Source organism: Phyllostomus hastatus, unplaced genomic scaffold (assembly GCF_019186645.2).
Source record: "Phyllostomus hastatus isolate PE091 unplaced genomic scaffold, TTU_PhHast_1.1 phas_contig_254, whole genome shotgun sequence".
Lineage (NCBI taxonomy): Eukaryota > Metazoa > Chordata > Mammalia > Chiroptera > Phyllostomidae > Phyllostomus > Phyllostomus hastatus.
In genome coordinates, this window is record NW_025333810.1 from 17,664,824 (window position 1) to 17,736,912 (window position 72,089).

Genomic DNA, 72,089 nt, shown 5'->3' on the forward strand with positions numbered 1-72,089 from the left:
CTGTTGACTTGGTGTTTTCCTTCAACATCCCACCTGAAGAATGAATGACTAGGTCCTGTCCATCTCATCTCTGTGTTTATCTCCATGACCACTTCTTCCCAATTCCCACCACAGCCTCAGGTTAGAATCCATGGGCTCTTAGCCAGACTTTCAGACTAGCCTCCTTGTTTTCCTTAGCTTTTCCTCTCCAATGAGAGAGCTTTATCCAGTGACCTGGGTGCTCTTTCCAAAACTCAGTACCGACTGTGTCTCTCCATTGCTCAAGCCCTTCAGTGGTGTAGCACTGCCTACAGGACTGAGGTGAAACTTCTGAGCATAACATAGATTTGTTCTGGCTTAACTTTCCAGGCTTACCGTCCTTCTTTCCCACCTGACTCTAGCTGTATCAACCTGATTGCCATTTCTTGAAGACACCAATACCTTTCTTCTATTTTCACTTTATATGTGATATTTTCTCTACCAAAAATGGCCTTTTCTTCTTGTCTACCTGGCAAACCTGAATGTTCAGTTTAAACATCACTTCTCTTTGCCAAATTAAGCACTTGCCTTTCTGTTCCAGTCATACTTTGCCTGTACTGAATTAGAGCATTTATCACATTATTCAAATAATTTATTTCCAAGTCTCAGAGTTCCTAAATGACAGAAACTCTGTGCTCTCTCTCTTTCTCTCTCTCTCTCTCTCTCTTTTTTTTTGGATTATCACAGTCTATCACAGGTAAGGCATGGAACAAATGCTTGAGCTTTCCTAATAAGTAGAGGGGATACATATTAGTTGCACAAGTATATCATTTTGGTGGCAGAAAAGCTTCAAATAGGCAGTCTGCAATAAACAAACATGAACATTTCAATAATATATAAGGAAAACAATGAATGTCTCTTCCCTTGACTTTTGAGCATTTTCTCACAGTTTAACAGATTTAAGGGTTACTTTAGGAGTCTTGTCCCTTATATTGCTCAGTCAATATAATGAATGATGATAATAATAAACAACCTTTCTAAGTGTTTACTATGTGTGCAGTACTGTGATAAGCAACTCACTGCACTAGCTAATTTAACCATCACACAGCCCTGAGAAGTAAGTGCTAATATCCCATCCACCTTGCACGTGACAGACTCAACGAGGTTCTGAAGGGAACAGAGTGGCTCTAAGTATGTGAAAACTCCAAGGGTTAAAAACAGGTCTCCAACTGCAGGCTCTTATCTCAAATGCTCTGCTGCCTTCAGGCCATATATCTCCAAATCTTTTTCAGAGTGTCTACTCCAACATTTAGTTCTTCTCATTGCTAGACTGGAACATTTCCAGTGCTGTCATGACAGCTGCAAGTAAAATGTGATATAATAAATGTGATGGTTTTACATATTGTATGTCTCATAAAGTTTCTGAGATCCAGGAACCCTTTGGAAGTCTCTAGGCCAGACTGTTTATTTGTAAGTGAAATGATTTGTTTCATCATGTGGTTTGGCTTCGCTGGCTTTTACTTCCGCTCTCACCCTCTCTCCTGTGGCAGTCTCGTCTGCCATGGTTGAAATGTATGCTCCTGCAGACGAAGTCTTCTATCTGTTTATATTTGCTTTAGCTGATTCTTACTACATCAACAACATCAGCTGGAATACTAAATGCTTTACTGCCCGATCACTCTTCATGGATACCATATTAGATCAGTCTTGCAAATAAATAGGTGAGCAGGGAGACAGCTTAAAAATGGTGTGTGCTTTGTATTAAGTTGAAATGCATTTGCTAATTTTTCAATTACAAAATTACAGTCCATATGATGTTCACTAAGAATATGCAGCAAAGATGGGATGGGGCAGTAGAACAGGAAGACCTGAAAGATGTCTAATGAATTAAAAATGTGAAAAAAACCTACCAGTTTGCTCAAGTGCATAAAAATACACAGGTGTCACAGTACTTTTTTCCTGCTGATTTGGAATGAGTTGTTACTTGATGAAATAGGTGATGTCTGTTTCAATACGTATAGTAGTTCCCCCTTATCCTCAGGGGACACATTTCAAGACTCCCAGTAGATGCCTGAAACCATGGATAGTACTGAATCCGATATGTATTCTATACTTTTCCTGTACATGCATACCTGTGATACAGTTTAATTTATAAATGAGGCACAGTAAAAAATTAACAGCACTAACTAATAATAAAATAGAATAATTATTACAATGTGCTATAAAAAACTTACATGAATGTCGTCACTCATTTCAGGGGATCCCCTGCTGAAGTCTTCATATAGGTTAATGCTTTCTGGCATACTAGCTGCTGTCACTCAAAATGCATTTTCTGTCCATGTCTTTCACTCACAAATAATGCCTTTCCATCTTAACACTAATCACACACTGTGGCCTTAACTTTTACAGTGTAAGGTATAACAGAAAAACTAGTATGAATTTCTTTTTCCTTCTTCACAATTTCTTCACACAAATAGAAGATTTGTCTTTACAGTAGAGGTTAGCAACCTCGGCTTATAATTTTTTTCATTCCTTATTAAATCAAGAGCAGTTTTCACCTTTTCACTTAAAAGAAGCACTTTATGGCTTTTATTTGGCATCTCTGAATTGGCAGTATCACTACTCTTGCCTTTGGGGGTCATTTTTAAGTAAAATATGGGTTACTTGAACATAAGCACTGTGATATCGCCACAGTTGGTCTGATACTTAGCCAGCTACTGAGCGTCTGAGAGTGGTAGTACATACAGTGTGGAGACACTGGACAAAGGGATGACTCATGTGCCAGGCAGGACTGAGCAAAAAAGCACCACACTTCATCATGCTACTCAGAATGGCCACAATTTAAAACTTATGAATTGTTTACCATATTTTGCCATGCACAATGCACACCCATGTTTTTGACCCAAGCTTTCAGGAAAAAAATCTTTTGTTTTAATTTTTTTACTCAATTATTTTCTTATTTGTATGTAGATATTTATTTTTGTATTATAAAGGAATTTTAGCATTTCTTTTTGAAGATATTATGGTATAAGAAATTTTATGTAACAAATAATTATGAAACACAACAGATAAATGATATTTCAAGTACTACTCATGTAGAATGTACATCCTCATTTTCCCCTCAAATATTTGGGCACAAATGTGGGCATTATATACAGCAAAATATGGTATTTCTGGAATTTTCCATTTAATATTGCCAGATCACAGTGGAGCATAGGTAGCTCCAAATGTGGGAATGGGAAAGGCTTTTTACTTCATAAAATTATCATAGACTATCAACAACTCAAAGGAAAAGCATAATAAAAGCAAGTTGGATTTCGTATTTGATAGAGGCAATATTTTGAAGGTCCTTTTAAAAACATAAGCTATTTATTTAAATTCATTTATTATTACCTCTATTAAATAATATTTATTACATGTTCTCACATACAAGATGATACTAGTCTCCTGAAAGCAAACTAAATGACTCTGTGCCCAGTGGCATTACACACATACTACAACAAACAGCACTGAATGTATACCAGAGTGAGATATATGTACTAATTAAAACATCTGAAGACATGATATGTGGGTCATTACTAATGATCCTGCACTTAGACTTTGTATTTGAGGGATGACGAGTGACCACATTGTCATCAAGGCTTCCATGGGAGCTACCACTTGCACTTTCTTCACATTTAACCTGGAAAAATTTTATGGGTAAAAGGGGTTTTCCAGAGAATCCCAGTACAAATGAATGGAGTTAGGCATAGAGTGAAAAAAACCAAAGCTATGGAATTAGGAAAGAAAAAACTTAAAATGAATTTCATCTTGTTCAGATCTATGTCAATGGCTCATAAATGTATGCCTCTACCTCAACCTGCCTCTCAGCTCCGGACTGGTGTATATGTTTGTTTCCTTGGCATCTCCACTTAATGTCTAATAGTGCTCTGAAATGTCTATGTTCAAGATAAAAGTCTCGATTCCAACTCCCATCTCTCACCCCGTTACTTCCCCAGTAAAACGCACCACATTCCACCCAATCGTTAGCCCTCTGGAATCTGACTCCAAAATATGTTTGCATCCATTCACTTTCTCTCCCTCTATGCTACCACCATCTGTTGTTCCAGCCACCACCAATCTCATGCCCAGACTACTTCAGTAGCCTTCCGTCAGCCTGCTGCCTCTCAGTAGTCATCATTACATTTTCCAGCTTAACTCAGATCATAGCCCATCTCTACTTAAAATGCTCCAATGGCTTCCAAGTTCCACTAAAGCAGAACTCACACTCCTTAACAAGATTTCAGAGTACTACGTGATCTGGTTCCTGACAATTACTTCCACCTCATTTTCTATCACTCTCCACTAAAAATCCTGCCTCAAAAGCTATATTTTTTAACTCCAATTTTTCTTGCTTTTGGCTCTTTGCACATACCAGTTTCCTATACTGCAGTTCTTCTTCACATGGCTGCCTCCTACTAGTCATTTAGGTGTCACTTTTTCAAACAGAGGGATCCCTTCTTCAGTACAACCTTCTCTGACGATCCCATCTAAAGTAGCTCACCCCTCTCCCTCCCTATCCCAATTCATTTTCTGTAATATAAATTTTCTTGTCTCCCTAGCACATAATACTATCAAAATCACTATATATATTTACCATTTTATTAGTTCATTGCACACACTCACTAGTTAGTAAACCACCTCAGCGGAGGGTTCTACAGCCACTTGTTTATGTGTGTATATCATGTGTATCAGTAACAGTCCCTGGCCCCTGAGAGAGCCCCGATAAATAGCTGTCAAATAAACGAAGAGGTACTCATGGAGTCACTGACTTTCCAGAAGCCAGAATAGGAAAAGAAGTTTAGTAAACTTGATGTCCAATGGTGCACAGTCTTAAAACATGGAAAGAAATATCTGAGACCATCTGTGCATCAATAGAGGTAAGTATCCACACTCACTCACTCATTGACTAGGTTCAATTTATGACTCTCAAACAAACTCATGTAATCAATTCTGATCTAAATAGCATTGATAAAGGACTGGAGGGGTGTCCAACCTGCAGCCCATGGGCTGCATGCGCTCAAAGATGGCTATGAATGTGGCCCAACACAAAGTCGTATGTTTACTTAAAACATTATGAGATTTTGTGTGTGTGATTACATGTTACAGTGTATTTAATGTGTGGCCCAAGACAACTCTTTTTCTAGTGTGGCCCAAAGACTCCAAAAAGTTGGACATTGTGGGCTAGCTATTCAATTTTAATATGCATTTGGCAAAATAAGGATACAACTACAGTATTGCTGCTTGTATTTTTCTGCTTTCTTGTACAATTTATAAAAACAGGTGAAGCTTTAGGGTGGCCTGCTACTTAGCCAAGGGACTAACTTATTATTACTCACTTAAGCAGGGTCTCAAGTTCCATTGTCTTTGCAATTACTTCAGAGATGAGAGATGAGAGCATACCACTAAACTGTTGAAGTTAAGCCAGCTACAGCTGGAGACCATTAACAGCAAAACTGTGTATGCAGAGAACAGCAGCAGGAGGCCAAAGCTATCTCAACTAGAGGAGCCACACGGAGGCTTAGAAAACATTGCACCAAACCCTGACCCACAAAGAATACCAACAATGCTTTTTGATGTTATTCTTTCTGCCTCTAAGCTTCACAAAGCACTCCATTTATTATTTCATTTATTCTAACAGGTTTGTGTATGTCTGTAAAGTGGAAAGTATAAAGTCAAATAGTAGGTGCCCTTGGAACCAGGACAAGATATTAAAATGTCTGGAAAACTGAAGCCAACGTGGTGTATCAACACACCACGGCAAAAAATGAGCCTTAGGCAGATGTGCGTGAGGCTCCTGGAAATGATTTGCAAAGGTATTGCTGCTAAGACTATGGTATCTCCTAAATTTTATCAACACTAGATATCACCCAAGTTTTACAACTCCCTTCTGGGAAATGCTAAGCTAAAATAAGGCAAGATGTAACCAAAGCCAAGTTGAGTCTACCAAGAGGGTATGTTTAAGCTAGAAACGTACACCACATGGGGTGGTCTGGTGAATGTGTGTAACCAGGTCAGCTTCCCTCTGAAATGGATGCCAAGCAGGTTACCAGCAGCCAGACTCCAAACATCACCCCTCCCACCTGCAAAACCCCACGTGAGAGAGGCAACCACACCTTTGTACAAGTTATCTTATTCTTTAAAGACATAGAACACTGTTCTTTTCACTACTACACAAAACCCTCATTTAGGATACTCCCTTGAGAAAATAACAAGAACAATAATAATAATAAATAATACTTATACTTCCTTGGGATTTTATTGATTTATATATATTCACATGTTCTTTTTATTAAACATTAAAATCTTGCCATAAACAACTCATCCCTCTTATGCTCATAGAAGATACGCTGACCTTCCTCTTTCTTGGGTAACTGCAGTCCCAAAACAAAACTTAGAAATGCTGAGGAATTTCATGCTTTTAGCTTTTGGCCCTCACTTGTAAAGCCCAGCTTTTGCATGGCTACCTGTCACTGGCAACCGGAAACTTCGCTGTCTGGTTAAATATATCTGTTCCCAAAGAACTGTACTTAGAAATCAAAACATCATGTTTTGTAATATATTACAGTGGAAAATTATTATCCAAATTGGATAATACTTATTTGTGTAAGTAAATAAATAAGATTATTTTGTCAGTAATAACTTTAGCAAAGAAACTTTTTATTGTTTGAAATTTTGGAGGGGGTTTTAGCAAATCAATTACTAGCGGTAGCCACTTCCCACCACCCCTTCCCTCTCCCATGATATCATTATATGTAAACTGGATTCACTTAACCCCTGTAAAGAGACTCATCCTTATAATAAAATCATTACACCATAATGACAGAGGAAATGATAAAGCAGAAGGAAACAGGTGTTTGAAACACATTTACATAGCTTTATGGAAAGGTTGGTAGCTGTTGCTATGTTACAAATAGGTGGAGGGTGTTATCATGCCTCTGCTTTTATATGTAGTAATATGTTTCTCTCATTCATGTACAGGCAAAAAAAAACCTGAGGCAATAGAACCTGGGAAAATCTGGGAGTAGGTTTATCTGAAAAGCTGGATGTATGTATTTGACTGTGTGCGTGTGTCTTCTTGTGAATGAGTGTCTTCACTCCAGACAAACCAGATAGCAAGACCTGATAGCTAAATGTGCATTAGGGTGTATGTCTCCTTCACTTCAGCATTAGGGAATAGAGGGCATGTATGAACCCTAGCTCTTGTCCAGTGGTGTCCATTAAGCTTTAAATCATTTCCTTTACATTTTTATTTGAAAGAAGAGGAGCTTAAGAAAAATAATGTATCAATGACTTCACCATTAGACTTAGGGCTTTGACTGCTATAACACCATGTGCCTTTTTCAAATAATGAAATTTATTTTTTTTCCCTTTTTCTTTTTACTTTGGTCATTCTATCAAACCGGGGCTGCTTTATTGAAAGGGATTCAACTGCTATTTCTTTTTTTTAAAAGAAACATTGCTTAGGAATATAAGACTAACACAATGTAAAGCTGATTTCTCATATAGAATGACAATGAGAGGAAGAAAGAAGCAGTGGTGATGTGGAGTCTAATCCTTCCCGAAAATAAAAAGCTCAAGTTAAAAGGGCAAAACTAGCCCATGCTTCTTGAGATGAAAGTGATGGTGGGAGGGTTGCTACTTTGACCTAATGGAAACTGCAAAGGGAATAATGAGGTTACCTGACCCCACGCTAGTTTGTAAATGACTACTTTCTTAGAGAACAATGCCATTTTCAGCAGTTGTCTAAAAATTACATTTTTGATAACACACATACAATGCACACAGAGATGATGGGGCTGTACCTCTCTTCCTTTCTAAGTCCAACAATACTTGATTTCCTCTCAAGTACTGTTTCAATGGGTTTATAAGAAGTTAATTCAAAATAATTCTGTATTATTCAGCCAGAGGTTTTCCCTTTCTCTTTAATTACCCTTGTGCAAGCTCCCATTAAAGCATGTTTAACGTAGGCATTTGTCTTTCTTTTGCTGCCATATGCAAATTTTTAAAAGACATTCGGGTACAGAACCTTGAACCACTATGGTGTCTCTTTAGGGACCCACTCGGGGAGAGACAAAATCTGTTCATGCAGATTTGAACCATACAGCTCTGTCAGAGATCCCTACTATTTTTGCAAAGTAAATAGCTTTCTGTCTTACCTGTCACCATTTGTCCATGTCTTTCTGATAACACAATAGCCTTATGAAAACGGTAAAAGGAAATATGAACACGAGGAACACAAATGAGAACTCTGCAACCCGAAATGGGGCTGAAAGGGGGGAAAAGCAAGATGATTGGGGCAAAGGGAGAAAGGAAGGCAAATGGATGTAACTCTACACAGGCTTCGATTGGCTTTATTGATTCCTCACTTCTGACTCCAAAACAGTCAGCCGACTCAACTTAATTATTTCCTTTCTAAGAAAAAGAGTGAGAGAGCAAGAGCGAGAGAAGAGAGCCAGAATCTGTTTATAAGGGAAGCAGTCATTGCTGCTCACTGTTTTTAAAGCACTTAAGGGTCATTAGTCTAACACTGCAGCAAATGTATTATTCATTTTACCTTACCCCAATCTCTCAGCTAAGAATTTTGCAAGAAAACGATACACAGTTCAGCAGAGAGGTGATTGATCAAGCCAGAAGGAACAGAATTTGGGTATCCCTATAAAAATTTTTCTCAGTCTTCTCAGTTAGTATAAATCAATTTTATTTATGTAGTAACACTTGAATACTAACTACCCAATGCCATCCGTTAGGACAAAATTGATGACTATACCTTTAGGTTAATATTACTTGAACATTTCATTCTGAATAATTTATACACATTTCTGTCTGAGTGTTAACTCAAGACTGTTTATTTGGTTTCAGCAAGTGTAGTTGAACCACGGCTTCTATTAGCAAAAGTTTCTCATCTCTTTATTTTATGCATTAAAGGACATTGGCCTATTCGTGGAACCTTGATAGTATTCCATAAGCATTGTAATGTGGGCCCTGGCTGGTATGGCTCAGTGGATTGAGTGCCAGTGTGCAAATCAAAGGGTTGCCAGTTCAATCCCCAGTCAGGGCACATGCCTAGGTTGTGTGCCAGGTCCCCAGCTAGGGGCGCACAAGAGGCAACCACACATTGATGTTTCTTTCCCTCTCTCCCTCACTTCCTCTCTCTCTACAAATAAACACACACAAAAAAAATCTTAAAAACAATAACAAAGAATTGTAACATGGACCAATGTCAGACCTCATCTAGAATTGCTTATAGCTTCTTTTTTAAGGGCCTTTTCTCCAAATGCTTTGTAGTTTTCAGTGGTGAAAACAACTAGGATTATGTATAACCAGATAAAAAGCTAACGAAACAGAAGTGAGCAGATACTTAATAACAACACGTACATGTCTGTGAAGAGGGTGTGGGTACACAGCATTGACAGCCTTGATTGCTATTTTCACTCTTCTGCGAATGATTAATCTGTCCATCAGCACTAGTGCTACCACCACTCTCTCCTTTGGGGTGACTTTCAATGTGGGTATTATTATTCATCTTATAAAGAACATGATATATTGGCCCTGGCTGGCGTAGCTCAGTGGATTGAGCGTGGGCTGTGAACCAAAGTGCCGCAGGTTCAATTCCCAGTCAGGGTACATGCCTGGGTTGCAGGCCATGACCCCCAGCAACCGCACATTGATGTCTCTCTCTCTCTCTCTCTCTCTCTCTCCCTCCCGTCCATCTCTGAAAATAAATAAATAAAATTCTAAAAAAAAAAAAGAACATGATATATTTTATACTCACTCTATTTGCTTTTTCTTTAGTTTTATGGTAATCACCTTCCTGCTGGGCAAATAACATGGAAACATGTGCATGTTCAGACTCTGTGACAGAAATGAATGGTTGATGATAAAATGCTAGTAAATTTTATGCAATAAGAAAACAGAAAGGCTCCCTCAGTGTAATTATTGAGGATCTTGACCTACATCAGCCTTGTGTCAGATTGTGTTTCTCCTTGTCAGAAATACACCCATAAATCAGTAATGTGTGTAGGTAGCTCAGAGGTTTTGCTTGTGTGTTCTTACATTAATGAAGAGAATCTTCCATTTCATTTGAAAGATTCTACTAGATAAGTTTTCTCTTCCTCTCCACCTTCTCTTTCTTTTACACACACAGTCCTCTGCTTTTGAGAAACTTTCTCTCAATAGTTATCACAGAGTTCAGCCTCATGAGAATGGGTAACAGCCAATGGGGAAAAGCAGCATCTTACAAAAGGCAATGCCTTAGATATTAGAGGAGAAGAATCAAAGAGGCATGAATTCCAAATAAATCACTCTCCAGTCTGATTTATAGGAAGAACATTTCTTCTGTATTTGGAGCCCTCATTAGCAGAAAGCAGCAGGGCTGCCGGGTTTCACAGGTGTGCACAGGCACGCCAACCACAAACACGCGCACTCGCACTGTGGGAGATGAACCCCGGCTGCCATTAGAAGGCATGCCTTCAGATTTGCCTCTGATATAATCATGGTGTTAAAGGAATAAAAATAAAACCCACCCAGGAGAGACACATGTGTTTAGGCACTGATTAAAAGGTAGCCTGTGCGTGGCTCTGTTTTGATGGCCACATATGTATGCAGCTTCAGCTCTTAAATGCTTTAAATCATTTATTCCAACAGATATTTGCTGAACTCCAATTATTTGGAAGACACTGATCAAGAAACCACACAGTGGCCAAGCAGAGTAAATCTGAATCCCTAAATGACCTTTTAAAAAGGTTGAAAATACAGTATTATAATAAATATGTTATGTATATATGTACACATATGTATAGCTAAAGCAGCCAAATTTCATAAGAGCACCACAAATATATTTTTGAATTACTAGAGCATGGTATATTTTATTGGAAGCATTTATTTTTATTGTATTACATCCATTATGCATAAAGCTATGTGTTGATTAACATTTACATGACAAGATTTTAATTAAGAAATTTTAAAAGTACTTTATATATTCTGTATTGCTATGCAAGGATTATCAGTTATTAGTGCTACATGAGCTTATTGACTAAAAGAAGAAAGGTACTTGGCTGTGCATTTTAAAAGGCTCAATTGAGCAACTTCTAAAGCATTATGTTGAAACCATATGAGTTGTAGATAACATCCAATAAGTTGAAACACTCTGTTTTTATTTATTGTAGCAAATTCCAGTTATGCAATCACTAAATATGCAATCTAAATCTTATGAATATTATAATAACATATCAGTGAAAATCTATTTGTTGTCAGTATTAATAATATGGCTTCATGACATTAATTTGTCTCTCTTATTAATTTAAATATGCCCCCAAATCATACAATTGTTACAAATTAATAAAAATGTAATTATACATGTATTACTCATACAGTTTTACTTAAGTGATAGCCCTACATATACTTATCAATGTTCAATAAATATTCTTAATAATCAATGTTATTTAAGCAATAATGAGAACCATTGACCATTTCAATTATTGAGTCTCAAATATTTATTTTAAATACTCAATTTTCTGTGCTGCGCATCTATATGACTTATGGAATAATCTTAATTCAAGAATTATATGCTTATCTTAAGCTTTGCCTTGGGATATATTTTAAAAATCTACCCAGATGGACCAAAACAATTTGATGGATAGTTTTTAGGGATGACTTGAAAAAGATGAAATACTAGAACTGGTATATCAGGTAAGTGCTCAGATTCTTGCTCTTGATAAAACCTCTCTAAGCCTCCAAGACTTTTTCATTGAGCTACAGTAATACATGTTTACTGAATTTCTCAGACCTAAAATATTGCTGATATATGTGTAACATTTTGAGATAAATCTCTAGATTGTAGAGACATATGGGTTTATTTATGGGCTAGTGAGTGTCAAGGTACACTACTGACACAAGCAGTTGAGGCTGACCATTCCAAGATCCTGTTGGTGGGGTGGGCTTGGCATGGCTCTACTGTAGGGACCTTGGCCATTGTGTATTCTTGCAGCCTGGGCAGAGTTGAGAACAAGAGCATGAATCTTATTATTCACACTCATTGTCTAAGGATCTTCAAAGCTTCTTGGCATTATGTAAATGCTCACAATAAAACCCTCTGAGATATGTTACCAGATCCATTTTATAGGACAAGAAATGGAAGCTCAGAAGCTACATGTCTAATAAGCAGTGGCCCTGAATTAGAATCTAGAGTGCCCTAAATGTAAGTGCTTTTGGTCTATCCACTACAGGGAGCCGCATCCCCACTGAGAAAACAATGCAGAGTTTTCAGGTTGGAGCCCAGTTAGAGGCTGTTTATATATTGGTCCATCTTAGAATGAACACCTAAGAATAGTTTGTTGGGAGCAAAATATATAATGAAAAAAATTTAGGTCAACTTTAATAAGCAATAATTGGCCTGATTGTACTGTTCATCAGTTGAAGTGGTCATAAAATGTTAAAACTAGAAGGAATTGGAAATACAATCAAACCTATCCCTTCTTCTAAGTGGTTCACATAGCCATCTTGAAAAAAAACTGTGAGAAATCATCTCTGTTTGCTTTTCCCACATTGCTTTTTGCCAGTGCTGATTTGGAACAGGAAACTATTGTCTTGTTAAAATTTTTCAAGTGAGTTAGAGAAAAATATCTGGCATTTTACATTAATGTGAGAGACATTCATACTGTTGAGATGGGGAGTCTATCGAGTGTGAAGTGACCAGTGCCAGACAGTTTGTAAGGTGTAGTTCTTGGCAGGGAGGAGCACTGCTCACCTGGGTCTACACACTCTGGGCGTGTGAGTTTGCTTTTTCTGACACACCTGAGAAAGCTATACCTTAACAATACCTGAAGGAATTCTTTAACAGGTGTTTTTTAAAGACACTAAAAATAAAACAAAAAACTGTATACCGTTCACTTAACATAGTAAACTAATACATCCATAGTTGCATATGAACAAATATGTATATGTTTATTGAATAAACTTGTTTAAGGTTCTATTATTCACCTCTCCTCATTCATTCAGTTTTTCATTAATTTAGCATGTATTCAACAAATATTTGTCAGCATCTAGCAGGCACAGGAGATACAATGAAGAATAAGACATTTGATCGGCATGTATTAAAAATCTATTGTGGAGAATTCTTGGAATAATCAGCACATCATGTCAAAAAGGAGACTGGTGGAAATAAAACACACAGTAAAATGTGATAACTAACTTTAAGTAAAATATACTTAAGTAACCTGCTCTTGCTAAGAAATAACCTGTATCTTTGCCTTAAGGAAAACCTTGAAACACCTGAAAAATCCCTATTTAAAGTCCCTTTGTTCAGACATCCTTGCTTGATGGTTTGGTATACATGTCTCTATAACTAAACAGGGCAGAAAATGATTACTGGGCTGACCAAAGACTCTGTTTAGTTTGTTTTTCCATAGAATAAAAGACATTTTTCATTTTTATCAACAACTTTATTGATTTGGATATTTTGAGTATGTCGGCTATCTCCCATGAGGTATAATGCTGATTGTTCTCAGTTAATGTTGTGATTTCATTGCTATCAATTTCAGCTGGTCTACTCAACCATGGAGCATCGTCTAGCAACAAATCTCCAGCACAGAACTTCACAAACCACTTTTGACACGTTTGATCAGTCACAGCACCTTCTGCATACACTGCACAAATCTTTTCTTGCATTTCAGTTGCATTTTTACCTTTCTTGAAACAATAAGGCATAATATTCTAAAAATGTCACTTATTTTCTTCCATCTTCAATATTAAAATGGCTACACAAATATTCACCAATTTTGATAATTTTTTAAATGCATGCTGATATGACAGCTGTCACAATACAATCTAACAAAATTGTTTCGGATGAAGTTAAAGACAACTAAGTGCTACTTACAGCCATCATACAATAAAAACCAAATTAACTTTATGGCCAACCCAATGCTTTGAAATCAATAAGTTAAAAAAATTATCAATGGATATCAACACAAATCCATAATTTCTGCAGCAAGGGAGTAGTCAGAGAGAGACACACAACCTTCTCACTTCCATCCTCTACCCCATTGCTGGATTAGTTTTAGCTTGACTACAAGCTATGAGGAAATTTTCCTTTATCATAGTTTTGGCGTAAAGGGCTTGGTGGGGAATATTTAGTAAGTTATATTTGGTATAAATTACAGAAATGTCCTCTCATCATGAGAGTTTTGAATATAGCCTCACTCAAATCTCTCCCTATTGACCTAATGCTTTCACTTGACACTTCTTTTCAGAAGTCACTTTTATACATAAGGGAGTGTTTTTTTAAAAAAATGGAATCATATTGTACACATTTTGTCAATTAAATATTAATGTCTCTGTAATCTTTTCATATCAGCACATAAATCAATCTCATTATTTTAATGGTGAAATATAATTTCCAATAAAAAATGTTAGAATGTATTTACCCCCACTGATATATTTTTCATAATTCCTCCAATTTTTTTCCACTCTCAGTGGATTCTGAATATACAAGGGACATCACCTGAATAGCTTTGTGAATATGCTTGTAGTGCATGGTTTTCCACAGATGAGGTCATTAGAATAAAAATGTCTGAGTCACGATCTCCAACCGTGGATGGGTACTGCTGACTTTCTTCTGAAAGCGCTCTGCTTACTGCACCTACAGGGAGGTGGAGCTGCCTGTTGTCTCACATTGTCCTCAGCACCTGATACCATAGATCACTATGGTAGTGCTCACTAAATCGTTTTAATTTGCATTGCAGTGATTATTTATATAGTTGAGAAAATGTTTTATAGGTTTTCCATTCTTTTGTATTTCTTCTCCAAATTGCACTTTGAATACTTGCACCATTTTTTAAACACCTTTTTGTCTCTTCCTAATTGACAGAGTTCTATATGTATTGCACAGATGAATCCATTGTTGACTAAATATATTAAAATTATTTCTTTCAATCTTTCATTTAGCTCTTAGGTTTATTATCTTTCTTGTAGTAAGAAAATTTTAAATTTTCATCAGGTAAATGTATCATATTTTCTGTGTTTCTGTCTTACCTTGGCTTTTAAGAATATCCTAGACATTCTTATATTTTTATATTTTCTCATACTTTTCTCTTCTAATCATCAGATATTTATGTAAGGTATTAATTAAAGGTCTAATTTTATTATCCATTTGTGACTAATTATTTACTGAATATTATATCTTATCTCCATTGATTTCAAATGCCACATTTACCATAAAATTATTCTCATATACACAGTCTGCTTCCATGCTATTTATTCTGTTTAAGATCTCTGGGTTTATTCCTGTACCAAGATCACACTGTTGTAATTACTCTAATTTTAAAATATGTTTTGATAGTTGGAAGAACAATTATTCCTCTTCTTAATTCATTGTTCAAAGTATTATAACTGGTGAGGGTGGGTGAAATGAGCAAAGGCGGTCAGAAGGCCTGAATTTTCAGTTGTAAAATAGGTAAGTCCTGGGAGATGGGATGCATACCATGGCAACTATAGTTAGTCACACACTATTTTATACCTGAAAGTTGCTGAGAGTAAATCTTAAAAAATCTCTTCACAAGAAAAAGAATTTTGTGCTATGTATGGTAATGAATTTTAACCAGATTTACTGTGATGATTGTTTTACAATTTATATAAATATTGAACCATTATCTTGTGCACCTGAAACTAATATAAGATTATGTCAATTACAGCCCAATTAAAAAAATATATCACTGACTAATTGTGATTTTTTTTTCTAACAAACTTACCAATTTATCATATTCATTATAAAAATTGTTGGAACTTGTATTAGGATTGTATTAAATATATAGAATTTTGTGAGAATGAATATTTAAAAGAATAGATGTTTCAATTTGTTCAGCTTTTTTTTAGGTCCTTTCATAAAGTATTATATTTTTCATTATACATGACAACTTTCTTGTTAGGTTTATTTGTACATATTTTGTGGGATATTTTTGTTATTATTTCAAATAGGCTTTTTCATTATCTTTTTAATTATTTTTGATATGTAGAAAACTGTTGTTTTTGTATATGCATCTTATGTCTGACAACCTACTGACCACTCCTCCTAGTTCTAATGTACTTTTTTCAACTTTTGGATTTTCTAGGTCCAAAATTAATGTCTACAAATACTGAAAGTTTATTCCCTTCTATTCCAATATCATTATCTCTGTACATTTTTCTTATTACATTAGCTAGAACCTTGAATGCAGTGTCGAAGATTAGTGGTGATATAGTTTTGTGTACATATTACATTTCATGGGAAAGTTTGTAATGACATACCATCAAGTATTGTGTTCACTATAGGTTTCTAATAGATAGTTGTTGTCAGTTTTAGGAAATTATTTATTTTTTTCCTTAGTAAATATTTTTAAATTAAAAAATGAGAACTAAATCTCAATTAAAAATGAGAAATACATTTTATCAAATGGAGTTTTTTAGGCATCCATTTAGTTGATGAGATGGATTTTTCCAGCTACTCTAGTCTATACTGTTCATGGATGAATTGCTTGTATAGACCTCCTGATGTCAAACCATCCTTACATTCCTGAGATACATTTTATTTAGTTACTATGTAATTCTTATTTCAATTTGCTAATAAATTATTTAGATATTTGCACCTCTTTTCCTAAGTGAGATTGGCCCACTACGTGTGTGGGAGCTCTCCTTTAGGTCCCATGATGTGGAAGATTTCATGTAGTAGAGAAACATTCAGAGACTTGATTGTTAAGTATAACTTGTCTCTATAACACTTGAGTTTTATATGTTTCCCAGTGTTAACATCTCTATGACCATGGTATGTTTGTTAAAACTAAGATGTTAACATTCATATGATATTAACTAAATTACAGACTTCATTTTTAAACACACATTTCAACAAATTTTATAAATAATAGCACTACTCAGTATTCATATTATTTTCCTCCCACCTCTCATATTTCTACCACATTTCTTCAGCTCAATCTAGCCTTCTTCCTAACATACCATCACAAAATCTGTACTGAACCTGCAACACAGACACAGTCCCCAAAATTTGTTCTAGTTATCTGTTTCTTTGAAAGGACCTCTTCGATCTGAGTGCATTGCTCTATCTCTCTGCACTGGGTACTCTCTGTTCTTAAAAGTTAGAAAGTGGTTTGGATGAGTAACAGAGATGGGAGAAAAACATTGGTTCAGAATCAGCCATGCTAAATGCAATGTGGTATGCTGGACTGGATCCAGGAACAGAAAAAGGGCATTAGTGGAAAAACTAGTAAACTCCAAATGAAGCCTGCGTTAAGTTAATAGCACTGTACCACTACTAAATTTTTTTTTAGTTTTAACAAATATACCATGGTTACATAGATGTTAACACTAGGGGAACCTGTTGAAAGGAATAAGGGCTCTGTTTGTACTATCTTTGTTACTATTCTATAATTCCAAAATTATTTCACAATAAACTTTTAAAATAACTTTAGCCACAAATTTTGATATGAACAAGATTTAAGCTTAACAGAACTGAAAAAGTTGTCAGAGCATAGCAGTCATTAATACTCACAAATATTTTGTCAGCTCCTGTCATTCACGCCCCCCTCCCTGCCCCCACAGCATCCCAGCCCCACCAAGAGCCCAGGGTTGCATTGCTTAATTATTCTGGGCCTACGATATATTTTCCATCTTAATGGAAGAGGTTGTTTGTGTGTGTGTGTGTATATACATGTGCATGTGTGGGTATTTGAAGTTGCATAAATAATACTGATGATAGTAAAAATAAGGCCATTAGCTACATTATTTCATTTCATGCTCACAGCAACCCTAAAAATTAGGTTCAGTAGCCTAATTTAAAAGGGAGGAAACAGGCTCAGAAAAATAGGTCACTTGCCAGTAACCTCCGCAGTTCAAACACAGATCTGTCTTTCTCACTTCAGAGATCATGTGCTAAAATACCACTAAATTATATTTTCTTATGATGACAACAATATTGTTGAAACTGAATTTTAAAAACCAGAAAGCTAATGTTTAATTTAATACTTTGGTTATTTAGGGTCAAAGACTTCCAATGCCATCATTAAATCACTATGTGACTCTTGGGAAGTCATGGTGCCTCTGCAGTTTTTATTTTTTAATTTTGTATGACAGGTATAATACTTGGCTTATTTTGTGGGGTGGTGATGAGCATTATATAAGACAATGAAAATCACCCGACATAATACCTGGTATATGGTAGCTACTCAAGGAACATTAGTTTCCTTCCTGAACCCTCACATTATCACTGTTTTATTGATATGTCTAGAAACAATGGCACTTTCCTATCCTTAGATTTCTGTTTTTAGTTATATTTTAGAAGCTAACAGAAATCATGTTTAACAATAATAATAATATTTATATAATATTTATAGAACCTTAGGCACTATTCTAAGATAGATACAGCTATATACATTTAGATATGTAAACATATATATCCAATTAAATATGTATATTTTATGAGAATATACATATATGTAAATATTATAGAATAACATAGATATAGTCACATAGTCTTCACAACAGTTGGATAAAGTAGGATAAAGTAGGCATTATTATTCAGTTTTACAGATGAGAAACCCAGCTAGAGAGAGTTAAATAGCAGGCTCCAAATAAAAAGCTGGTAAGCAGTAAACTCTGGATCTGAACTCAATTAGGTTGGCTGTAAAGTCCATGCATTTAGCCCCCGTGCACGGTTTTTAAAACTGCTGTCTTGATGATGCTATTTGCTATTGATTTAAAAGTGATAACATTATTACATATAAAATACTGCAGTGCTGTGTGACAAAAAGGGAAGCCAGAAGCTTAAAAATCAAAAACTTCCAAACTGCATTTTCAATCAGATGTATACAGCTTTCTGTTGAACTCAAGCAGAAAACATTTGGAATATCTTATTACTTAAAAAGGTGGGCCACATTCTTTAATTAAGTGATTATTATGGGAATTATTTATCAATGCCTCATACCTAAACCACCTATCTCCTTATTTATAGAATGCCAATGTAAGTCATTATTGGCTAAAGGAGTGACATCATTCAGGGATGATTACAAAACCACATGATGCAACCTAGCCTTGAACTTGATTGAAATGACAGATGTTAAAATGACATTTTTCTGTTTGCTCCAGGATATGCATCTGAAGGAGGTCAATTTTACCTTAGGTCATCATTAACTTAGGTTCATAGAGATACCTTCAGACAGATTCAAAACAATTAATATGGTTATGTATGAATTCCCTCAACTTCAGATTATATTACCTTTTTTTTTATTGTTTTTGGTCTTCCACCAGAAGATGGGAAGGATAGTGGGTATGGGTGGGGAATATAACTCCAAATGCAAGTATAAAGTACTTTATATTTTGTATAAATCTTTAGCTTAGAAAGTGAAAATCTGCTATTCGTGGATTCCAAAGTCAGCACTTTGACCAGATTATACTCTAAGCATTTTACATTTTTAAAAAATTCAAGAGTATAGAATATATAATCATCATTCTTGATTCACAATGTATTCTTATTGTACAAGCATGGCCATAGCTGGCTTTTACATATTTAATGAGTTATTTATTTTTCATAATAAAATAAGCACCTATAACCCCACTATTCAAAACAAAAACTAAAGTCTTGGCAATAACAAAAAGGAAAAATAGCCATGCGTCCTCCCAGCTCATCACCCTAACTCACTCCCACAAACTAAACATCACCTTGAAGGCCTTAATCATCAGCCCCTCACTTTCCTATTACATGATTTTTATTCCATCCTTATTTCCAAAAAATTAGCATCTTTATATTGTTTTCACACTATGAAAAATTATCATGGTATATGTAATGTTTAACTTTTCTACTTAATATATTACTAAAATATGCTTAGAAGTTTTGCTTGACAATGTCGCTTTTATTTTGAGTTGCTCTACAGTCAAAGTGTGTTCATCTGCTTTTCCCCTGATAGATGGTAGGTTGTTTAGAGGTTGTTTTTACCTCCTTTCATGCACATCAATGCCTCACATGTTACACTGTTCTGTGTATGCAAGTGTTATTGCAGAATATATTCCTAGGGGTAGAGTTGCCAAGTCATAAGTGATAAGTGTTCAACTTCAGGACAAAGATATTTTCCAAAGGGCTTGCATCAATTTTTATATCAACTCATGTAATGCATAAAAGATCCAGCTGTCCTAAACTGTCCCAACCCTTGGTACAGTCAGATATTTGAATTTTGTCCATTGAATGGATAAAAATTGTCTCTGATTTTAAACTTGTTTTTTTCCCCTCACCATTAATGATGGTAAACATCTTTTACCATGGAAGAAGTCACTGTTTTTTTTAATTCAGCAGATTTAAGGTTATAAGAAATTAAACATAAAAGGAGTTCTGGTATCCTGAGGCAGGGGTGGAGAGAGGGGAGGAGAGTTCACATCTTATTTACAGATCAATCACAGAAATGTCTCTGCTAGGTAAAACCTTTTCTGAGTTTTCTCCATCCTACAGCATAAAAGGTTAGTTTTTTTTTCCCCTCTGTCTTGATTTTACATGGAGGAATATAAAGAATTCTGAGACAGGTTACAAAATAGGGTCTCCACAGCTGTCTCAAGTCCCGGCATAGAGTTCCCAGGCTCTTACACCATTAGCCCTCCTGAAGCAATAGCTTTGTCCTGGGAATTTTAATCTATTTAAAATATTTATCACCCACAATTTTTCTGTTTTACAGAAATATTTTAATATACTTTATTAATTTAGATCAAGGGCAAGCACATTTTTTTGTAAATAATAAATCATTTTAGGCTTTGCATGCCAGATGGTCTCTGTTACAACTACTTAGTTCTTCCTTTTTGCAAGAATGTAACCATAGGTAATTCCCAGACAAGTGAGTGGGAGGATGTTCCAATAAAACTTTATTTACAAAAATAGGTGGTGGGCCAGATTTGGCTTATGAGCCATAGTATGTTGACTCCCAATTTAGATCGCCAGAGACTGCCATTGCCCTATAGATCACAACTATGTTACTAGTCTATCTACTAGCAGAGTGGCCAGTCATTTGAAAATCATCACAATGTATTAAACATATGCTTCCTGCCATTGTATTATAGTAAGGCATTATATTATAAAATGCATTTATTGTGCAGGTTGTTCCTTTTTAAGTAGCAAGAAAACGACATCTAAACTTTTCTAATGATAACTTCAAGTTCAACAAATAAATCAACCTGTACAATGCTAGCTGTTTTATTTTATAATAACTCAGTAAAGGAGATACTATTTTGTCCAAGTTAGAGGTGAAGAACTGAGGTTCAGAGAAGTCAAGTGACTTGCTCACAGTCACACAGTGAATAAATAGCAAAAGTTAGTATTTTAACTTGGATTTCCCTGGTCCCAATGATTGTATTTCTTCAACTGAAGTATGCCCCCAGTGTGTCCACGTGGAGGGAGGAATTGAGGTGATCTTTACTTCTGAATCCACAGTCATCATTGTTAACATTTACTGAAAGCTTTCTTTTTTCAATGTACCCAACATTGTGCCAAGCCTTCACATGCAGTATCTTATATAATCCTTATTAAATTCTTTAGTAGTAAAATGTTAATCTTATATTACCCTGTTATACACATAAAGAAACTAGCTGGTAAAGGTCAAAGTCATATAGATGATGTATTACTGGATCAAAAAAACCATGCAGGAGCACCAAAGCTAGTGCCCTTGGGCACCCCGCCTCCCTGCCCCCGCATCTGACCACATAGATGTACAGTGTGTGAAAGTACTCTTCTGGGAAAAGTGCAGACATTGCCTTAAAAATAATGGCCATGCAGCTGTCTGCCTATGAGTTATTATCATATATCTTATCACCATTCATGTTTTTCTGCAATGTATATTTTTCCTCCAGAGCGATAAAATACCTTGTGCTCTAGTGTCCTTGATTTCCATAATCCAGGGTTGTTCTTTTTCAGAAATATCATAACTATTTCTTTTGAAGGGTAGAAAGACGCTGCTTTCTGAGAGATTATCATTTCTGGCATGATTGTCAAAATACTGCAGAAAAGGGATATGCAAGAATTTGCTTTGAGAGAAGTTTACTTCTTTGACTGGATTGAAAGGCATACATAATAACTGCTTGCTTTGCTCCCTCCCATCCATCCATCCGTCCACCCATCCATCTACCCACCCACCCCTAGCCCACTCAATCACTCATCATGCTTTTTTTTCATTTATGCACTACTTAGTGGGTGACTACTATGTGCCAGGTATTAAGCTTGGATAAAAAGATGACTATAGTATGGTCACTGTTTGCACGAAGTACACAGGAAAGCAAAGAGATGTATGCATAAGAACAACTAAATACACGAAAGCTTTTGTACTCAATGTGTGGCTCACCTGGGAGCTTGTTAAAAACGCAGATGCCGGGTACCATCCCAGACCTACTGAACTGCAATCCAAATTTATCAAATGTGCATCTGTGTGCACACTGAAGCTTGAGAAGCCCTGCAATACAGTATCGGCATAGATGTGTAGCCAGCCAGTCTCATCATGGGATACAAAGGTAGTAGATGTTGCTTCTCTGGAGTGAGTAGGTTTCTTGGAAATGCTTCATAGGGAGTGATGCCAGAGGAGCTGGGTCTTACGACATGTGTTGATGTTAGCAAGGGAGACAAGAGTACAGGTAATATAAGGAGAAGGGAAGCATGAGCTGTGACCTCCCTAGAGGCTAGAAACAACTCACTCCTGGGGGCCAAAGGGAAGTTAGTGTGGGTGAGGGAAATCCCAAGACAATACTGGGGCATATGTGTGGATGAGTTTGGCCAATCAGTTAGATCAGTTAAGGAACTGGGAGTCAATTCAATGACCCAGTGGTTTAGTGCATGCTGCAAATTAGAATCACTTTGGATACTTTAAAAAATACAAGTACCTAGGCTCCATTCTCAGAGATTCCAATTTAATATGTCTGGGGTGAGATTTTTTTTCAGTTCCTCAGATAATTCAGATGGGCAGAGTGGGCTGAGACCACTGTTTAGGCATTGGAAGCCTTTGGCAGGTTTTAAATAAGAGAGTAGGATGATCTGATCACTTGGTTGGTGTCCAGAAATCAATTTAAGAGGCTGCCCAGGCACTTAGGAGAGGTAATGTGGGTGTAGCCAGGGGAAACCTAAAGGAACAGGGCAGGTGACATCACCGCAGATAGTGGGTGACATCACTCAACAAGGCGCCACAGGGCCAGTGGCAAGCTGAAGAGCACATGCCCACCTGAATACATTCACACCCAAGTTCTACACTAAACTCATCTATGATCCAGATCTAGCCAGAGGATCACCAGTTTATACCCCCTGGAAGATAAAACTGTAATGAAATTATAATGTTATAGAAATAGAATAAGTGTTTTTTTTAAAGTTTGGTGTAGCATGTAAGAGAAAATAAATAAGTCAGATGAATACTGTTCCCACTCACAAAAATGAAGACCAAAATAATGAGAGAAAAGTCTGGGGGAGATACGAAAGTTTATTTTTTGGTATGTTGAGTTTGAGTAACTTGTGGGACATGCAGGTAAAGACTTGAACTAGACAGTTAAAAAATCTACCTTGTGCTTTGTTGGGTATTTGGGATTGGAATTAGGCTAAGGAGTTGCCAATGCATGTTAGCTGAAGCAGAAGAATGGCTGAGATCTGCTGAAGCAGTAGGTGTACTGAACAGAGGGACTATCAGCATTATAGAGGCTGGGAGAAGCCCACCGGAGGCTGAAACAAAATCAGTGGGTTGAAGAGCTGCGGAGGGCTGTGATGGAAGATCGGCCAAGAAGGACAAGGGAGAGAGGGTCCACTTTACTCCTGTTTTGTAAGCACTTTCTTTGATACATCCTTTCTTAATATTGTTGTTAAACTGAAAGATAGACTAATTCATTGATTATAATAACCTCCAATGTGGAATACTCCAAGAAATAGAAACTGAGAGTGGGAAAGACCAGAAATTAATCTACCTTAAATTTCTCCAATCCACACCATACTATTGCTGAGAAGTGGATTTAAGATTCTGATTTAACATAAGTGATAAAGATTGCCTCCTTATGAGAGATCTTTCTTGTATTACACAAAAATCTACAAACCTAAAAATTTCAATAGTTATTGAACACTAACTCACATACTACATCATACTCTGTGAATAGCAAGGCTGACTCATTTCAATATTTTTGTAATAACTCCAAGGAATAAAACTGGGTTTCAGGTCCTTAAAAAATGTATCACCTAATGGTAAAGACAGATCTATCACCAGGTACCTTCGATATAATGTGTCAAGAGCAGCCAATGGCATGCACTTGTATATGGAAGTTGCATGCCTTGACCTGGCCTGACCTCACCTGACCTCCCCTGACCTGGGCTGGAGTTCAGGGAGAGGTAAACAGCAAAAGTTTTCTGCAAGACATTATAGCCAAGCTGGATAATGAAGGGAAATAGAAATTAGGCAAAGAAAAGAGGGTAAGGGTCTCCCAGGCAGTGGAATGAGAATGTGCAAACTGCCTGTCTTGGGGCTGTTCGTGCAATGATAGGCAGTTGGTATAACTGGGAGGCTCACTGGCCTGGCCAAGAACCTGGAGGGGTAGTCCATTGGACCATTTGGTATGTCAGCCCAAGAAGCTGGGATTATAAAGTGCCTTGATCTCTGCAAACTTTGTTCATACAAACACTAATGCAGAAACTCATTAAGTAAAGCAAACATGGAACTTTAAGGTAATTGCAATCTTTAGGTGTATTTTATAATTTGGATTATAGATCAGTTTCTGAGGTGTCTGTGGAAGATGAACTTGAACAGAAAAGCAAGGAAACCACTTAGAATGCTGTTGAAAGGTTCTTGGAGAAAAATGATGTGTTTAATGAGAATGGTTGTTGTAAGAAGGAAAGAGGAGAGAGAAGGCGGCCAAACTTAAAAAAAAAAACATGAGCAGGACTTTATGACTGGATATAGAAAGTGAGGAGCAAAGACGGGTCCAAAGGGACTTCCTGGTTTGACTCAAGCAAGTACATACAATATGAAACACGGCCATGGCTCCAGCCTTAGAGACACGTCTGAGTGGCCAGCAAGACCAGAGTGCACAGAAACAGCACACAGCACCGCACCCCAGTGCAAGGGCAACAGAGGAGAGAGAAAATCATTTTCCTCCCTGAACAAAACAGGAATACTTTTTCATTGGCTCAGAAGGCCTGAGTAAAAGCCAAAAAAAATCTCTGAAACAGAGTTCTCTGGTTTTATTTTACAATTATGCAGTTATCAAATTCTAGACTCTAATGAAAAGGGCGAAACAGGTTCAAACACTAAGACTGTTGGCTTAAAACTGTCATGTGAAAACTTTCATTTTGATTAATATAATTGAAGTGTTAAATGTGTATCTGCTAAATTGCAATCAAATCAGTAAAATGTTATTCATTTTTTAAATTAATCTGTCAGAAGTTCTATGGATATTCTGCCAACAGTGAATGGGATTTGCACAGCATAACTGCTGATATTACTATTTTATAAATGGGTAAACTGACACATTGAAAATTCAATCCCTTGATGAGGTAGAGTCAATAGCTGACTTGCAAATAGACCACCAAGGTTCCCAATAAACCAAACTAATGTTGTCCCTGGTGACTCCTTTGCAAAGTGGAACAGATTTAATTAAGGTTCTAAATCAACGTATTGAGAGGCACCTAGGTAGGTAATGAAAAATTTACCACCTTCATTCTATCCTGATTCACTGCAGATATAACAACTCAAAATTTCTTGAGACTCTGTGGGGTTTATTCTACAGAGTATAAAACATAGTTTCCAGTAAAATAAATTAATAAATCATTCATGCCCACATCTCTATTTTTCTTAGTGAGACACAGCAGAATTAGCAGCCCCCCTGGCTCCCCTCAGGGCCGCCACTGCTGTGGGTGCCCCTCATCTCACCCCTCATCCCACCCCCAGCTTCACCTCAGCTTTATTCTCCTTGACATCTGGTCACTGAACATCCTCACACTAAACTATTTGAAAACATAAGGAAGTACTTCAGCCCCTTCGAGGAAAAAAAGCACTTACATAATTATTCACCCATAAGCATCAATACGTAGGTATGCCAGGAAGAAATGGCTAAAAGCAACCATCCCCCTGCCTTCATGGTCCTTAGAGTCTAGTGTGAGGAAAGAACAACCACAGTAAATGCAACCTGTGCTATGAAAGGGGAAATGCAAGGTCCTAGGAAAGCCAACAGCACAGATACCTAACCCCATCCCACTGGGAGGGGGTGTGGTCTGAAAGGGAGACATTTATTATCTCGGAAGCAGGAGACATAAAGGATATCAATCAGCTACACAAATATAGGTAGTGGATTCCATCCCTGGCTGTACACTAGAAACTCCTGAAGAACTTTTAAATCTTAACATGCCTGGGTCCCATACCATTTACATCAGAGTCCCTGGGGATAGTGCTCAGACATAAGCGTTCTTCAAAAGCTCCCTGGGTGATTCAAATGTGCAGCCAAGTAAGTATGTGTGGGATCTGCAGTAGACCAGTGTTGAGGCAAATAGTAAGTTCTAAATGAAGTGCTGTCACTCAGTCACCCTGGATATTAATTTTCCTCTCTAGAATGCTGCTGGAGTTCTCTAAAATTTCTAAATCCTTCAGACATTTAAAATACACCACAGCAACAAGGGGCGGGAGAGAGAAAGGGAGGGAACACACACAAGGATTCTACCTCATGATGTGCAACATATATAAAGTTCACAAAAACTAGAATAAAATGTCATTGTTTTATTGCTACAATGTATCTTTCCTTCATTACTCATAGAAGGTTTTTCACTCTATTGTGCTAATCAGTTTACATTTCTAATAGAAGAGATTAACTATATTATCAAACATGACTACTTTCTGCACAAATTTGATGATACTCTCAAAAGAGAGCTTTTGGGTTTTATTTGTTTTGAAATCATTTTTTTTCTCAATTAAAGCCTTTTCACAACAGAATCACAGTGTCAGGTGTAAGTCAAGTTATTGAAGAGCTAGTTTGAGCACGTATGACGTGCCAGAGACGCACAAGGTGGTTTTAAAAATACATTATTTAATTCAGTCTTCACCACTCTCTGAGATATATATATCATTATCCCCACTCACAGATGAAGAAACCAAGGCTCAGGGAGGACAGTGGCGGTGGGCCCTGTGTCGCAGGAACTCGTTCGCAGGGCTGCCTGTTCCCAGAGTCTGCATGGCTGGCCTGGGTTCTGATGGGCATGATTGCAGCATGCACTTCTGGTGAGGAGTGTTGTAGCTACTCCCATGACGAGCCAAGTGAAACTTAGACTAAATTAAAACCTTCTCAAAAAACAATTCTGTTTCTTTGGAGTTGAATAACTTTTCCATAAGTTAATATAACTTTTAACCGGCAGCTCCTTAAACACAAGGAAATAAATGTTGAAAATTTGACAACTGCCATCTCTAAATTATGGGATTCTGAAGACAGAAAAAGCTGTGTTAATCTACTAGACTCTCCAAAACCCCTGAGAAATTTAACAGCACAGAACTGAATGTCTGAGCCACGTGAAATAACAATGGAACAACAAATTTGAATTCATGATTTTTAAAGTTATTGCTAGGTACTAATCATTAAATCATAAAACATTTGAGACAGCTAAAGATTACAGGGCTGGAAAATGCTCAAACAATGTTAAGGGCAGATAGTTATTAGATATTGAGTTGTAGGGGAAAAGAAAACAAATTGCCTGGTCCTATTTAAGGAAACATCTATTACCTAAATCTTCAAATTGATTTTGATAGGTTAATATATATATCACACTATGCTTTGCTCTATAAGAGTAACTTGCAGAACTCATGGCTCACTTCTAGTAAATATAAGGTTTCTTGGCATATAATTTGTGTCCCAGTTTCATACCTGTATACATTCTCCCTTAGCTTCATTTTTCTTATTTTAAACTAACTGTATTTTTATGGAGTACATGCATCTTTTCTGTCACAAGGGGAGTATATAGAAATAAAATAATTTTACACAAAATATCTACTTGTGTGCCATAATGAATAAGATGCCATAGCCAAATTTGGGGTATTTCTTAACCAATCTATCTTTAAAAACAAAATTATTTGCTATTAATGACACACTCTAATGCCTATGGAGACAAGAAATAAAATCTCCCTATTACATTGTCCAAAAACAATGTGTGGCTTTTAGTGGAGAAAACACACGAGTTTCTTTCTCATAGTTCTTAAAAGTGGGGAGGGGAGGGAGGCAGTGAGGGATAACCTTTCTTGGAAATCTCTGTGACTGGCGCAGAAAGACAGCCTTCTGTCTCCTTTTTTGTGGGTCTTCCTCCAAAAAGTTGCAAGGACAAAAATGGGTCCAGGAGAAAGGAGGCAACAAAGTAGACAGCTTAGGTCTGTCTTCAGCTAATTATCTACCAGAATTCCTGATCTGAAAGATCACTAACTTCCAAGACGTGGTTATCTTAAGAGCAAAGTGAGTTATTGAGAAAGTGTCAAGCATTACCAAAGCCAATGGGGAGGGAGAAACAAGATTGGAAAATAGCAGGAAATGAAGCAGCTGTGGAAAACCAGGAGGCAGGAAGTGCCGAAGTGATTTTTTTTTCAGCAAGAATAGCTTGGCCAGGACAAACAGACATTGGGCATAGCACAGTGGCTGCTGGATCACTGTCCATGGCTGGGTACTAACTCCACTGAACACTGATGCTATGCTTGGATGAATCAAACCAGCCCTCTGCGTTTTTGTCCTTCATGCAAAACAAAGTCCTAGGCAGGAAGACCCAGTTGGCTGACCAAAGTCATGTACTCACTTTCCAGTTGCTGCATTTGGGAACAGTGGAGAGCTCCTGCCCCAGTTCTGGACTCCTGCCTGTAAACACGGGTGCAGCACACAGCCAGGGTTTATTGTACTGGGTTGCTGCCTATGCCATATGGGTTGGTTAGCCTTTTAACATTACCCCGAAATTCTAACTCCCTTTAGCTGGAGGCAGAGTTCTGAATTCCATTAAAACTCACATATCATGGCATTCTCTCAAATAGGAATATGTTGGACAGTCAAAAAGTTGATAAATGTCACTACAAGATTTAAATGAGATAAGTCAAAAAGTCCTCTTAGCTCGTATATAATCCAACCTAACTCAGCAGGATAGGCAATTTGGTGTTCTTTTTTATACTCTCTTAAAACTTTTTTTCTGTTAACTTGGAAGAACCTATGGTCAAAACTACTGTAGAAATAAGTTTTAACTTTAAAAACAGATTTTTTTTTCAGAAAATATGTGCTAAGTTGTGTTATGTTGGAAAAATAATAAATACATTAAAAAACACTTAACTTTTTCAGTTTCTGTACTTCTAGTTTTATTTGACCAAAATATTTTCCCTTAAAACACTTTATAAGGGAGACTTTTAATGTCTTTACCTATGATGAAACATGTTTCTATTTGCTTTTAAATCGGCAAATTCTGCGGTCTTCTCTTGCCACCACAAAGGGCTTCTTCTGAGTGTCAGTCTGAGGACATAAGAGGAGAATGGCTTCTGCACTTGAAGGTTGCTGCCCATTGCTGAGAAATGGCTCATACTGTAGGCACAGCATAGCTTCTATGTCAGAAGGGTGCTGTCCAATAGTCAGCGATAGTACACACTGGGAAAGTGTTGAAGAAGATGACTATCCTTCAGTGATTTTTTAAAAACTTTTTAATGATGTGTTTGTTATTTTAAATCAAATTGATTTAATTAAATAGAGTGACAGAAATTCACAGTTTGGAGTGTGCATACATTCATTATAATTTAAAAACAATAAAGGCCAGATCCAATGTGAACATATTAGGACACATGTGTAGTTTTCATGAGTTGCGTTTTCTTTGACACTCACTGCAAAGAAGACTAGAGCCTCTATTTGGAAGTTGGATTGGCATAAGTCCAGTGATATTTGCAAGAAACAATGGCTAGTTGATAAGTATTAAATTTATAAGGGTTATCTTTGACTTTTTTATCTCGAACAACATAATCTTTTTGTCAATATATAAATTATTCATTTAGTAGAACTTTAATTGTTTCATTTAGGGAAAGAGAACATGACATAAATCCAACTTCAACTGCTTAAGAGTTTAGAATTCAGAAAAGATCTCCAAGTTTTATAAAACAAGTTGTACATTGTTAATGTCTCCCTAATCTCATAGAACATAGAACCTTCCCATGCTTGGGACACATAGCAATAAAGGGAAAGAAACACAACTAGACTAAGACAGATGTGCCTAGCAGACCAAGTTCAACAAATACAGCTGAAAAGCCTAGAAATTTGTTCCCAGCAATGATTCTGGCTTTCAACTTCCAAAAATAAAATTTTAAAACTCTTTCAAGGTAGTTCACCTATGGGGATTCTATAAGGAAAGAAATCCATTTACCAATTCTAAAATGGTAATAAGAAAAGTCCAAATTTAGTTGGAATTCACTTTTTAGCTTCTCTATATACTTATTATCTACAATCAAAAATCAATTAAGGAATATCATACAAAGATGAATATGTTCACAAGCATAAGAATTGTAAGAAAAAATAGAAGAAAACATTAATTAAGAACAGAGGTCACCTGGCTGGTATGGCTCAGAGGATTAAGTGCAGGTCCATGAACTAAAGGGTCACTGGTTTGATGGTGTGATTCCCAGTCAGGGAACATGAGAGGCATCCACACATTGATGTTTCTCTCCCACTCTTTCTCCCTCCCTTCCTCTCTCTCTAAAAAATAAATAAATAAACTCTTAAAAAAAAAACCCAGAGGCCTTGGAGTCAAAATTCTTGGATTTAAATTTAGCTGTATTTAGTATAACCATTGTATAATGGCTCTCAACCATGGTCCAGATCATCTGGGAACTTACTTAAAATGTAAATGCTCAAGCCTGACCCCAAACCTACTAAATTAGAAACTCAGAGGATGGTGCCCCACAATCTGTGCTTCAGAAACCCTCCAAGTGATCCGGGGGCTTATGAAAGTTTAAGAAGTGCTATTATAGCATTTAGCACCTATATGACCTTCACCATCATAATAATTTTGAGTTTTGGTTTCCTCATCTGTAAAATGCAGGGAAAGGAGGAAATAACAGTCTCAGTTTCTCTCTCTCTCTCTGTCTGTCTCTGTCTCTCTCTCTCTCTCCCTCCCTCAAAGAATCTTTGAAAAGTTAAAAAAGCAATTGAAATTCATGTAAAGTCTTTAGCAGAGTGCCCAGTGGTCAATGAGTTTTAGCCCCAGGTAACCTACTATGGGTTCTCTTATGGGAATTCTTAAAGTCTCTCTATTAACACGCAAAAGACACTTTTACTGCTCTCATTCACCTGGAAATTTCAAAGGTTTTAAGAGTTCTGTGGCTGAAATGCAAACAAAGACCAAATTCATATTTCTTATCATCAATTTTCAACATACAAATGTTAAGAACATAAGCAGTTTGTTGCTTTTTATAAAATACCAATAGGGTTAGAAAGCTAGCATCATGTGATGCCAGTAACTTGAATAAATGGTAAAAGTCAGAATGAATACCTTATGTCTAACCCACTCAATGATCAGTACATTTAAATAGCAGGATTAAAACTGTCAGTAGTCTCTTTCCTTAGTCTGTCTTGTCCATGGACACAACTTCAATTACTGCCTATATAGAAGTGATTTAAATTTTTATGTCTCTTTTGAACTTCAGACATGATTTGCTTACTGTGGGAAAATAATACCTGAATTAGCTGAATTTAAATAAAGGAACAGTTTCACCAGCCAAAAGTCCTCTGAACCATCCATCTCAGTTTCTTCAAAATGACAGGTCCTTTTTTATCAGGTAAAATACTCTCCTAAAAGATGCTTGAGGTCAGCAAGGAAAGACACAGAGGGCTCTGAAACTCAAGTTGAGAGGAATATGGTAAAACACAGGGGGAAAGAAAGGTGAACCTACATATTAGCAAACTTACAAAGAGCTGCTTAAAAGGGGAGCTGATATACATTTGAAAACATCTGCACTGTTGGTCAAATATTAAGATTTTTGTCCTTGGGAGAATTTTTCTTTATCTGCCTAGCAGGTTGCATGATGTATATGGATCTGTGTGTTATGGGGATTGATAGACTTCATTATTTTCCAACTGCCCCCCTTGTCATCTCCACATGGATACTCCAAGCCTATCCATCACATCCAAAACTAAAGTCAAGATATTTCTTTGAAAGCTTATTCTAGGTTTTCTCTTGTATCATAAAGACACCACACATATAGCTAACGAAGTAGAAATCTGAGCATGTTTCCCTGAAACCTTTCTCTCCTTCATCCCCATATTCAATCCATCACCAAGTGTTATGTGTATGTGCCTTCTTCCTGAACCAGGCTTGAAGTCCTGTCACTACCTTCTTATTACTATGAAGAGTCTAGTTTGGACTTTACAAGGTATTGATGTGGCTTATGGCTCATCTTCATCACTCTGTCTAGAACCTCTACTCCATATTTCTTCCTTTCATTTCTTCCAATGCTGCATGCTACTATCTTCCCCCTCATCTTTCACACACGCTCTTAGCTCTGCTGGAATGCTTCTATACAGAAATAGATCTTGCAATCTATAGCAATCCCAGAAGGGGCCTCCAACTCAGAGTTTTATAAAGACAGCATCATTAATTCAAAGTGATTATATTCCATCTTAAAAAGAGAACTATATCATCTTAGTAGATAGTTAATATAAGCATGAATATAGAACATAACTTTATATACCACAACTACCAATAATATGTAATAATCTTCCATCCAGTAAAGTGTTGCTACTTGAGGTTATTCTATTTGCAAACATTTTGAGAAGTGGTTTAGCCTCCATAAAATATGCATAGTATTTGGCAGTATACAGTGCACTTTTTTTGCCCAAATTGTTGACGGTAAAATAAGGATGTACATTATACATGGGTAGCACTAATTCCATATCTATATAAATTTTTAAAATTATTTTATTTATGCTTATGCATTAAAAGTATAACTCTAGAAAGCAATAACAATATCTATATATAAAATAATACCCTGGGATATATTTGGTTTTGTTTCTAAATATAAATAAATTAAAAAATTAAAACAAAATTTTTTTCCTGAAAGTTTGGGCCCAAATCATGGATGTGCATTACACATGGCAAAATACAGTAAAAGGAGCCCTGGCTGGCATAGCTCAGTGAATTGAGCGCGGGCTGGGAACCAAAGTGTCCCAGGTTCGATTCCCAGCCAGGGTACATGCCTGGGTTTCAGGCCAGAACCCCCAGCAACCTCACATTGATGTTTCTCTCTCTCTCTCTCTCTCCCTCTCTTCCCTCTCTAAAAATAAATTTAAAAATTAAAAAAAAAATTAAAAAAAATACAGTAAAAGGGAGCATGGCTGATAGAACCATAGTGCCACAGTTTCTGAACAGCTGAAGGAGAATGGAAGATTCCCAAGTCTGTTTGATTTTGGAATTGGATGACTTTCAGGACCTTTATATGTGCTTTTGTTTTTCCTTCAGTCTACTAAACCTCCAAGAAAAGTTGATCTTGTCAAGGTGATTTTCAACCAGAATACTTTTCAAGAGTAAAACTCCTTGGACAGAAATATAGATGGAGAGGCTGGGACACCTTTCCAAGTGTACCAGCATTTTTTTGGCAAAATCAAACAAACAAAAATGAAACAAATATAGAGATGTGATGTTAAATTATGGTAAAGAAAATATTACAAGGCAAAATGAAATGCATCATCGAAAGCTCAAGTCTAAAGACAACACAAAGGATGGTGTCCTTTTCTGTGCTCCATAGTGTCAAGCAAATGATACTATGCCCCTTGTCCCTGACCGGTCTGTCACCCCCCCCACCCTACTGCCCAGTCTTACTTCCCCTAATATGAAGGCCAAGCTAAGCTTCTGCTCTGCACAACAAGAGATTTTTGGTAATACCTTCTGATTATGGAAAAGGCTCTTCCTGTATGCCAAAGGGGAATGTCTGCCCCACGCCAGTGCTGCCCGCCCTCCACTCACCAGCAGTCCTGACCCACACCCCCCCGCCTTCCAGGCACTGCTCCACGCTGGGAAGACTCAGATGGCAAAGAATGCTGTCTCTCTGTATGCGGTTGATCTAAATTGACTCAAGCTCACAGTTTCAGGGGTTATTTTTTTAAGCAGCGATTTCTGCAGAGATTTCTGCAATGATAGCATTTAAAAAGCTGAGTTTTTATGTAATATACCCCTTAAATTCTGGCTGAGATTCTGTGGCCAGGGAAATGTCCCAGTCTCTAATTTCATGATTTCTGGGCTCAGTAATTCTGAGTGACACAGGATCTATGAGAAAATTCTACATGAACCTTGGGCTTTTGGATAGGGATATAACTTCCTAGTTGTTTATCCTGAAAGTCCCCATTTCCCAGAACCATAAACTTTATAATACTTTACTTATCACATATTTAAACTATGTTTCCTTTTCTATATTTTATTTCTAACCACAATAACTTAAAGTTTTGATCTGTGGTTTTTTAAACCATTCATGCCCAGTTATGAACACTGACATATACATGCCACTACAATAACTGAATTGATAATATTTAAGATCCTATCACCTGGAAGTTGTGCTTTCATCTAAAACAAAAGGGAATCTGTATGATTGCAGTGGTAAATATCCCTGTCCCCTGGGATGCACAGATGGCTCATTGACCGGGAATTTCTGGGTGGAAAGATATTTTTGTACTGTTTGTGAATTTTGTTTACCCCATTCCAGTTCTGCCTTTTAGCATGGATTTCTAAAACTTAGCATATGTGAGACAGGAAATCTGATATGGTGGTGATAAAAAAGGCAGTGGAAAAGCATTCTTCGGGCTAGCTCTCTTCCTCGGCCATTTATTCACATTACAGTTTAGGATGTATAATACCATGTTAAAAGGAACAAAGCCCTTTTTGGCCATAGAATTATGAAGACAACATTAAAAACTTATTGCTGTTTGTCTGTAATTTGCATTAGCAAATGATTCCCCTTGATTCGGAAGAGGGCTGGGGGCTTGTTCTGTTCTGTTTGTTTGTTTGTTTGTTTTGCCTCTCAAACAAAACCTGTTTTTGGTTAAGGCTCTATGCCAATGTGAGTGGATGACCTCCTAAAAAAATAAAGGCTTTATAACAGAAAATAAAAAAGATTCTTAATAATAGCCCAAGGAGTAGGTCTGTGATAAATTGATAATAATCAACTTGGCCTCCGTAGGCATGACTGAGTCTCACAACCAACAGTATTATTAGTCCAAGGGTCAGAATGGCTGTGGGAGGATCATACACAGATGACCCAGTCAGAAGTTTGTGTCATTCAGCCTGAGACCCTCTGTGAGTTTTCTTGGAGTCACTAATACCAGTCACTAATACAGGGGAAAAACAGACATGGGCACTTCAAGCTTGTTTAGCTTGAGCAGTCACAAAGGACTTTTTGTACTTTGTCTTCTAATAGGCTTTGTGCTGAAAATCTTCTACCATTACTCTGCCAAATCCTGGCTCATGCCATATGTCATGCACAGCAATTACATTAGGTAATAAACTCTGTGTTCCTGTGATGTATCCTTCTCCCATTTCTAGTCAGTGGCAGTGCCCACAGAGAGTCTCTAGGCTCTCCTACTCACAGAAAGATCCTCTGTTCAGAAAGAAGATAATTCATTTAATTCTAGCAACTGGCTACTGCAGCTATATAAGCACATCTCTTTGGGCTTCCCATATAAGCATGGCCCACATTTACCGCTTCCTATTCTTTTCCCAGGATAGAAAAGGTTAATTCTAAAATGAAAAAAAAAAAATAAAACTAGTAACTTTATATGAATGAATAGATATAATAGAATATATGTATATACACATACATATTCAAAAATATATGGAAACAGAAATGTTAGCCCTCTCCCTTTAGACAGTAGGACTATAAAATAAAGAAATAGAACAAGTGAAATCGGTGGGAAAGCCGGTAGGCAGGGACCAATTATACACGAAGCTGCTGGTCCCAGGTGGCTATGCATTCAGGGGCCGCAGGCCCCCACACCCTCGGCAGGTGAGGCGAGCTCCCGAACTGCCCTCTGCGCTGAGCACAGCCCGCCAGGCAGCTCCCCCGGTGGCACGTGCCTGCCTGGCTGCAGATTGCAGTGGGAAGTGCCTTGTGGGTTTTGTGTTCCCCTGAGTTTACTCAGGTGTAAGTATAAAACTGATGGCAGTTGGAAAAGGTCAGCATTACATATTCATTCTATTTTAAATAATTGATGATGTTTCCTGTCTCTGCTTACATTAATTGCTCTCAGGTGTTAGAAAATGGCACCGCAAGTTGCCTTTTTAATGTGTTTCTTTGGAAAGACAGTGTGCCTGCTCTTTGGAATACTAAAAGCAACATGTACTATGCGGGACTTTCTAACTGGAGGTTAATAAAGGGGAACTGAACATATGCACTGATGCTGTCTACCATGGGGGTGGGAAAAGGATGTTTCTAAAGATACAGCTCAGGATGTGAGCAATGACTTTATCCAATCTCAGGATAAGACTCATGTCTACCCAGATTCTTCTGCTTGGATGTGGCAGTAGAAACCCATTTGATATTTTCTGAGGTAGTGACACTAATAATGGAGCATGAAATACAAAGTCATTCTTCACCATCAGTCCATGGAGAGATATTTTCTCTCAAGTACAACCCAGGAGCATCTTTTCAAAGAATGCAAAGCCTTCCAAAGGAATGAAATGTTATCTTTCTAAAAAATGTGATCATACATATGGAGGAGCCAGTTTCTCAAAACAATGTTGATTCTGCTGCTTTTTAAAATATGGATTGCCTCACTTATAGCCATATATAAAAAGGTCTGTTCTTTTTGTTGCAAACACTATTTTTAAGTTGGGCAAACAACGCAGCTGATTCTAAGGCACTGCTCCATTTGTACATTCTGCATTGGTGCTTCTAGGAAGTATATTTATAATGTATGATTATTTAGAGGAGATCAAGAAACTTATTTTTAAAATACTTTCCTGTGATGCAATCCACATTGAATCAATTGAGAGTCAGACTGAATCTTAGAAGTAAAACAATTGGCTTTGGAGAGTGGGCTGGTGGCTTTGGGAAATATCTTCACGGGGGAGCAGGTTGTCATCAGACTTGGGGTGTCATCAACCAACCATTCTACATACAACTGGCCAGGCCTGTCTTTAGCAGTCCCAGGTCCTATTGTAAAGGGATCTTGCCTCTTCAGATTGTGGGTTACACAAAAGGAAGACCAAGAGAGTCCTCAATAATGTTCCAATTTAAGGTCTATGCTTTTTACACTTTCAGTAAAACAGTAACAGCAACTAAAAGAGATTTATTCTTAGTCTAAATTTTGATTGATTAGGAAGCAGATTTTCTAACCACTGTAAGCCATAACCTGATCATTAACCTGATTGTTAACCTAATCACTCCATTAACTTTGCCAAGTAAATATACAGTACTTTATATCATATTGGCCTACACATATGCAAAAAATATGTGTGCAGCATTAAAAAATGCAGCTAGGTGTGTGGCTGTGTGTGCATGCACACAGCAAGTCAATACAACAGCTGCTCAGCATTATTTACAATGTTGGCATCACTGCTGACCTAAAGAGCTGGAAAAAATAACAGGCCATATTTTCAGCTTAATAAAAGCCTGCAGTAGGGAGCCCTTTATGAACAATTACAAGCATTTGCTGGAAATACATTTGCTGATTTAACAAACTGGATAGGACAAATGTTTAACATGCTGTCGTAATGATGTTCAGATGCTTTTCTTAGTATTCGTTGATCTGATATGTGTTCTTGCCCAATCATTTCACAAAGAAGTGGCAGAAATAAATAAATAAATAAATAAATAAATAAATAAATAAATAAATAAATGTAATGTGATGCATTCTCACAATAGCAGAGCTGCTGACTGCCCCTGACAGATGGGAAAAAAAAAGTCAATATGATGTCTGAGATAGCCCAAGCTCAGCACTGTAGAATAAATTACATGATTCGCTGAATGCCTAGGCTTCGCTCAGACATACAAAAAAATTGGAAAGATAAAAGCTTGCATTGGCTTCAGATGATATTTACTGCTTGATGGATTTACTAGCAGCCCCAGTACAGTCATACTGTATTGAATTATTGGCCTCTATTTAGCTGTGTGTCCGTCGGAGCTTGAGTGTCCATTTAAGCGTAAGTGAGCTGGAGGCCCGCCAAGCCTCTCAGAGGCGCTGGGTACAGAGGAAGGCACGAGCTAATGGCCACCAGCTTCAAAACGTGGAGGGTGAGGACACTGGGGGAGGCAACAAAGCCCAGCTACAAAGTACTTTCCTATCAATATTAATGCCAAAATAAATATTAATGGAGGCTGGCCAGCACACCATTTTTGAAAGTGCCTTGTTTTCTTTGTATTTTAACACAAACGGCTGGAAATGACTGTGTGATTTTTCTGTCTCTTTCTTTCTTGCTCTGAATTGAAGAAGGAATTGGGAAAAGACCATTAGCTTTACTACTACCCATTGTCACAGCAGCAGGGTTTCTATAAGGCAAAAGAGGCTAATAAAATGCTGGCTTTTAGAGGTATATGGCTGCCAATAAAATGTATGATTAGAATAGTAATGTACAGTTCAACAGCTATTGTTATGTATTCTTTATTGCATTGTGCTATGGTGGTTCAATTGAGAAGCAGCATTTCATGTACCAGGAGCCCATGAGGAAAGTTGCATTATCTTAGCTTCAAAAAAAAAGGTGGTGCATGGGACAAAGGGTATATGGGAATGCTCTGTACTTTCTGCTCAATTTTGCAGTGAAATATCTTCACGGGGGAGCAGGTTGTCATCAGACTTGGGGTGTCATCAACCAACCATTCTACATACAACTGGCCAGGCCTGTCTTTAGCAGTCCCAGGTCCTATTGTAAAGGGATCTTGCCTCTTCAGATTGTGGGTTACACAAAAGGAAGACCAAGAGAGTCCTCAATAATGTTCCAATTTACTCTAAAAATAAAGTTTATTAATTAAATGAACATATACACACAACAGAGGGTGCGGGTGTGTTGCATGTGAGGTGGGGGGACAAAGAGATTGCTATGGATTGAGGTTCCCAGAGTCTAAAATGCAAAGGACTGAAATTATGCACAGTGTGTGTACAGTGGGGAAGAGAGGATAGCTACAGGAGATGGAGCAATTAAAGACAAAGTCCAGGTCTGGTGATTATTCTCAGGTTAATGGCTATTGGTGGGAGAGATCAGGGAACGGTTATTGAGCAGGGCTTGGGGGTAAGATCCATGGCGAGAATTCTCAGATATCTGTGCATGCCAGATGACTAAGTATGCGAGGTCAGCTTCAAGAGGATTTTTTCTGAAAGTCCCACATGGTTTGGTAGAGAGTCAAGAGCATGCATTAGGAACAAACTGGCTAGATGTCTGGGCCCAGCTCTACCAAGGACTAACTTTCAGACTGAACAAGTTGTTAAGCAGTCCTTGCCTCACTGTACCCACCTTCAAGTAATGAGAATAAACAATACTTTCCTTATAAGGTTATCGTTAGGAATATTGTAATAATGTATAGAAGCACTTTGCCCATAGGCATCCATACCTGATGGGTGTTATTATCAATATAACAACAAACACTAATGACTTTATAGCAGTCATTAGGGCCCAGCCAGCTAGTGTCATGAAATGAGGAGACCAGGACAAAGAAAGTACTTTATTACTCCTAATAACTACCTAAGATGGTACTGTTCATAGCTAGAATAATCTGCAGACAAAGGCAAGCCAGAGCTGCAAACACAGGTGAGGCAAGGGTCTTCCTTCTAAAAAGCACTATGTAGCAGAGAGAAGGGCAAGAGTGACCTTGAATTTGGCAGTCACTCATTTGCCTGGGGAAGGGAGCCTAAGAGACCCTTAGTTTCTCAGTTGGGGAGACACGGTTTGTTGGTTTGCACTGCATGTCACATTAGGACTCAACAAGCAGGAGTCTTTCTGCAGTGGAAACACATGGCGTTGCCATGAGGGGAACCCGACTGTGCTCCCCGGTGACAAAGTAACTTATTGTGATAGCATACATGTATGTATTATCTCTGGAATTGATAAGGAAAACTTGTTTAACATTTTTTATTAATATGTATATTTGGCCAGTCTATCATTTTTGTTACTAATGCTAAGGCATATGGAGGTCTTAAAAAATGATAAATTGAACCTCTTTAATAAACACTTAAAAAGTGAAGTATTACATATAAGTCCCACATTCTGACATCTAAAACAAGTGCTTTCACTTCTTGTTCTTGCATTGCTATCATTCTTATACATTTAGAACCTTCAGCCTTTTCTCAGTAGTTGTATGAAAGTTGACTAAGGATTAATCCTCAGTATGTATGATGTATGCCAAATCAAATATATTATCATTTACTAATAATCACTTATAGACAGTACAGATCAGTTGAAATCTATCAGTAATTAAAGTTAACAGTAGACATGTTAACAGGACCTAAATTAATGGATATACTAATTATTCTTCTCTGAGACAGGCCCTGACTCTTGTTTGGTTTCTAGTTGGGACAAAGATAGATCATAGACTATTAGAGGAAGAAAGTCATCCAGTCCAACCCCCTCATTACACACAGGTATTGTTTCACAAGATCCATGAAACTTATGGAAGTGATGGACAATTGTTGGTGAGAAATACTGAGAATATAGTAAAATTAAACTCATACTGTGTGAATATTTAAAATCTGCACATAAAGAGGAGCTAGTGGGGAGAACACAGAGAGTACTAAAAAATAGCTAACCTTAAGACTGAAGTGATTAATAGGAAAGTTCCCTTGGGATCAATCAATACCAGACCACTTTTCTTCAGTATATTTATTAACAGCCTAGAAGACGGATGAGGTGAGAGGTAGTTGAATTTGTCGATGACAAAATTGAAAGAGGATAGTGAACCACTGCAGAAAAAAGACAACTAAGGAAAACTAAACTAAAATGAATAAGCAAGAAAAGAAGTAGGCGTGCATTGAAGACTCTCAGAAAAAAAAAAAGGATGAGAGAATCTGTGCATTATTCAGGAAGAATCTTTTCTGAATATTTAAGAACAGACTACATTTGGTTAAGGACTCAGATAATTGCCATGAATAACTTTGTTAATAAATAAGCACAAATGGAACTAGGAAACATTCATCCAGGAAAAGTTGAACATAAATCACCTTCAGCCATGTTGCCTCTAGCTTCTGAGAACTCTTCCTTAACTTGTCCACCATGTCCTAATTCCCTACAACTACTATTTTACTCCTCCAGCTTTGCTAATTTATGCCTTACTGTGACACCTGGAACCAAACACAGCTAAAAATCTCCAAAGGGGTACCCCCAGCTATGTCCTTCACATGTAAGACACTTTAGAGAAATCTGGGACCAGAAGCACCACCCTCTTTGTTCCAAATAATCAAGATAGTTCAGAAAACATGAAATGTTTTGGTGCACCAAGTGTACAGCTGTCTTGCATTTTGAAATTTTTCTTAGAAACTTTAAGCTGTGAGTGAATATGGAGTCTCCCAAAGTTCTCATAGTCTAAGCAGTAGAATTTGCTAGCAGAACTAGAGTTAACCCTTCCTTTTTTTAACCCTGGTGACTATTGGCTCTGGAAGCTGTCTTTCCCTCTTTGTCGCACTGCTGTCACTGATAACCTTGACCCCAGGAATGGCTCCTGACACAGGACTGTGGGCTCTGACAGCTCTCTTATATTTTAAGAGAATGTGAAAACATGGGAAGAAAGACATGGCATTATGGGTCATTCAGGAGTGGGTGAGAATCTCCCCAAGTAACTCATCCTGGTTTGCTAGGGACTTTTTTGCCTTGTGAGAGACTCATATGATGTTGTTCCACCTCCATTGCTTCTTTGGGTTTAGTGAGTCAGTGTTCCCTACTGATGTGTTGATGCCCTGGATAGCCTGCCGAGGTAGGATTTCCACATTTTTCTGGAGAACACCCATCATTTCCTTAGATAGGAACCCAAAAGTCTGAAGTCCATCAAGAAGCAGTCAGAGGGTAACAATTTTAATACTCTCAGCTAGTAATATTCTATTACAAATACATGCATATATATACTGTATACATATGCACACACATACATATATATTTCTATAGGAGGTAAGAAGGAAGCTTCTATATAGGCAGAGAGATCACATAAACTTGATTCCTCATAAAATGATACTTATTAAATTTAATTCTACTAAATGTCATCATAGAAAGTAACTGGAGTTACAGTCTAAATTTTTACAACAATAATTGAGCTTAGGGGGAAAATAAGGGACCCCGAATGACAATTGTATTCCCATATCCAAGTTACAGCACTAAAAACCACGGGCATAAACCCTGCTGAGCATGATGTTCAGTTCCGGCACTCCGGTTTCTACCCTTTCACTAAACTGTGTGATATTTCTCAAGAACACCCATAAGGTGTTATGGAAAACAAAAAAGACCATAATCATAAAAATTTACACACAAACTAGAGAATTCTCCAACTTCATCATATCATGGTCCCCATAGCAGTGATATGCATATGTATGCCTGTTATTAAAAAAAATGAAGTGGCCCTAGCTGGTGTGTCTCAGCTGGTTGGTGGTCATATGGCAAACCAAAAGGTTGTGGTTCAATTCCCAGTCAGGGCACATGCCTGAGTTATGGGTTCAGTCCCCAGGGGGGTGTCTGTAGGAAGCAACCAATCAATGTATCTAACATCAATGTTTCTCTCCCTTTCTTTCTCCCTTTCTTCCCCTCTCTCTGGAATGAATAAAAAAATGAAGTAGATGTTTCCTGATATTATAGTTCTAATTGGATGCCTTGAGATAACATTAGATATTGATCATTGTTGCAAATCATCTGAGTAGCTTCACCACCTCAGAGCTTCTTTACCATACTGAGTCATCAAACATAACTGACCTTGTAATTTCCACCTCTGTTAGATAGGGATAATTACTTTACAAGGTTATTATGAGAATAAAATGAGGATACACACACATATAAACACTTTATAAATTATAATATCCTATATATACATATAAATACTATTTCTACATCCTTGTTAGAATTCTATGTGCAATAGTGAAAATCTAGTATAATTGCATCCATTTGGGAAAATTTTTATCTGGAGAACTAAAGGGGATTTTGCTAGGCAAGGAAACCCTGATCGGGAGATCTTATAAGAATCTCAAGAGTAGCGCTATAATTGTGAGGCTGTAATGTGAAAGGGAGATCTATGATCATGTGCATGGCACACATATATCTTACATGGGATATTGTAAAGGGAGAAATCTTCCCCAGTAGAATCATTCATACTTAAGGAACTAATGAGATCATCCGCCAAAGATAATGAATCCATTAGCTGAAAAAGAAATCAAATTGTAAATCTATATCCTATATTTACACTCATATATAAATATTGAATGAAATATGAACAAAACATACCTCATCTTATCACCCATGTGTCCAACTGAGCCATTTCCAAAGTAAATCAAAAATCTCATTGAAATTGTTTCTAGTTTTCATGATCTCACTGGGAAGAAAAAGGATTTTCTTCAATAGTCTGGTGTAACTCTGTCATTATGCTGTACTGAGGTAATTTGCTAAAACAGCTGCCTCTAATGAGTAAACCTTTCCATCTGGCACATCCAATATACACACAAACAACCTCATTAGTAAAAAAAAGTAAAGAAGAAGAACTCTATTTCATGAAGAAGAATTCTATTTTAAGAAGTGTCTTTTAGAACTTGCAAGAGCTAAAATGCACTTTGAGGGGTTGACCGTCTCTGTTTCTCCTGGTGGAGTCCTTCTGTCTGTTTGAAGGTTAAGTGCATACAAATTTGGCTCAAAGTTCTGTCATGTTGATAATGTGTTGTCTCTGGAAGAGTTAACAAATAATTCAGTACATGTTTATAATGGAAACATCCAACCAAAAAAAGATAACTAAACAAAAAGAATATTGTTATAGTATGTTAACTCTGGAAACTGGAAAGAATAGATAAACATGTTTTTTAATATCTATTTTTTTACTTCCTTTTTATTCTGAGAAATCATTAGACTCTTTAGTATGTGTCATGGTCCATTCAGAAATCCTTCCACATCACACTGGACTTTTACTAACAGACACTCAAAGAAAGCCTTGTTATTTGAACAATTAGTGGAAAACTTCAGAATGCTACAATCTTCCTAACTGCTAACTATTTTGATTCAGTTCTTGGAAAATATTAACTATTTTCCTTTCACTATGTATGTGTTACTGTTTTTCAGCAATTACTTAGACTTTATTTGAGTGTCCGACTTGCCTGTTTAACTTCATTTTAACTACAGACATTTTAGCTGGTGAATCAATGAAGCATAGGATACTCAATTTTATATTTCATGAAGTTGACTTGTTTAGTGTTAGAAATCCAGACATTGCTGTTTCTCAGTCTCCTGCTACTATATACTCCCCAGGTTAAAATTAAATCTAGAGATGAGGAAATGTGTAAAAAAAATAATAGAGTCTAGGGTAGATATTATAGCTCTGATCTTATTGAAATATTTTCTAAACACAAGCTAAGTAAATGCTCATTAAAATGGAAGCCAGAGTTGTTGATATGGCTGGGATTTTCAGTACAAGTGCTGGCACTGTGGTGAATAGATCATAATGAGATAAATGAGATAGGCATAGCCTTGGCATGCCTGAGCTTCCTGCCAGAAGGTTATCAGCTCTTTCGGGTAGATAATAACAGAAGCTTTCATTTTCTCCCTGGCTCCTGAGCATAATGTAAAATTAATGTGCATCATGTCAAGGTTATGGTGAGGCATTGTTGTCTGGAATAGAAAACGGTTTGCTCCCCACCCTCCCAACACTCCCGCATACTGTGATAATGTATTATTGAAAAGCAAATTTCTTTGTCATTGTCAATAATGGCAAGTGGGTAGAGGATATTTTTTTAGCACTAATTATGCAGGAGGAAGTTAACAAACCTCTAAAACTCAGTCTGAAAGCAAAGAAAGTTGTTTATTCACAAAACAAAAATAGCTCCAACTTATCTAACATTAATGTAATAAAAGGAAATTCAAACAAAAAACATTTGTTCAGCAACTATCCTGTGCATAGCATCATTCCCAGGTTATGAACAGTAAAGAAATGGCACCTACCTTCCCAGCATTTGAGTTTCAGATCAGTGATTCTTGGACTCTTATCTGAACCTGCAAGCCTCTGGCCAACCCAGAAATCTGTATTTTTATCAAGAACCTCACAGAGGATTCTAAAATAAATAGTTAATAGATAATTATAGTTCTACCTTAAAAAGATAAAGAAAGCTTAACACCAATACCATATCACATATTCTAACCTCATTCAACTCCTCTGAGAGGTCTGACTTTATATACAAACCCACAGGTGGAGAGAAACCCTGGTATCTGTATGACAAGGTGGTCTGTTCTTTGAGGACAAAATATAGGGGTAACATTTTCCTAATGGAAAGGATCTAAAAAGGTGCTTTTGCCCTATGCAGGGCAGAAAGAAGGATATAAATGTTTGTTGAATAAATTTTAAGAGAACAGAATTAAATGAAAGAAGGTGGGTTGTAAAGATAAAATGATGGCAAAACAGTTGATATAAAAACCAGTGTCCAAAGTAAAGTTTTGTCAGCAGAGATGATGACAAAAGAACAATATGTCCTGTTACCTGATTTTAAATATTGCAAGATGAATATAAATTCCTTTTTCCCTTACATATTAAGTGCAAATCTGAATAGTCCTCCAAAGCTAAATTGATTTTAACTGTGTCCATATTTTCTCTAGTTCTCTCTTCTGTAACTAATAATGTGTAATATTACATGTGGATTAGGCATAATACGAGAGCTCTGTGCAGAAGATAGACTTCTGGGAAATATGACATGTAAGAGCCTCCTTGGTGTTTATCTAGATTTTTGAGAAAATCAGAATAAAACAAAACATAAAATTGAGCTTAAATAACTAACACAATGTATTACTAAGGGAATTGGGGTAATTTTAAGACCAGTCTCAGCATGCCACATTTATATGTGCTAGGTGCTCAGGCTATAGATATTTTAGGGAATCCCTCTGAGGGTCATTCCGCCTTGCCTCCAAATGGTAGCAAGAGTGTATTAGTCTCCTCTGGCAGCCATAAAAAAAATAGCACAGCCTAGGTGACTTAAAAACAAGCATTTATGTTCCCAGAGCACTGATGCTAGAAATCTATCATCAAGGTGCTGGCAAATTAGGTTTCTGGTGAGAACACTCTTCCTAGCTTGTAGATAACTATGTTCTTGCTGTGTCCTCACATGGCCTTTCCTATGTGCCTACTGAAACAGAGGGAGAAGGAGAGAGAGGGAGCGAGAGGGAGAGAGACGGAAAGAAGGGTGGAGGGAGGGAGAGAGAGATTTCTGATGTCTCTTCCTCTGCCTACAAGGACACCAGGTTTATCATAATAAGTTCAACTTCAGTTATCTCCATAAAGGCCCTATCGACAAATGCAGTCACATTTTGGTTGGGGCTTCAATATTATGAACTTTGTGGGGGACACACTTCAGTACATAATAGGGTTTGAAAACCATTGATGAAGGACCACATGTAGACCATGGGCCACATGTACATGAACTAGAACAAAGCACTCATTCATCTCAGCAGATACAATCCTAATGTCATGCATTAGGGTGGGCAACCACAGAATTTGTGGAGTGGGATATGGACTCAATTCCAGCCCCAATTACCCTCTTACAAATGAGTTCTCTTTGGGGTATAACTTGTACAATCAAAAATTGGATTTGAAGACTCTAGAAGAGCCTGGGGCACCTTAGGACACCAATAATAACAAACAAGCCTTCAGCAATGACAATCAAAAGCCAACTTTCAAATATTAATACAATGAAAACCAACCTAAAAAAATCTAATGTCCATGTTCAACAAATATTAGGTAATCTGGCATACTGAACATGGAACTCAGATGACACCAGACTCGGGTTCAGATAGAACAGGCCCCTAAGCAGCCTGATGTATGTCTGAAGAAAATGCAGGAGTTCCCATAATGCAGCCAAGAGTTCACTTGGGATCTAAGCCAAGAACAGACAAATCTTTAGATCACTGTAGCACAAAGAGTACCTCCTAGTAAAGATTAATCTAGTCCCCAAGAAGCCCTTTGCCTTGAAAAATACTGAGGGTCAGGCTTGACTTCCTGGATTGCCCTGGGTGGAGTCTCCCTGAGGTGGGGGCAGTAATGGACAATGAATAAGACCCCAGATGCTGAGGCCAAAATGTATGGATTTGAATCTTGGATCCACTCCATGCTGTCCGCATGACCTTGAGTAGGTTACTTAACTCCCTATGCTTCATTTGTAAAAATGGTCATAAGTATACTGCCTAGTGCAAAGATTGATTGTAAGGATCAAATAAGTTTGTGTGTGTATGTGTGTGTGTATGTGTGTGTGTATACAGATTATATACACACACAGATTATTTATATTTATATATATATATATATATATATATATATATATATATAATCTCCCATTCAAAACTGTCAAATCAAAAAACTAAAAACCTAAAGAACTGACATACTCATTTGACAATAAAACAACCTGAATGGAAATTAGACTAATATATAATCCTTATTTATCCCATTGAGTGTTGATATTCATATTTTGCCTCAGAAATATGATTACAGAGGGGTATTTGATTATGGAGGGGTGGGGTGCCTTAGACTCAGCTTGGGGTATAAATTTATATTTGGTATACTGACCTTTCTAAAATAGGAAAACACAAAATTAACTCCAAGTGCCATAGATAAGGGACTGTGAACTTAGAACACTAATTAGCACTTAGCCAGTCTATTTGAGTGTTTGTTTTTAAAAGTCTGTCCTGTGACTAGGTATTCCACATATATAGAAAGGGATAGCAATGATACTAGCCACCTCATAGACTTGAACTTCAAACTATAGAATCATAGGATAATAGAGCTCAAAGCAGGCTGAGAGGTGATTTATTCCAGTCACACATTTTGCAGGTGTCAAAAACAGATATTGAACTTGTAGCCATAAAAGAATAATAGGCACTAGATTTACCCTCCCATGTGAAATACATAAAACAGCAATTTTTACTGTGACATTAGTCAATCAAAACAAGTGATCCCACAGAAATGGGAAACATAAAATGAGCCCTATAATTATTGCTCATTGCCTTGCTGTGGTACAGGGAGGAGAAAGCCAAGCAGAGCCCAGCAGAATCCTTGAGCTGTGGATATGGAGCTGAGAGACCAGGGAAAACAAAGCAGCTAGAGTTTGCAAGTCAGAGTACCAGACAGAGGAGAGGAGCAGAGATGGAGCCTTGGAGATCAACAGAGGGTCCCAAGAGTATTATGCTGAACACTACCTATACATGGATGTGAAGAAGCTGACCAAGGCAGGGGAAAGGAACACCTAAAAGAATAAGAGGAAACAGTACCCAACGCTTACACAAGACTGGGAATGGTGCCTGTTCCCATGAGCCAAAATTGAAAAACATCAAGATTTATGAGGCACTGGGTAGAGGGACACAAAGGGGTCTTTCTTCAATAGTAGGGAATAATTAATCCTAGACTGAACATTGCTCTGGCCCTGCCTAAAATATCTTAAAAGCAAGATCCAAAAGGCTGAAGTTGTTTCCAAGTAACTTAAATGAATCCCAGAACAAAGTTCAAGAATATCTATAAAAATACAAAATGTTCAGCAATCAAAAAAATGAAAATCACAAAGTCTGGCATTCAATAAAATTTATCAAGAGTACAAAAGCAGAAAAATATGACTCATAATAATTTTTAAAAAGAAATCAATCAAAACTGACCCAGATTTTTCCCTATACATTTTCACTGTACTTTTCCCTTCTGCTAAGTACAACTAGAAAAAACACAAAACTACACATTATATATAAAACAAATATAAGAAAACTCTGGGAGGCAGAAAAGGGAAGAAAGACCAGCTAGAGAACTCAAGGCCCAAAGAACAGTATGGTGATGAGTTCCCTAGGTTTTCTTTTTGCCTCACATATCCCAGACTTGGTGCTGAAAAACTACACATGCCAAAAATAACATCTGCAGACAAAACAAGTCTTCAGCAAAATTCTCTTCTTTCTAGCCTTAGGACCATGAAAAAGAGGAGCACAGCAAGACAGAAAACTTTAGACAACAAACTCTCTACTCCAACCAAGAATCACAGATAAAAACTGCAGTTCCACCCCATCCATGCCAATAAAGAGCCAGTGAGAGCCTAGGCTTTCACTCCCATGAGGCCCTAATGGAGCACCATAACACTGCTGCTGGGTGTGAGAAATCAGAGAAGGCCAAGAAGGAAGCCAGGTCCTTCATCTCTGTGAACTAGTAACACTTCTCCCCTTCCCTATGGTGTCACCAAAGACCAGGTGAGAAACTAAAATTCCAACTCCTACCCTTATTAAGCAGCATTGCCCTTTCTCCTACCTGAATGGTGTCAGAAAAAGATACCTAAAACCAAAAGTTTAAACAAAATCCAAAGTCCAATAATACAATACCAAAAAAAATCTAGGTTTCAATTAAAAATCATTTATTATGCCAAGAACCAGGGAAATCTCAAACTGAATTTTAAAAGATAATCAGTAAATGCCAACATTGAAATTACAGAGATCTTAAAATTATCTGCCAAAAATTTTAAAACAGCCCTAATAAAAATGCTTTTTCTAAGAAGAATTAAGAACACCCTTGAAACAAATGAAGAAAAACGGCTCACTAAAACTAGAGTTTCAACAAAAGTAGAAGGCATAAAGAATAATTTAATAGAAATTTTAGAAGTCAACAGCAGAATGGAAGTGGGCATATGAAATGATCAGTGAACTGCAAGATAGAACAATTGAAATTACCCAGTCTGGATAACAGAGAAAATAGACTGAAAAATAAAAATAAAGAGAGTATCATTGACTTATAGGACTATAACAAAAAATATAACATTAATGTAATTGAGTCCCTGAAAGAGAAGAGTAAGTGGGCAAGACTGAAAAAGTGCTCTAAAGAAAATAAATAATAATGGCTGAAAATAGCAAAACACAGGAACAGATATTCAAGGAGAAAAGTGAACTCCAAACAGAATAAAACCAGTCCTAGAAAAGACCCATCATAATTAAACTTCAAAAAACTAAAGACAAAAGTTCTTGAAAGCAGTCAGAGGAAAATGACATCTCATCTTATAGAGTGAAACCATTCAAGTGACAGCAGATTCCTCATCAGAAACAATGGACTAGAAGGAAGTGGTACAATATTGTCAAGTACTGAAAGAAAATACTTATCAATCAAGAATCCTATACCCAGGACAAATATACTGCAGGAAGTAAGGTAAAATCAAGGCATTTCAGGAGGGAAAAAACTAAGATAATTTGTCACCAGCAGACCTACCCTAAAGAAGGACTAAGAGAAATTCACCAAACAAAAAGAAATGGTAAAAGAAGGAAGCTTGGAACATCAGGAAGGAAGAAAAAAACATCATAAAAACTATAGGCACATACAAGAGGACTTGCTTCTATTCTTAATTTTGCCAAAATATGCTTCATGATCGAAGCAAAAATTTTAATACTGTCCAATGTGGTCCTTAACACAATTATATTATAAATGGAAAAAGATAGAGGGGCATAGAGGGAGTAGGATTTCTATACCTCACCCTAAGTGATAAAATGACAATCTCAGGAAAATGCAAAAAAATATAGATATAACAATAGATCTACATAACAATCACCAAAAAAAGCCAGGCAAAGAAATGGACTCAAAACCAAAGAAATCAAGAGAAAATCCTAAGAAAGCCACATAAGGTGAAGAAAAAATAAGCAGAAAAATGAAACAAAGAACCAACAAAACACAAAATATAGAATGGCAGACTTAAGTCCTAACATGTCAAAAATTACATTAAATGATTTAAATATATCAATTAAAAGAGATATATTGGCAGAGTAGATTTAAAAAAAAAACCCACCTAACTATATGCTATCTACAAGAAACTTGCTACAAATACAACAACAAAGGTTAGAAATAAAAGGATATAAAAATACATCATTCAAATATTAATAAAAAGAAAGAATTGGTTATATTAATATCAAATAAAGTTCACTTCAGAGCAAGGAAAATCATCAGCACCAAAGAAGAATGGTATATGATACCGTTATGATATATGATATATGATACATGATATGATACTGGTATATGATAAAAGGGTCAATCTACCAAGAGAACCCAGCAATTTTAAATGTGTATGCACCAAACAACAGGGCTAAAAAATACATAAAGCAAAATATATAAAACTAAAATGAAATATAGACAAATCCACAAAAAATACTTCAACATACTCTCTCAACAATTACTAAAGTAGCTTCACAAAAAAAGCAGCAAGGAAATAGAGGAATTCAATATCAACCAACAGAATTTAATCAACATTTATAGAATACTACACTGAACAAGAACAGATTATACATGCTTTTCAAGTATCTGTGGAATATACAAAGCCTGTCCAGAAGGTATCCAGTCACATAGTATAAAAAATAGAGACATTTATTGAAGAAGACACAAGATACAAGAAACACTGTACATAGGACAATGCCTTCATCCTCTTCAAAGTAGGCACCTTGGGACCTCACACAATTCTCCCAATTGGCATTAACTGCCCTGTCATATTTTCCTGAATCTCATCCATGGTCTGAAATTTGTTCCTTTTCAAAGGTGATTTTAGTTTTGGGAAAAGCTAGAAGTTGCAGGTCGCCAAATCTGGGCAGTAGCAGGGCTGACTCATCTGGGTGATTTGATTTCTGCCAAAATCTTCTGTATAGGACATGATGCATGAGCACGCACATTGTCATAATGAAGCTGCCAATCACCAGTTGCCCACAACTGTGGCCCTCTGAACCTGCATAGTTTCTGCAAGGAATGTTCAAGCTTAATGAAAAATTGGATGCAGATTCATTGCTCTACTTGTTCAGTCATTTTGAATGCGATCACCACACAGTACACATGCTCAGTCAACTGTGTCTACCACCCCCACTGACTAGTACAGTGAAGTCATTGTTCATGCATGCACATTCCAGTCTACTCTCCTTGGCTGCCAGGTTACATCGATGTCACACAAACTTTTCTCATTATATTAACAATGGCTGAACTTTTTTCTGGACAGACCTCATATATCAAGATAAACCATAGCCAGGTCCATAAATGTAAAAGAATTGGAATCATGCAGCATGTACTCTACAACCACAGTGGAATAAAACTGAAAATCAGTAATAGAAAAATAATAGAAAAATCTTCAAATACTTGGAAACTAAACAGCACAGTATTAAATAATCTGTGGGTCAAACAGGAAGACTTGAGGATAATTTTAAATATCTGAATATTTGTAAATTGTACTATTTTCTTATTTAAATTTCTAGCTGATAATTGTGCAAACCAAAATAAAAATTCTAGTGTGGGGTTTATAACAGGTAAAGGTAACCCATATGACAAGAATTATTGAGTAAAATTAGTCAAATAAAGAGATTATATTGTATGATGCCACTCATATAAAATTTTAGAAAATATAAACTACTGTGTACAAACAGAAAAAAGATTAGTGATGGCTTAAAGATGAACAGAGAAGTAGAGGACGAGGAAGAAAGGGAAAGATTACAAAAGGGCACATTGAAATGCTGGATATGTTCATTACTTTAATAGCAGTTGTAATGTCAGAGGCGTATACACATGTCAAAAGGTAAAATTATATATCCTAAATTTGCACAGCTTATTGTATGTCAATTAGACTGCAATAAAAAATTTTCAGAACATGAAAATAAAACACAGAAATCACCTGAGGTCACATCATTTTATAATTTTATATGTATTTGCTTACTCACTTGTTACTTTGAGATCTGAGCAATTACATGTTTTGTGCACTTGAGAATAGTTCAGTATTTACTTGCAGAGATTTTTGTTTTTATACTTCTCCATAATTAGATTGTAGTCTGTGTGGGTGCTCTAAGTATGTCCAAAGACTGTAGACGTGATAATGGGCACAGCCAAGACAGAGCAAAACAAACTGAATACCACCAGGGATCAACATCAGCTGCACATTCTTTAGCTGTTATTTTTAGGTGAATGAAATTAATGTGAATACCCAAGTGTCTCTGCCTTTGAATGTGGATCCCCAATGTGGATGTGAAACTTTAATCCAGTGCCAAATACTGAGGTGGGAACTGGCCTCCCAAAGTTGTTTTTACTTGTGAGATTTCAAGTAGATATATTTCCATGGTTGTTAAATATCAGCTTCTGGGCATTCTTTCATAATTTTAAGACAGCTGTGGAAAGTGATTCTTAAAGTGTGGTCTATAGCCCATTGGAAATCTTCATACAGTTTTGTATGGTTCATAAAGTCATTGAAAGGACAAATCACAGGACACTGTGGGCACTTAAGTGTTTTTCTCAACTACAGATTTAGATCTACATTACAGGTCACAAAAGACAGCATTGCTGTTCTCTGATAGCACTAATAAATAAAACACTCAAACTGAATATAAAGGGTCTGATTAATTATGAGCAGACACTTTTGTATTTTTCTTCAAAGTTTTCTGCAAACCAGTTGTACCAAAACTATTTGGGATAGTTGTTAAAAATAAAAATGCAGACTCCTACTTGCTACCCAAACCCACCACATTATATGCATTAGGAAGAGGTTAGAAATCTACATGTTTGACAAATAGCCTAATGATTCTTATGCATACCAAGATTTGAATGTTCTGGTTTTCCCCATCTGAATCTAGCTCTTACTGAGACGCAAAATACATATCATGACATTAAGAAACTACGATGACGTTGTTAGACTCTGGACTGCTTTGTGAGCAACTTCTCTTGTTCTTCTGTTTATCTTTGCCTGTGTTGAACTGAGCAATGAGCAGATTGTAAGGTCACATTCAAAGATGACCAAGAAAACCAAGGGAATTTTGGGAAGTGTTATGAAGGATGAATGAGAAAGCATCCAGGTGCGTGTTTTGTTAATTCTAATGAACCAAAATACTATTTTTAGACAGCAATAACAAAATTCACTTCTAGTAACAAAAATAATTTTTATTTAAGCATTACAGTAGAAAAAAATGTAGTGACTATAATCCTGAACCCTCATTTTGCCATTGAAATTTTTTTTTATAACGTAATGTTCATTTACATGAGAAGTTTAATACCATAATTCTAACAAAACAGATTGTACAGAAAAGTCCCCAAAGAGTCTTTATGGACCTGAACTGTGAGGATTAATGGGCCAGGGAGGTGGCAATGACCAAAATCAAAGAATCCACTGCATCTGGCCAACTCTCTAGAAACTATTTCTGTTTTTATACCCAGAGTTTCTCACTCATCAGAAACTAAATTACACTAGTACCATAATAAACCTAGTGGGTTAGGTTAGCTCTAGGTTAAATAGAATTGTTGGGCTCCTTGGGCTAAGTAAGAGATGGTGTAGATGCTACAACTAGATAAAGGCTGTGTTGAAAAACAACTGAATTAAAATACACTATAATGCAGCATATCTTCAGCACAAAGAAAAAGTAGATAGGGCCAAAATGAGTCCTTCTTTCAGTGCCAAAGTGGATTTCACCTCCAATACATTTTCATCCTTTGACTAACTAGTATACCACAGCCAGCTGGGGAAGAAGAGTTGGAAGTTTAAAGGAATAATCCTGGATTTGGAAGCTGGGACCATATCCACTTCAGGTCCCACGATGTGAAGACCTCAAGCTGTGAGACTCCAATCTGAGCCACTCCCATGGTGCTAACAACTAAACTAAAAGTCACCCCTGCAGTATTGAGTCATGTCTACAAGTAACGGCAAGCTAGCCCTTGGTAGGAGAAAAAAGCCAAGACTGTGAGTTAGTAATGTCAGGCTGTTTCTGTGACACTAAGTGCTTTGCCTTCATTTATATTTTAATATCAGAAGAGGAGGCTTAGAGACATTCATAAGCCAAGTAAAACAAAATCTATTTACTGTGATTTAAAGAAGTCATAGAAAGAAGCCAAATAGTAGATGGTGTAAATAACAAGGTCACACAAGTAAAATTTGCTGGTATATGGGCCCCCCTGTATTAGCTCAGACTATTATTAATCTGTATACCATGTGCCCCCTCCTCATCGCTAGAAGAGTTTTGGAGTTCATATGAAAAAATAACACATCCTTGAGAAGTCCTCATCACCATCTCTTCCCATTTGAAGATCTTTGTCTACTTCAAATGTTGCTACTTCCCTGAAGGCAGACTGTCTTCCCTCAATCAGAAGAATTATTCCCCTTCTTCTCTGTTCCTAATTGACTTCAGACCTCCTTTTAGGCACAGATACATTTCCTTATTAGGTTTTGCCTATCTGTTCCCTGGATTAAACTCCTAAAGATAAGGTTCATGTCTAATTATCTTTGTATCTTCATAGCACAAAGCATGTCATCTTACAGAAAATTGCCATTTTACAAAGTTTAGTCAACTGAATTTAAAGGAGTGATAAAAATGCATAAAATTTTCAGTATAAATATAGTTAGTCAGATAAAATAACATGTAGTTTGATTTTTTTAAAGTCATAAAATATTCCCAAAGTAGAGTTAGAGATACCCCAATTTCAGCATGGATCTACTTAGACTGAAAATTCAACCAGTGCCAACCACACAGTGCTGTATGTTTAAAGGTATTTGAAATGCATGATTCCAGAGCATTATCTTCTTCAACCTAAGAGTTCAGAATATATTACTTTATATCTGTATACAGTGGCTAGAATATCTTCTTACAATCACTGTCTTCTTTTTTTGCAGTTCTTCCATTTTGAAACATAACTAAGAATTGTTTCATGGAATACTCTGAAATTAGATAAACAGTCTTAACTGATGTTTAATCTCCAAACAATCAGAAATCTAGTCAAAGGCCTACTGTTCAACCATATCTTAGCAGTAGAAATGCATAATTAAACATCTGTCCCTATATAGATACATTAAGTAAATAAAATAGAAGTAGATCAACATTTTTTGGAAACTTGATAAAAATCTATTTATACAGGGAAACACTTAATGATGCCATTATTATAATCAACTTTACAAGTGTAAAATCTTTTGAACCCTTCCTTCAATGTTAGCTAAATGCATAGACTTATAATCAAATAAATCCATATAAATACAGTGCAGTAGCTTTTCACTCTACAGAAATCCATATCTTAAATGTATGCCCAATTGTATAAAGTATACCTGCCCTGTATAGGAGGGGGAAACAAAAAAACCCAGAATTTATTTATAAAAAATTGTATATTTTTATATATAAATACTCTCACATATTTAAACTTTAGTCAGCTACAAAGTATTCTCAATTTGATGCAATACACCTATTAAGAATTTTTTCCACTGCTCAGAACAGTTTTTGAACTCTTGGATTTTGATGCCTTTCAGTGCTTCTGATGCTTTTTGTTTCACCTCTTCCACATCAACAAAACATTTCTCTTTGAGGACTTTTTTCATCCAGGGAAACAAAAAGAGTAACCTGGGAAAAGATCTGGTGATTAGGGTTGGTGTGGCGCTGGGGTCATGCAGTATTTGCTCAAAAACTGCTGAACACTCAGTGCAGTGTGGGCCGCTGTGCCTGTAAATCACCCATCATGAAATGGGCAAACACATTGAAAGGGTCTTCAAAAAAAATTCACTGAAGCCAAACAAAGCCCCTTATAACCACACCAGCTAGTGTATTGATATAGATGGGTTCCCAGACCACTCACCTAGTAGTGGAAGCATGTATTACAAGGGGCCCACCCTCCAGAAGATAATTCACTTTTGGGAGTGTTCCCCTTCATATAATCTACCTCTGGAGAATTTCTATTTATTATTTTTATCAAATGTAAAGATCAACCAGGCAATTCAGAAGTCAGTGGTGAGCAGTTGGAAATTTAAGAATGATTCACTGTATCTTCAGCTATAACACCAAAATCTGAAAATTGCTAATATCTAGGGAGTAATTTTATTGGTCATTAAAATGTTCTTAAGCTGTAGAATAACATATAAAGTCTCTGATAAGCAGAGCTATTAGTGGTCAGCTTAATTTTAAACAAATTTAAATATATTAATTTTACTAATAAATATTTAACTATGTATGCTAATGATAGTAAAGTAATTCTGCAGACTGGAGTTATCTTAAGATAATCAAAGCCTCAGGAGATGGAGGAATTTTGACTGTGGCTACTTCTTATAACCTGGGGGAGGGGGGTGCAATTTATTTTTCATAACATAAAAGACCTATTTTCTTGCTAGCCAAACCACATGGTAAATTCAACAATTTCAGTCCAGTTCAACAAATATTCATGAGGTACCTTCTACAAGAAAAGTCAGCATAACACAATAATTAACAGTGTGGCATAGGAGCTAACCACCTGGGCAAATCTTTGCTTTATCACATAATACCTGGGTAAATGCTAAATTTACTTCACAGCTTGTGCCTCAGTTTCATCATCTGTAAAATGGAGGTGATAATAATAGTATCCATCCCATAGGATCAAATTAATTTAAACAAAATAATGTGCATGAAGTTCTTTAAAAATTTCTGAATTAGGGAGTGCTTAAGAAATTGTATTAATCAGGTTCTCCAGAGAAACAGAAATAATAGGATATATAGATACAGAACATCTCTATATATGGAGATATATGTATGTAGATAGATATCTATAGATACATGGAGATTTATTATGAGGATTCTGTTTAATGATTATGGAGGCTGAAAAATCCTATGATCTGCCATATGGAAGCTGGAGACTCAGAAAAGCCACTGGTATAATTCAGTACAAGTCCAAAGGCATTTAGAACAAGGGGAGCAGTGGTATAAATCCCAGTCCAAGGGCAGGAGAAGGTGAGATGAGGTGAGGTGAAATGAGATGAGATGAGATGACATGAGATGAGATGAGATGAGATGAGATGAGATGAGATGCGATGCGATGTCTAGCTCAAGCAGGCACTCAGGGGAAAAGGGGTAAATTCCTCCCTCCTCTTCCTTTTGTTCTATTCAGGACCTCAACAGATTAAATGATACCCACCCAAGGGGCAAGATTTGGCACATACCTCCACCCAGAACCAAATTGGAATTTGAACTGAAGAGAGGACTAGATGCTTGAAACAAACTGAGAACTACCTGAAAAAGAGACTTTTGACTGAGGACAGGAAAGAAAAAAGAACACCATGATCGGTAGGAATGGTGAAGTTGTTAGAAGGGATGACCCTTTCACAAGGCCAGCAGGCCCAGATGGTAGAGCAACTTCCAGAACTTCCCCTTGAAGGGAGAGAGGCTGGGACCACAGTCTGGGCTCTGAAACACAGGGAGCCAGGGCCAGGATCAGCAGACCATGTACCATCCAGTGGTGAAACACCACAAGGTCTGTCTCTGTTGGGAAGACTTGAGGCCTGTTGGAGACAAAGCCCCAGTTTTTTCTTTCTTAATTCTTAAAGGATCCAAAAAACAGATTTTGTGTTCACAACCCCTTACCATGGGCAACAGTGAAGGGAGGGTGGCGCAGACTGGAGTTGCGTGAGGAGAGTCTGGAGCAGAAGGCACTGGGGAGGGATGTTGGGGAGCAGTTGTATGGTTTTCTGTGCCAGGATATACCTGGAGTCAGCAGCACCTATCTTTCTTGAGAAGAGCAAGCTCTTCCCAGCAGAAAAGCAATTGTCTAACCCCTCGGGGTACTGCTCCCCAGAACCTCTGGAATCCTGCCCACCATATCCTGCATTTTTTCCTTCTTTCTTTCTTTTTAAATATATAGTTCTGTTTTTTGTCTTGTTTTGTCTGTTTTTTTCTTTATTTTCCTTTCTATTTCTTTTTCCCATCCTGACTTTTAACCCCTGCTGAGGAGACGGCAACAGATGCAGACCCAGGGGTGTCATAGACAGGCTGCACTGTGCCGCCATGCCATACACTTTCCCAGGACACAGACTGGTGCTTCTCCCATACAGGAGAGCCATAGAAACATCCCTCCAGTCCCAAATCTGAGCTCTGGAGACCCTGTCCTGCCAAGTGCAGGGAAAAAAACTCAGACTGACTCAAACTAGTGGCTCAAGGGCAGGGGAACACACCCACCATCTTCCCTGGGTCTGAAAGGCACATATCATGGGAGACCCAGGAGTCCCATGGCCCCCTGATTCCACCAGAAGCCCTCTCAGAAACAGCCATGTCTGCAACTAGTCTAAAACTGACAGCAGGCCAGCATGCAGAGACAGGGAGAGGTGGATCCTGTGGTGACTTGGACATTTGCTGACATACCCCTGGACCCAGTGCAGATAAAACCCAACTTTGCAGAGCAGCTGGACCCAATGTGGGCACAGCCAAACCCACAGGAATCAGCCACAAACTATGAATCACTTATAGCTTCCAACAGACTGCCAAGGGCTGGACATAGGCAGCACCTGACATTAGCTTACAAAAGCTTCAGGAAACATAAGGGCTGTACCCAAAGGAGAATCTAACAGGAGCCCTATCCCCCAGATTCCACCAGAAACCCCCTCAGAAAAAGTCAGGTTTGAGACTAGTCTAAAACAGATAGCAGATCAGCAGGCAGAGGGGGATCCTGCAATGACTTAAGATGTTTGTAGACATTCCCTTGGGCCCAGTGCAGATACAAACCCAGCATAGCAGAGCAGCTGGGCCCATGCTATGCATAGCCAAACCTGGAGGAATCGGCCACAAACCCTGGATCACTTGTAGCTTTGAACAGGCTGCCAAGGGATAGACATGGACAGCATCTGACATGGGCTTATACCAGCCTCAGACAACATCAGAGACTTACCGAAAGGGAGAACCCAGCAGGCAAGCACTAAACTCTGCTGAGACAAATTCCACTCTGTTCTCTTTCATTATTTCCTTTTTTTCTTTTTCATAACATTTTTATTATATTTTTCTATTTTTTCTTCTATTTTTATTGCTCTATTTTTTCTTTTATATCTCTTATTTTACTCTCACCTTGGATTACCACATTGTTCCCTCATCTTTCCTTTTCTTATTGCAGTTTTTCTTTCTCTTTCTTTGTAGCTTCTTCCTGTTTTCCATTTTCAGTTCATTATTTGTATTAGTTTTCTTCCCTTTTCCCCTCCCATAATCATTTTTTTATCCTTTGGTCTTCCCTTATGCTTTTTCTTTTACTTCTCTCTTTTCTTAATACTCCATTTCTCTTCACTTGTATTATTTTCTGCTTTTTTATCATTACATTGCTGTTGTTGTTGGGAGGAGGTTTTGCTTGTTTTGATTTCATTTTGTGTTTTTCTGCTTTGTTCTGCCAGCACCTGGACAATAGTGTCCAAGATGTGGTGGGGATTGAGACCCCACCACAGTTAGCCAACCAGAAGGGAGACTCCTCCAACAAAGAAGCCACCAACATTGAGGGTCAAAATACAATAGGAGAGCCCACATAGAGTACACAGAGGGTATACCTAGAGCATCTAGATCAGAAAAGCAAGGAGTCCACACCACTGGGTCCCACAGGTTACCTACCAAATAAGTGAACCCTTAAATCAGGGAGTCAAAGCAGATCTATCTAATACATAGAAACAAAGAAAAGAGACAGCTAAAATGGCGAGAGAAAGAAACAAGCTTCAAACAAAAGAAAGGGGGGAATTCCCAGAAAAAGAGTTAAGTGAAATTGAGGAAAACAAATTATCAGACATAGGAATGCTCAAAAAACTTAATGAGAACCACACCAGCATGAAAAAGGAAGCTATGAATAAGAAACAGCTGGAAATGAACAATGCATTATCAGAAATGAAGAATACACTGGAAAGAATTAAAGCAGGCTTGATGAAGCAGAGGATCAAATCAGCAATTTGGAAGACACAGTGGAAAAAAACAACACCCAGTCAGAGCAACAAAATTTAAAAAAGATTTAGAAGAGAGCTTTGGAGCAACATGAAACATAACAACATTCACATCAGAGGGATTCCAGAAGGACAGGAAAGGAAACAAGGGATAGAAAGTCTGTTTGAAGAAATAATAGCAGAAAATTTCCCTAATTTGGTGAAGGAGATAGTCATGGAGGTTCAGGAAGCACAGAGAGTCCTAATTGAGCTGAACACAAAGAGGCTGACACCAAGACACATCACAATTAAAATGGCAAAGTTTAAAGACAAAGACAGAATGTTAAAGGCAGCAAGAGAGAAACAATTAGTCACCTGTAGGGAGCTCTGATAAAGCTGTCAGCTGAATTCTCAACAGTAACACTACAAAACAGAAGGGACTTGCATGAAATATCCCAAGTAATGAAAATCAAGGATCTGCAACCAAAACTACTCTATCCAACAAGGATCCCATTTAAAATGGAAAGTGAAATAAAGAGCTTCCCAGACAAAAATTTAAAAATGCTAAAGGAGTACATTTTCACCAAACCAGCATTGCAAGAGAAGTTAAAGGGGCTGCTTTAAGAAAAAGAAGAAATAGAGAGAGAAGAATACAGATACAAAAGGGAAAAATGGCAATGAATAAGTATCAATAATAACCTTAAATGCAAATGTATTAAATGCTCCAATCAAAAGACAAGGTAACTGAATGGATAAGACAAAATGATCCACATATATTCTGTCTACAAGAGATCCATCCCAGAACAAAACAAGTACATAGGCTGAATGTGAAGGGATAGAAAAAATAATCCATGCAAATGGAAGCAAAAGGAAAGCCCAAGTAGTATTTCTTCTATCAGACAAAATAGACTTCAAAATAAAGACCATAACAAAAAACAGAAAAGGTCACTACATAATACTAAGGGATCAGTCCAACAAGAGGATATAACCCCTATAAACATATATGTGCTAAATATAGGAGCACCTAAATATATAAACAAATCTTGAGGGACTTTAAAAAAGAGATTGACAGCAAGAGATTGACAATTATCACCTATAATATAGTCATTATAGGTGATTTTAACACCCCACTGCCAACAATGGGCAGATCCTCCAGACCAAAAATCAACAAAGATATGTCAGAATTAAATGACACAGTAGATCAAATGGATTTAATGGATATTTACAAAACATTTCATCCCAAAGAACCAAAATATACATTCTTCTCAAAAGCACACAAAACATTCTCAAAGATAAAGCACACAGTAGGACACAAAATAAGCTTTAAGAAATTCAAATAAATTTAAGTCCATCATTCATTTTCTTGGATCACAATTGCTTGTAACTAGAAGTCAACCTCAAGAAAAGAACTCAAAACATTCATATACACAGAGGTTAGATAACATGGCATTAAATAAGGCATCAGTAAATAATGAGATCAAGGAAGAATTCAAAAAATACCTGGAAACAAATCAAATGAACACAAAGCAACCCCAAACCTATAGGACACAGGGAAAGCAGTCCTGAGAGGGAATACAGGCCTACCAAAAGAAGACAGAAAAATTTCAAATAGACAACCTAACCTTAGACCTAAAAGAACTAGAAAAACAACAAACCAAGCCCAGAGTGAGATCAAGAAGGAAATAATCAAAGTTGGAGCAGAAATAAATTACACAGAGATTAAAAAATGAATTCAAAAGATCAGTGAGTCTAATAGCTGGTTCTTTGAAAAGATAAGAAAAATCAACAAACCTTTAACCAGACTCATAAGAAAAAAAGAGGTGGGCCCAAATAAATACAATTAGAAATGAAAATGAAGAAGTAACAAGAGATACCACAGAATATAAAGGATTGTAACAAATTATAATACTACAAACAACTATATGCCAAGAAATTGGACAATCTGGGTGAAATAGATTAATTTCAAGAAACATATAATCTTCCAAAACTGAATCAGAAAACTTGAATAGACCTATAACAAGTAGTGAAATCAAAACTGTAATCCAAAAACTCCCAGCACTCAAAAGCCCTGGACCAGAAAGCTTCACAGGCAAATCTTACCAATCATTCAAAGAAGAACTAACACCTATGCTTCTCAAACTATTCCAAAAAATTCTAGAGGGAAGACTTCCAAACTCTTTTTTGAGGCCAGTATTATCTTAATTCCAAAAACAGGTAAAGACACAATGGAGAGAAAATTATAGGCCCGTGTCTCTGGTGAACATAGATGCTAGAATCCTCAACAAAATACTAGCAAACCAGACACAGCAATACATTAAAAAAAGACCAGATACCATGGTCAAGTGGAATTTATTCCAGGGATTTAAGGATGGTACAATATCCACAAATCAATAAATGTGATACAACACATGAACAAAATGAAAAAAATGACAAGATCATATCAATAGATGCATAGAAAGCATTTGATAAAACCCACCACTGATTTACAATAAAAACTCTCAGCAAAATGGGAACAGAGAGAGCATACCTGAACATAATAAGGGCCATATATGACAAACCCACAGCCAACATCATATTCAATGGGGAAAAACTAAAAGTGTTTCCCTCAATAAGATCAGGACCAAGACAAGTGTGTCCACTTTCACAATTCTTATTCAACATAGTACTGAAAGTACTAGCCACAGCAATCAGACAAGAAGAAGAAACAAAAGACATCCAAACTGGAAAAGAAGAAATAAAACTCATTGTTTTTAGACAATAGGATATTGTACATAGAAACCCTATAAGCTGTACCAAAAAACTACTCGACTTAATAAATGAATTTGACAAAGTAGCAGGATGCAAAGTCAATATTCAAAAATCGATGGCATTTTTACACACCAATAATGAACTATCAGAAAGAGAAACAAGGAAAATAATCCCATTTATTATTGCAACAAAAAAAGTAAAGTACATGGGCATAAATTTAATCAAGAAGGTAAAAGACTAGTACTTTGAAAACTGCAGAACACTGAAGAAAGAGGCTGAGAAAGATACAAGTAAGTGGAAGCATATACTGTGGTCATGGGTTGGAAGAATTAACATCATTAAAATGTCCATATTACACAAAGCAATCTATAGATTCAATGTTATTCCTATTAAGATACCAATGGCATATTTTACATGCCTAGAACAGATATACCAAGAATCTATACGGAAGAAAAACTCACCCAGAATAGTCTCAGCAATCTTGAGAAAGAAGGACAAAGTAGGAGGGCTCACAATATCTGATATCAAACTATACTATGAGGCCACTGTAATCAAAACAGCCTAGTACTGACTTCCAGCCAAGATGGAGGCATAGGTAGACACACCGTGCCTCCTCGCACAACCAAAAGAAGTACAACAATTTAAAAAGCAAAAACAACCAGAACTACCAGAAAATTGAACTGTATGGAAGTCCAACAACCAAGGAGTTACAGAAAACAGTCATCCAAACCAGTAGGAGGAGTGGAGTCAGGCAGCCAGAGTGGAGAGGACTCAAGGCCAGGCAGCTGCTAGCGGACCCAGTGAGGCCACGGATTGTGGAGCAGGTCAATCCAGGCTGCAGCTGACCAGCAAGACAGTGGCTGGCAGACCGGGCAGTCCTACATCTGCACTCAGATAAACAGACAAAACAAAGGGGGGACAGGACGGATCGCACAACCCAGAGCCCCAGCAAGGGGAAATAAAGCCTCAAACCACTGATTGAAAACACCTGTGTGGGTTGAGGCAGTGGGAGACAGCCTCACAGGAGAGTTCGTTGGAGAGACCCACAGGGTCCCAGGACAAACACAAACCCACCCATATGGGAATCAGCAACAGAGGAGCCCAGTTTGCTTAGGGGAAGCAGGGGAAGGGACTGAAATCCAGCAGAGTGAAGCAAGCGCCATTGTTCCCTCTCTGACCCCTCCCCTACATACTGTGCCACAACCCAGAGACGTAGGTTACCCCACCCTGGTGAATTCCTAAGACTCCACCCCTCATATGTAACAGGCACATCAAGTAAAAAATAAAAAATAAAAAAAAATGGCCCTAATGAAAGAACAGATCAAAGCTCTAGAAAAAATACAACTAAGCAATGAAGAGGTAGCCAACCTATCAGATGCATAGTTCAAAACACTGGTAATCAGGATGCTCACAGAATTGGTTTAATTTGGTCACAAATTAGATGAAAAAATGAAGGCTATGCTAAGTGAAATAAAGGAAAATATACAGGGAACCAATAGTGATGGGAAGGAAATTGGGACTCAGATCAATGGTGTGGACCAGAAGGAAGAAAGAAACATCCAATCAGAAAAGAATGAAGAAATAAGAATCCAAAAAAATGGAGAGGCTTAAGAACCTCCAAGACATCTTTAAACATTCCAACATCCTAATTATAGGGGTACCAGAGGAAGAGGAAGAGCAACAATTGGAAAAGTTATTTGAACAAATAATAAAGGAGAACTTCCCTAATCTGGCAAAGGAAATAGACTTCTAGGAAGTCCAGGAAGCTCACAGAGTCCCAAAGAAGTTGGAACCAAGGGGGAACACACCAAGGCACATCATAATTACATTACCCAAGATTAAAATGAAGGAAAGAATCCTAGAAGCAGCAAGGGATAAGGAGGCAGTTACCTACAAAGGAGTTCCCATAAGACTGTCAGCTGATTTCTCAAAAGAGACCTTACATCCAGCAAAGCTTTCATTTAGAATGGAAGGGCAGATAAACTGCTACTCAGATAAGATCAAGTTAAAGGAGTTCACCATCATCAAGCCCTTATTATGTGAAATGTTAAAGGGATTTATCTAAGAAAAAGAAGATAAAAATGTGAACAGTAAAATGACAGAAAACTCACAATTATTAACAACCACACCTAAAACAAAAACAAAAACAAAAAATAAACAAACAACTAGAACAGGAACAGTGAGGTGGCCACTGGCCTACAGTATCCTTGAATGCTGCGGCTGCTCATGATACGAGAAAACACACACAAAGACTACGAGTCCTGTGGAGGAATAGGAAGGGCATGGCCACTCTCTCTAGTGGAGAGCACCCCGAGTCTCTGCCAGAGTAGGCTTTTATTAAGAATACAGATACAGTGTGGATTATAGTCTAGCAGGGAAGATCAAACGAATAGGTAGCTTTCAAAGGGGCTGGCACAACTCACACTGGGATTCTGGGCTGAGATTTTGGGGTTTTATCACTTAAAAAGACTACAAGACCTAAAAGGCTAGCTTTGTTTCCTGCCCATGCCCTCATATTCTAATTCAAGAGCATCCTCCAGCAAGCAGATCTCACAGTATCTTGCATATTTTATGTCCCAGGTCTGATTATCCTGGGGGTCCACCGACTCTGGTCTGATCTGCACCACTCCTGTTATTTCTGTAGGCCTGAGTCAGGCAGAGGAGACAAAGACAGCTGGAAGGCTTGGATTTCTCAAGGACTCAGGCTTTGGCAAAGCCGAGGGGGCAGGGGTCGATGTTGATCACCCCTTCATTTCCACAGCCCCCTGAGTCTCTTCCCTAAGGGCATTCTCATGTGATGGAGTCTGTCTTAAGTTCATTCTCTTTTTTAGAAAATTGTTACCCATCATTGACTGCCGATCATGCAAAGGGAGCCAGGCCTTAGAACAGGCAGCGTTCATGCCAGGGAAATAAGTTTTGCCTCCTTAGTGTCTCCTGGTTTGGAGGTCTCTTACTCAGCCTTAGCTACGGGGGGGTTATAGCTTCCTGATACCAGGTAGGGTGGACCCCAACAGAATAGAATCACAGAAATGGAGATCACATGGAGGGTTATCAACAGGGGAGTGGGAGGAGGAGAGAGAGGGAAAAGGTACAGAGAATAAGTAGCATAGATGGTAAGTAGAAAATAGACAGGGGGAGGGTAAGGATAGTATGGGAAATGTAGAAGCCAAAGAACTTATATGTAGGACACATGGACATGAACTAAAGTAGGGGAATGTGGGTGGGAGAGGGTGTGCAGGGTGGAGGGGGTAAATAGGACAACTGTAATAGCATAATCAATAAAATACATTTTAAAAAAGATCAAAAAGAACAGCCTGGTACTGGCATAAGAGCAGACACATAGATCAATGGAACCGAATAGATAGCCCATAAATAAACCTGTGCCTTTATGGTCAATTAATATTTGACAAAGGAGGCATGAACATACAATGAATTAAAGACTGTCTCTTCAATAAAGAAGTGATGTTGGGAGATCTCTACTGGTACATGCAAAGAAATGAAAGTAGACCACCATCTTGTGCCATGAACCAGAATAAACTCAAAGTGGATAAAAGACTTAAATACAAATTGGGATACTATAAAAGTCTTAGAGGAACACCTAGGCAGTAAAGTTTAAGATATCTTGCATAGCAATTTTTTTGCCAATGTATTTTCTAGTGTGAGGGAAATAAAGGAAAAAATTAACAAATGGGACTATACCAAATTGAAAACTACTGCATAGCTAAAGAAATCATCATGAAAATGACAGTATGAGAGAACACACTTGCCAACGATATATCAGATAAGGGTTTAATCTCCAAAATATATAAAGAACTTATACAACTGAACACCAAATAATCTAATTAGAAATGGGCAAATGACCTGAATAGACACTTCTCCAAGAAGGACATACACGTGACCCACAGACAGATGACAAAATGCTCAACACCACTAGCCATCAGAGAGATGGAAATTAAAACCACCATGAGATATCACCTCACACCTTCCAAAACGGCTATCATTAATAAATCAACAAAAAACAAGTGATGGCAAGGTTGTGGAGAAAAGGGAACCCTAGTGCACTGTTGGTGGGAATGCAGACTGATGTAGCCACTGTGGAAAACAGTATGGAATTTCCTCAAAAAAAACTAAAATAGAACTACCTTTTGACCTAGCAATTCCACTGCTGGGAATATACTCAAAGAATCCCAAAACACCAATTCAAAAGAACTTATGCACCCCAAGGTTCATAGTGGTGCTATTTACAATAGCCAAGTGCTAGAAACAGTATAAGTGCCCATGGTATATGAGTGGATTAGAAAACTCAGTACATCTACACAATGGAATACTATGTAGCAGAAAGAAAGAAGGAACTCCTTCCTTTTGGGACAGCATGGGTGAAACTAGAGAATATTATGCTAAGTGAAATAAGCCAGTCAGTGAAAGTGCATACCATATGACCTCACTTATGAGAGGAATCTAATGAAGAAAATAAACTAAGGAGCAAAATAGAACCAGAGGCATAGAATCATGCAACAGGCTGACAGCTATAATGGTCAGGGAGGAGGAGGAAGAGACTGATTGAAAGAAGGTGAAGGGATTAGTCAAAGAATATATATGTGAAGGACCCCTAGCCACGGACAATGTGAGGAGACTGATTATGGAAGTGGGTACAGGCTGGGTGGAGGAGAGTGGAGGGGGGAAAAGTGAGACACTATAATAGCATAAGCAATAAAATATATATAAACAAACAAATAAATAAATCCTACCCACACTAGGGAGGACAGTCTTCCTCACTGAGTCTACTCATTCATATGCTAATCTCCTCCAAAAATACCTTCCCAGACACACCCAGAAAATGTAAGCTGTTGTGGTGTGCAAGGGGCTGTGTTGATGCTGGGACAAGCATAAATACAATGCAATTCCCTCTCATAAAACAAGGCAATTCTGCAAAACTCAGACAAGTAGTCATCATTGTGACCTTCTCCATACCCCCAACTCTGCGCTCTGGGTTGGGCACTAAGAAGAAGAAATAGGGAGAGTTTGGTCTTGTGGAAAGAGCTAATTTGAGTGAAAGCCCAAGGAGAAATTACTTCCTTCTCTTGGTGTCCACCAGCCATCCAGAGAAAGACATTCCCTGGGAATTGCCTTTTCTGGTCTGTTGTAACTGGTTTCCAAGTGCCATTGGTCTCTCTCACCAGAAAGTGGATAGGAAACTAATTCATTTCTAGTTCCTTTACACTTGAGATAAAATTAAAATTTAGAAGTTCAAATTTAAAAGATCAATACACATTTCCCAATTAGCATATCTTCTCATTTCAAAAAGGTACTTTGTAAGCATTGAGTGGCTTAGCTGAGTGGACCCTATAATTTTTTGCAGGGCTACTTGGGATTCAAATATGGTTTCTCTCTATCACTCAACAACCTTTCTTCTCTCAGTGAGAGAAATCCAAATGTAGTTGGCTTAAGCAAACAAAGGAAACTTATCAGCTCACATTAAACCCAAAACATCCCAAGGTAAACTGAATCAGGGACAGCTAGACCAGAGCTCAGTAAATACCTTTAGAGCTCTATTTTTGCACATACAGGCATGATGTCCCCTATCAATCCAGGTACCAATCCCACTGGCTGTGTAACCCCTGTGGGAAGATGCCATGTGCGCCTCTCTACCTGAGCCATCTCCCTCTTCTTGGACCACATGCCCTGCCCTGAAACAATCCTTGTGTCCAAGGGCCAGGGTTAAGGTCATCTGCCCACCCTGAGAGTGGCATTAGAAGTGTATTAGATAACAGCAGAAATCTGGATTTGGATCTCAGTTCCACCACTTACTAGCTGTCACATTAGATCAATTGTTTAGCCAGAATGTGCCTCAGTTTCTTCATCTGGAGAATGAAGACAATAAATTGAACCTATCTCATCATGTTGTTGCATAAGTAATTGAGTTAATACATGTAAAGCATTTAGAGCAGGGCCTGACACCTAGCAACCACTCAGCAAGCAACAGCAGTGCTACTAACTGGGAGGAAGATGAGGAGAAAGAGGGGGAGAAAGAGGGAAAATCACCTACTGCTGATTTTCTGAAGCACCTGCCAGAATCACACAGAGTAGAGGGAAAGTAGTCTTAAAAGGAATCTATTCAAGGCCAAAAAAAAAAAAAATCCCCCAACTACCAGGCACTTATTTCTATCCTCTTCATCAAAGTGTTATTCTCTGCTTTGCTCCCAATAAACCCCCACATGGTTTGGGTGCTAGAAGGATAACATCTAGACTTTAGTAAGTAAATCTCTCTGACTGTCCTGTCTTTATGGTAGAAATATAAATGTGTTGCTTCTATGCTTTTAAAAATGAAGCACTTTGAAAAGGTAAAGATATGGCTTCAGGCTCCCACAAGTACTTTTCAATCTGTAATTCTTGTCAATATGTGTATGACTAAAGCAATGAAGCTTTGCATGACTGTGCTGTAGGGTGAAAAAAACCCACGTCACACATGTCTTCATTAAAAATAATATTACTCCCTAAAAACTTCTTTCTTATAGAAAATGGACTGCACCCTCACTGCGCAGGCAGGGAGGGGGGAAAGAGGTGGAAGGGGCAAGGGAGCAAGAAGGCGGGGAGGGAACCTAAATAACCCCAGTCCTGCGCAAAGCATTGGGAATGTGGCACTAACAAAGACTTCCTGTTCCACAGAGAATGAAGTGCTGGCAGAGGCGGCATGCAGGGCTGTGGGTGTACTCAGCTGTGCAGAGCTGATTATAGAAGATGAAAGGGCTTGGCAATTTATTTCATCTCACACTGAAGCACTGCTGACAACTGAAAGTGAGGACAGAAGGATTCATTTGTTCAACTTCTGTTTTAAAAAGCAGACTTCAAATGATACCACAGAGAAAAAGGAGGAAATGCTCTGGTGTAATAAAATGTCTTTTTTTTTTAAATACACTGGCTGCAGTATTTGTATTCTGTAGATGGGTTTGGAAGGCGAAGGGGTTGGCTTTTTTGTGGTCGTTATCAGTTCCAGGGAATGAAATGTATGTACTCAGGATCAATTACTAATCAGATAGGCCAAGTTCACCTAACCTGACCAAAGCCCACATGTCTATTCATCCCTGAGTCCCATATCAGGCAGAATTAAAAAAAAAAAAAATCTCACCCCGCGGTGTTTAAATATTTTTTAGAATATTGAAAATACAAAAAGATTTTATGCATGGCCTTTATGTTATAAGTGAATAAATATATTCTACGAGATGGAAAATGTATTTTAAATTTTAAAATCCTGGCCATTTGAAGTTTTAATTCATAAATCCATATTTTCTTCAATTTAACTATATCATTGTGTTTGCTTTAAATTTTGCCAAAAAGTGTTCTACATCCTTTTAAATAAAATGTGATATTACTCTCCATCAATATATTTAGTGTTTGAGAATGAGAAATATTTTTCATGAGTTCAAAGACTCATATAAATTATTATGAAATTTAATCTACCTAGCAAAGTAGTCTTATCACAAAAGATTTATAAAGATGGGTAATATCTCATACTGGTCACACATTAGTTATTTATGATTAATACACAAATACAGATCCAAATGTTAATGACGAATATGAAGAAATATATTCTGCTTATAATCATTAATATTAAACTAAAGTATCAGGAACATGTACACATCATTCTTAAGCAATTTCTTTCTTAAGCAATTCGGTTAAGTGACCAATTCTTTTCTTTGCAATTTATATCAAAGAGATCTGGGGAAAAAATTCCGTACATAGATTTCTGGTAAAGATGATGGCATAGGCAGACACGGCTAACCTCTTTGCACAAACAACCACATCAAAATTACAACTAAAATATAGAACACTATTACTCAGAACTGTTAAGAAATCAAGTTGAATGGAAATCTGACAATTACAGAATTAAAGAAACCGCTTCCATCCAGATTGGTAGGAGGGGCATAGATGTGGAATGGGCTGGTCCCACATTCACATGTGGTGGGTAAAAATTCAGGAGGGATATCTCTGGAGCAACAAGTCCCAGCCCCACACCGGGCCACCCCAACCCATGGTTCCTATGCAAGGAAGATAAGTCCCCACAACTTCTGGCTGCAAAAACCAGCTGGGATTGAGTTGGTGGAAGAAATTTCTGCAACCCCAAGCAGTTCCTCTTAAAGAACTCACACACAGACTCACCTACTCAGGCTCACTCCCTCTGACTCTAGCACCAGGGTAGCAGCTTGCAAGGCACCTGTAGTGTACAGGAAGAAATGAAGTGTCTGGCATCAAGGCAAGCAGAGGCCATTGTCCCTTTGTAACAGAGTGAAGCCAAGGTGGGGGGGGGGGCAAATAGAGATTTGTAATGGGCTCCAGAACTCAGGGTGTCCAGGAAATATTAGTAAAAACATATATAGGATGTCCTCACCCTGACCAGTCTGAGCTGGGGGATGGGACACATGGAACAGGGCCATGGAGAGTTGTTTTACATAGCAACAGTTTTGCAGATAACCTCCAGAACAGTCATTTAACATATCTATAGCCTTTAACTGGTTTCATAGATATGTTAACTATCTGTGGCCATGCTTTGAGCTAGGAGGATGAGAGTGACTTCAACCTATGATGCAACTGGG